Source organism: Coregonus clupeaformis, chromosome 40 (assembly GCF_020615455.1).
Source record: "Coregonus clupeaformis isolate EN_2021a chromosome 40, ASM2061545v1, whole genome shotgun sequence".
Lineage (NCBI taxonomy): Eukaryota > Metazoa > Chordata > Actinopteri > Salmoniformes > Salmonidae > Coregonus > Coregonus clupeaformis.
This window is the reverse complement of record NC_059231.1, coordinates 5,272,285-5,344,373: the sequence shown is the minus strand read 5'-3', so window position 1 is coordinate 5,344,373 and position 72,089 is coordinate 5,272,285. Positions and strand designations below refer to the sequence as shown.

Genomic DNA, 72,089 nt, shown 5'->3' with positions numbered 1-72,089 from the left:
AATTTTTTATTTGGATTTCATGTAATGCACATACACAAACTAGTCCAAATTGGTGAAGTGGAATGAAAAAAATGACTTGTTTCAAAAAATTCTAAGAAATATATAACGGAAAAGTGGTGCGTGCATATGTATTCACCCTCTTTGCTATGAAGCCCTTAAATAAGATCTGGTGCAACCAATTACCTCACATAAAGTCACATAATTAGTTAAATAAAGTCCACTTGTGTGCTATCTAAGTGTCACATGATCTGTCACATGATCTCAGTATATATACACCTGTTCTGAAAGGCCCCAGAGTCTGCAACACCACTAAACAAGGGGCACCACCAAGCAAACGGCACCATGAAGACCAATGAGCTCTCCAAACAGGTCAGGGACAAAGTTGAGGAGAAGTACAGATCAGGGTTAGGTTATAAAAAAATATCAGAAACTTTGAACATCCCACGGAGCACCATTAAATCCATTATTAAAAAATTGAAAGAATATGGCACCATAACAAACCTCCCAAGAGAGGGCCGCCCACTAAAACTCACGGACCAGGCAAGGAGGGCATTAATCAGAGAGGCAACAAAGAGACCAAAGATAACCCTGAAGGAGCTGCAAAGTTCCAAAGCGGAGATTGGAGAATCTGTCCATAGGACCACTTTAAGCCGTACACTCCACAGAGCTGGGCTTTACGGAAGAGTGGCCAGAAAAAAGCCATTGCTTAAAGAAAAAAATAAGCAAACACGTTTGGTGTTCGCCAAAGCGCATGTGGGAGACTCCCCAAACATATGGAAGAAGGCACTCTGGTCAGATGTGACTAAAATTGAGCTTTTTGGCCATCAAGGAAAGCGCTATAACTGGCGCAAACCCAACACCTCTCATCACCCCAAGAACGCCATCCATTTTTCATCGGCAGGGACTGGGAAACTGGTCAGAATTGAAGGAATGATGGATGGCGCTAAATACAGGGAAATTCTTGAGGGAAACCTGTTTCAGTCTTCCAGAGATTTGAGACTGGGACGGAGGTTCACCTTCAAGCAGGACAATGACCCTAAGCATAGTGCTAAAGCAACACTTGAGTGGTTTAAGGGGAAACATTTAAATGTCTTGGAATGGCCTAGTTAAAGCCCAGACCTCAATCCAATTGAGAATCTGTGGTATGATTTAAAGATTGCTGTACACCAGCGGAACCCATCCAACTTGAAGGAGCTGGAGCAGTTTTGCCTTGAAGAATGGGCAAAAACCCCAGTGGCTAGATGTGCCAAGCTTATAGAGACATACCCCAAGAGACATGCAGCTGTAATTGCTGCGAAAGGTGGCTCTACAAAGTATTGACTTTGGGGGGGTGAATAGTTATGCACGCTCAAGTTTTCAGTTTTTTTGTCTTATTTCTTGTTTGTTTCACAATAAAAAATATTTTGCATCTTCAAAGTGGTAGGCATGTTGTGTAAATCAAATGATACAAACCCCTCAAAAATCAATTTTAATTACAGGTTGTAAGGTAACATATAGGAAAAATGCCAAGGGGGGTGAATACTTTCGCAAGCCACTGTATGTAAGATATGGAGTGAGATAATGAGTCCAGAGCAGCTGTGTGGGCTCATGGTTGGTTGAGTGACCAGAGGCCTGAAGGGTATGACGAACTCTGAAGAACTCACACAGGAATACACACAGAACACAGATTCACTGAGTAAGCAGATAGTCCAGTAGCCAGTTAGCCAAGTCTGTCCAGAGGTTAAAGAGAACGCAATATAGCTGCAATGTACTTTTCTTTGAAAGATTTGCTCAAAGACTCAACTTTTAATGAAGAGTGTCAGCAAATCAAGAACAGACCCCTAATGGATTCGCTAACAGAGCGAGAAATAGAGAGCGAGAAATAGAGAGAGAGAGAAATAGAGAGAGAGAAATAGAGAGAGAGAGAAATAGAGAGAGAGAAATAGAGAGAGAAATATAGAGAGAGAGAAATAGAGAGAGAGAAATAGAGAGAGAGAGAAATATATAGAGAGAGAAATAGAGAGAGGGAAGGAAAGGAGAGGGAAGGAAAGTAAAGGAACATTAAAGGAGGCTTTGGGGCCTGGCTGGGAGTAGCCTAGACATCAATCTCTCCTCTCCTCCTTAGGATCAATACTATAACCCAGAGAATGCCTCTGGGAGGTTCACTGAGGTCGGCAAACGCATGCACAAACACACACACACGCACACACTGAAGGAGGTACACGTACAGGGCTAATTGGCTAATAATGTAACGACTGTTAATGTGTTTCCGCTTCCTGTGAATACTTAAAGGTATATGCAGATAAGAGCCAAACTGATGATGGAGATTTCCCCTTCTGGTCTGCTGGTCACAAATGGACCTTATTTATATAATGGCCCACTATACACACAGGCTTATAACCCCATCGGACACACGTCAACATACAGTGCATTCGGAAAGTATTCAGACCCCTTGACTTCTTGCACATTTTGTTACTTTACAGCCTTATTCTAAAATTGATTAAATCGTTTTTTTTCCCTCATCAATCTACATAAATTATTTTGCAAATGTATAAAAAAAAAAAAAAATGAAATATTACATTTACATAAGTATTCAAACACTTTACTCAGTACTTTGTTGAAGCACCTTTAGCAGCAATTACAGCCTCGAGTCATCTTGGGTATGACGCTACAAGCTTCACACACCTGTATTAGGGGAGTTTCTTCCATTCTTCTTTGAAGATCATCTCAAGCTCTGTCAGGATGGGGAGCATCGCTGCACAGCTATTTTCAGGTCTCTCCAGAGTCCGGACTCTGGCTGGGCCTCTCAAGGACATTCAGGGACTTGTCCCGAACCCACTCCTGCGTTGTCTTGGCTGTGTGCTTAGGGACGTTGTCCTGTTGGAAGGTGAACCTTCGCCCCTGTCTGAGGCCCTGAGCGCTCTGGAGCAGGTTTTCATCAAGGATCTCTCTGTACTTTGCTCCGTTGATCTTTCCCTCGATCCTGACTAGTCTCCCAGTCCCTGCCGCTGAAAGACTTCCCCACAGATGCTACCACCACCATGCTTCACTGTAGGGATGGTGCCAGGTTTCCTCCAAACGTGACGCTTGGCATTCAGGCCAAAGAGTTCAATCTTGGTTTCATCAGACCAGAGAATGTTGTTTCTCATGGTCTGAGAGTCCTTTAGGTGTCTTTTGGCAAACTCCAAGCGGGCTGTCAAATAAAATAAAATGTTAATTGTCACATAGACGTGTTTAGCAGATGTTATTGCGGGTGTAGTGAAATGCTTGTGCTTCTAGCTCTGACAGTGCAGTAATATCTAACAAGTAATATCTAACAATTTCACAACATATACCAAATACACACAAATCTAAGTAAGGAATGGAATTAAGAATATATACATATATGGACGAGTAATGACAGAGCAGCATGGACTTAGATACAGTAGAATATTATAGAATACAGTATATACATATGAGATGAGTAATGCAAGATATGTAAACATTATTAAAGTGTTTAGTGTTCCATTTCTTAAAGTGGCCATTGATTTAGATAGGCAGCAGTAGACTCTAATGTGCTAGTGATGGCTATTTAACAGTTTGATGGCCTTGAGATAGAAGCTGTTTTTCAGTCTCTCGGTCCCAGCTTTGATGCACCTGTACTGACCTCGCCTTCTGGATGATAGCGGGGTGAACAGGCAGTGGCTCGAGTGGTAGATGTCCTTTTTGACCTTCCTGTAACATCGGGTGCTGTAGGTGTCCTGGAGGGTGGGTAGTTTGCCCCCGGTAATGCGTTCGGCAGACCGCACCACCATCTGGAGAGCCCTGCGGTTGCAGGTGGTGCAGTTGCTGTACCAGGTGGTGATACAGCCCGACAGGATGCTCTCAATTGTGCATCTGTAAAGGTTTGTCAGGGTTTCAGTTGCCAAGCCAAATTTCTTCAGCCTCCTGAGGCTTTGTTGCGCCTTCTTCACCACACTGTCTGCGTGGGTGGACCATTTCAGTTTGTCAGTGATGTGTACGCCAAGGAATTTGAAGCTTTCCACTTCCTCCACTGCGGTCCCGTCGATGTGGATAGGGGGGGTGCACCCTCTGCTGTTTCCTGAAGTCCACAATCATCTCCTTTGTTTTGTTGACATTGAGTGAGAGGTTATTTTCCTGGCACCACACTCCCAGAGCCCTCACCTCCTCCCTGTAGGCTGTCTCGTCATTGTTGGTAATCAAGCCTACTACTGTTGTGTCATCTGCAAACTTGATGATTGAGTTGGAGGCATGCTTGGCCACGCAGAGCTCTTGTCATGTGCCTTTTATTGAGGAGTGGCTTCCGTCTGGTCACACTACCGTAAAGGCCTGATTGGTGGAGTGATGCAGCGATGGTTGTCCTTCTGGAAGGTTCTCCCATTTCCACAGAGGAACTCTAGAGCTCTGTCAGAGTGACCATCGGGTTCTTGATCACCTCCCTGACCAAGGCCCTTCCCCCCGATTGCTCAGTTTGGCCAGGCGGCCAGCTCTAGGAAGAGTCTTGGTGGTTCCAAACTCTTTCATTTAAGAATGATGGAGGCCACTGTGTTCTTGGCAGTGGAGGCTCCTCAGAGGAGGAAGGGGAGGACCATCCTCCTCAGTGAATTTCCTTTTTTCCCCTTCTTTTTAGGTAAAACTATACAACATGTAATAATGTCACCAAATAACTGATTAAAGCACACTATTTTGCAAAGAAGGTCTACAGGAGCCTCAACAGCACTCTGTACGGTAGCACCATGGTGTAGCTGGAGGACAGCTAGCTTCCATTCTCCTCTGGGTACATTGACTTCAATACAAAACCGAGGAGGCTCATGGTTCTCACCCCCTTCCATATACTTTTACACAGTAATTATGACTTCTGGAGGACGTCCTCCAGACTATCAGAGCTCTTGCAGCATGAACTGACATGTTTTCCACCCAATCAAAGGATCAGAGAATTAATCTAGTGGTGAAAGCATAAGCTACAGCTAGCTAGTACTACAATGCATACAATGTAGTGAGTAGTTGACTCAAAGAGAGAGAAAGACAATAGTTGAGCAGTTTTGAACAAATTAATTTATTCCAAAATGAAGGAGAAGCAACAGAGAAATAGAGAGAGAGAGAGATTATCATTTTGTTCACTTTCAGTTTCACTTACTTAGCTAGCAAATGCAGCTAGCTAGTTTAGCCTACTGAAACACCCTGCTCAAACAGAGGGATGCTATGTTAGCTAGGTGGCTATGACTTTCCAACACAATACTGGAACTCTTCCAAGTCAAGGTAAGCTTTTGGTATTACTAATTTATTGCCATGGGGCCCGCCGGTGTAACTGCTTACTGACTGTACACTAACGTTACTGCATGATTGTAGCGGGTTAACTAACGTGTTTGTTCTATTAGCTATGCTGACTATGACGTTACTTTAGCTAATATGGTGACAACGATGTAGGCTGTATGTAGCGGTTTGGCTTGGAAAGGTTTTTCCACCTGGTCACATGTAGCTGATTTGTTGTGCATTGAAGTCCACAACCGAAGGGAAGAAAATGAATACAACGTAGCTGCTATGAGAGTGAACTCTGTTTACGCGTGATCAGGGGTGTATTCACTCCGCCGATTCTGTTGAAAAACATTTCTTAAACAGAAGCAAACGGAACAAAACGGGGATAAACATACCTTAATTTGTCAAATAGAAACTCTCGCTTGCAACTAATGATTACACCATATATCAGCTAGATGCAGGAAAGCGTGTGCAAGGCGATATTGAATGTCACTGTCTGTCAAATTTGTCCCTCGACCTGTGTGCACCTACGTTGTAAACTTTCATTCATAGGCTAGGTTGTAGCAACCTCATGATGGGTATAGGGAAAATTTGATTATCATGTAGTAGCCTAAACCTATCGCTGTTACATTGAACTAGGTGAATGGAATATTAATGAGAGTCATCCAATATGCTGTAATAGAAATAAGGCCATGTTCATGAAAAACAAATCGTCCTCCCTCATCTTAAACGCCACTGACCGCCACTGGTTCTTGGAGACCTTCAATTTTTTGGTACCCTTCCCCAGACATGCACTGTCAGCTGTGGGATCTTATATAGACAGGTGTGTGTCTTTCCAAATCATGTCCAATCAATTGAATTTACCACAGGTGGACTCTAATCAAGTTGTAGAAACATCTCAAGGATGATCAATGGAAACAGGATGCACCTGAGCTCAATTTCGAGTCTCATAGCAAAGGTCTTATGTAAATAAGGTATTTCTGTTTTTTATTTTTAAGAAATTTGCAAATGATAAAAAAAAAACGGTTTTTGCTTTGTCATTAAGGGGTATTGTGTGTAGATTGATGAGGATGTATTAATTTTTTAATCAATTTTTTTGTCAAGGGGTCTGAATACTTTCCGAATGCACTGTATGTAGTCTGGTTCTATTACTCAAACAATGTTAATCAATAGATCCAATTTGGGTTTCTGCCGTGTCAACAATAATGTTGAGGGTGATCATTATTTACTTTTGTCCATGTCAATACTTCCACTCTACACACGTTAGACTGAACATGGTCTGCACATGGTCTCACTAGAGGTGCTGCTCAGAAGACTGCTGCGCCTCTTCGCACCATGGAGGAATGCTTCAGTAATGATCATTTGACAGAGTGGTGGAGAGTGATGTCATTACAGTGGTCCTGATGGAACAAGCCCATTCAGATGCCCTCAATGTTTCTGTGATGGCATTGTCTCACGTCAGATTGCGTCACTCCTACGCTATGCTCGTCCCTCAAACGATCTGTCTTGTAGGACGTGGAAATCACTCAAAAAAGAAACTATTTTGGTCATCCGCCTGACACTAGTTCCAAATTCTGAAAATCACTCCACTCTCGGTAGCTATGATGCACTGGCTGCTACGGCAAACCGTGCTCGATTAGCTGAGCAAACTTGCTGCAGCTAGCAGCCTAGTGTAAGCTTGTTTGAATGGCCATACGGTAGCTAGTTTGCCAGCTTGTTGATGAAGTTGTACGTCGCCAAAATTATCCCACTGGGCACAGATGTCATTTAAACGATTAGTTTTGATTTACACGTGATTGATTTCTCAACTAATGTGAATTGAACGTGAAATCAACAACAAAAATGTCCATGTCATTGGATTTAGGTATAAAATTGGGTGAATAAAAATAAGAAATGTCCTTACATTGATGACTTTTTGCTAATCTAATTAGTTTCACATGTTTTTTCAACATCATCACATACATATTTTGTTGTTGAAATGATACGGAAACAACATTGATTCAACCAGTTTTTGTCCAGTGGGAAATCAGCCTGTATCTGACTCTGACAGCTGGCACTAGGACCGTTGTCAGAAATCAGCCTGTATCTGACTCTGACAGCTGGCACTAGGACCGTTGTCAGAAATCAGCCTGTATCTGACTCTGACAGCTGGCACTCTGCCTCGCTACTTTGTAACATTTGGCCAACGCGATGACGTCGCAGAGGGCAGTCAATTGTGCCGTACAACTCGGCGCAGTAATCACAGCAGAACAGATATCATGAAAACTCATTTGTGCATTAGCTAGAACTTCACTACACTAGTTAGCTAGCTAGAGGGAGTATTCAGCATTGAGTGTGTGAACTGGAATTTCATAAATACTGATGCTACCAGCACAAAACACCTTAGCTAGATATAGAATTAGGTAGTGAAGACTTGCTCATGAAAAAAAAAACAGAAATATTAGCTACAGGTTTATAGTTTCTGGTAAGATTTTTTGAGGATGAAAGGGGTTTCAGTGGACGATATCACCTTGGTAACATTTTAGAATGTTAGGAAACTTATTTTTAGCTATCTAATGCGGACTGCAGTTACTACATGGCCCCCACACCGCATGCCACGCCCACTACGCGTCACTACATGCTGCGCCCACTGCCATCTAGTATTTGGTATTTTTTAGGATCCACATTAGCCGCTGCAAAAGCATCAGCTACTCTTCCTGGGGCCCACATGAAACATGACATAATACATTTTTTTTATTTTTTTTATTTTTTTATTTCACCTTTATTTAACCAGGTAAGCCAGTTGAGAACAAGTTCTCATTTACAACTGCGACCTGGCCAAGATAAAGCAAAGCAGTGCGATAAAAACAACACAGAGTTACATATGGGGTAAAAAACATAGTCAAAAATACAACAGAAAATATATATACAGTGTGTGCAAATGTAGCAAGTTATGGAGGTAAGGCAATAAATAGGCTATAGTGCAAAATAATTACAATAGTATTAACACTGGAATGCTAGATGTGCAAGAGATTATGTGCAAATAGAGATACTGGGGTGCAAAAGAGCAAAATAAATAACAATATAGGGATGAGGTAGTTGGGTGGGCTAATTTCAGATGGGCTGTGTACAGGTGCAGTGATCGGTAAGGTGCTCTGACAACTGATGCTTAAAGTTATTGAGGGAGATAAGAGTCTCCAGCTTCAGAGATTTTTGCAATTCGTTCCAGTCATTGGCAGCAGAGAACTGGAAGGAATGGCGGCCAAAGGAGGTGTTGGCTTTGGGAATGACCAGTGAGATATACCTGCTGGAGCGCAGACTACGGGTGGGTGCTGCTATGGTGACCAATGAGCTAAGATAAGCCGGGGATTTGCCTAGCAGTGATTTATAGATGGCCTGGAGCCAGTGGGTTTGACGACGAACATGTAGTGAGGACCAGCCAACAAGAGCGTACAGGTCACAGTGGTGGGTAGCGTATGGGGCTTTGGAGACAAAACGGATGGCACTGTGATAGACTACATCCAATTTGCTGAGTAGAGTGTTGGAGGCTATTTTGTAAATGACATCGCCGAAGTCAAGGATCGGTAGGATAGTCAGTTTTACGAGGGCATGTTTGGCAGCATGAGTGAAGGAGGCTTTGTTGCGAAATAGGAAGCCGATTCTAGATTTAACTTTGGATTGGAGATTCTTTATGTGAGTCTGGAAGGAGAGTTTACAGTCTAACCAGACACCTAGGTATTTGTAGTTGTCCACATACTCTAGGTCAGACCCGTCAAGAGTGGTGATTCTAGTCGGGTGGGCGGGTGCCAGCAGCGTTCGATTGAAAAGCATGCATTTAGTTTTACTAGTGTTTAAGAGCAGTTGGAGGCTACTGAAGGAGTGTTGTATGGCATTGAAGCTCGTTTGGAGGATTGTTAACACAGTGTCCAATGAAGGGCCAGATGTATACAAAATGGTGTCGTCTGCGTAGAGGTGGATCTGAGAGTCACCAGCAGCAAGAGCGACATCATTGATATACACGGAGAAAAGTGTCGGCCCAAGAATTGAACCCTGTGGCACCCCCATAGAGACTGCCATAGGTCCAGACAACAGGCCCTCCGATTTGACACACTGAACTCTATCTGAGAAGTAGTTGGTGAACCAGGCGAGGCAGTCATTTGAGAAACCAAGGCTATTTAGTCTGCCAATAAGAATGCGGTGGTTGACAGAGTCGAAAGCCTTGGCCAGGTCGATGAAGACGGCTGCACAGTACTGTCTATTATCAATCGCGGTTATAATATCGTTTAGGACCTTGAGCGTGGCTGAAGTGCACCCATGACCAGCTCGGAAACCGGATTGCATAGCGGAGAAGGTACGGTGGTATTCGAAATGGTCGGTGATCTGTTTGTTAACTTGGCTTTCAAATACTTTCGAAAGGCAGGGCAGGATGGATATAGGTCTGTAGCAGTTTGGATCTAGAGTGTCACCCCCTTTGAAGAGGGGGATGACCGTGGCAGCTTTCCAATCTCTGGGGATCTCAGACGTTATGAAAGAGAGGTTGAACAGACTAGTAATAGGGGTTGCGACAATTTCGGCGGCTAGTTTTAGAAAGAAAGGGTCCAGATTGTCTAGCCCAGCTGATTTGTAGGGGTCCAGATTTTGCAGCTCTTTCAAAACGTCTGCTGTCTGAATTTGTGTGAAGGAGAAGCGGGGGGGCATGGGCAAGTTTCAGCGGAGGGTGCAGAGTTGGTGGCCGGGGTAGTGGTAGCCAGATGGAAAGCATGGCCAGCTGTAGCAAAATGCTTGTTGAAATTCTCGATTATTGTAGATTTATCGGTGGTGATAGTGTTTCCTAGCCTCAGTGCAGTGGGCAACTGGGAGGAAGTGCTCTTATTCTCCATGGACTTTACAGTGTCCCAAAACTTTTTGGAGTTAGTGCTACAGGATGCAAATTTCTGTTTGAAAAAGTTTGCCTTTGCTTTCCCTGACTGCTTGTGTATATTGGTTCCTAACTTCCCTGAAAAGTTGCATATCGCGGGGGCTATTTGATGCTAATGCAGTACGCCACAGGATGTTTTTGTGCTGGTCAAGGGCAGTCAAGTCTGAGGAGAACCAGGGGCTATATCGGTTCTTAGTTCTGTATTTTTTGAATGGGGCATGTTTATTTAAGATTGAGAGGAAATTACTTTTAAGGAACAACCAGGCATCCTCTACTGACGGAATGAGATCTATATCCATCCAGGATACCTGGGCCAGGTCAATTAGGAAGGCCTGCTCGCTAAAGTGTTTTAGGGAGCGTTTGACAGTGATGAGGGGTGGTCATTTGACCACGGACCCGTTACGGACGCAGGCAATAAGGCAGTGATCGCTGAGATCCTGGTTGAAGACAGCTGAGGTGTATTTAGAGGGTATGTTAGTCAGGATGATATCTATGAGGGTACCCATGTTTACGGATTTAGGGTTGTACCTGGTAGGTTCGTTGATAATTTGCGTGAGGTTGAGGGCATCTAGTTTGGATTGTAGGATGGCCGGGGTATTAAGCATATCCCAATTTAGGTCACCAAGCAGTACGAACTCTGAGGATAAATGGGGGGCAATCAATTCACATATGGTGTCCAGGGCACATCTGGGGGCTGAGGGGGGTCTGTAGCAAGCGGCAACAGTGAGAGACTTATTTCTGGAAAGGTGGATTTTTAGAAGTAGAAGCTCAAACTGTTTGGGCACAGACCTGGATAGTATGATAGAGCTCTGCAGGCTATCTCTACAGTAGATTGCAACTCCACCCCCCTTTGGCAGTTCTATCTAGACGGAAAATGTTATAGTTGGGGATGGAAATTTCAGAATTTTTGGTGGCCTTCCTGAGCCAGGATTCAGACACTGCTAGAACATCAGGGTTGGCGGAGTGTGCTAACGCAGTGAATAACTCAAACTTAGGAAGTAGACTTCTGATGTTTACGTGCAAGAAACCAAGACTTTTGCGATTACAGAAGTCAGCAAATGATAGCGCCTGGGGAGTAGGAGTGATACTGAGGGCTGCAGGGCCTGGGTTAGCCTCTACATCACCAGAGGAACAGAGGAGGACTAGAATAAGGATACGGCTAAAGGCTTTAAGAACTGGTCTTCTAGTGCGTCGGGTACATAGAATAAAGGGGGCAGATTTCCGGGTGTTGTAGAAAAGATTCAGGGCATTATGTACAGACAAGGATATGGAAGGATATGAGTAAAGTGGGGGTAAACCTAAGCGTTGGGTAACAATGAAAGAGATAGTATCACTAGAGGCATCAATTGAGTCGGTCTCTGCGTGTATGGGGGGTGGGACAAAGGAGCTATCTAAGGCAGGTTTAGCTGGGCTGGGGGATCTACAGTGAAATAGTACAATTAGAAATAACCGAAACAACAATAAGCTAACCATGTTTGGGCTGAGGCTACACATAAACAGGATGTAGTACCGTAAAAAGGAACAGTCCAGCAGACATCAGCTGTATAGCTGAGTTATCATAAGGTCCGGTGAACAGCAATAGGATAGTTCGGAGGCTGCTAAAGCACTAGCAGGTAAGAGGCCACGGCTAGCGTGTGCTAGCGGGCCGGAGCTAGCAGATGGAATCTTCGTGGTCGACGTCGTCGCAACCACATCAGACGATTTCGTCGGCAGACCAGTCGTGTAGGATCGGCGGGGCTCCATGTCAACACTAGGTGGTCCCGTCCGGTTGACAGAGAGGTAGATAGCCGGGAGATGGGCCTAGCTCAGGATGATTAGCCAGACCACAGCGTCCATTTAGTTGAAGCTAGCTGGTAGCGATGAATCCGGAGTTAAAGGTCCAGTGATTCAGTGATTCCGGCAGAAAAACTGATATGTTCTGGGTCGATAACGCGCTGTGCAGACTGGCCGAATATCCGGTGATTAATATCCAGTGATTGAATTAATCCCGCAGAAAAAAAATCCAATGTTCTGGGTGAAATACCGCTAATTGTGGCTAATAGCAAGTAGCTAGTTAGCTGGCTAGCTAGTTTCAACTGGAGATTCTAGATAAAAGGTAAGTCAATAATAGAATCCGTTCCACATTGAGTGAGGCGGGTTGCAGGAAAGTATATTTTGTAGAAGGCTGAAAAGTCTGATAGGGAAATATGTACGAAAAATACAAAAAAACAGGGTATTTACAGGCTATTTACAGACACACGACAAAAACAGAACTGCACTACTTCGCCATCTTGGGTTCTAAAGCTACATAGTACAGGATACATAGTACAGAACATGATTGCGTTCATCCACCTCTGGCCTGCTGGCTCCCCTTCCTCTGCGGAAGCATAGTTCCCGCTCAGCCCAGTCAAAACTGTTCGCTGCTCTGGCACCCCAATGGTGGAACAAGCTCCCTCACGACGCCAGGACAGCGGAGTCACTCACCACCTTCCGGAGACATTTGAAACCCCACCTCTTTAAGGAATACCTGGGATAGGATAAAGTAATCCTTCTACCCCCCTTACCCCAACCCACCCCCCTAAAAAACATTGTAAAGTGGTTGTACTACTGGCTATAAGGTGAATGCACCTATTTGTAAGTCGCTCTGGATAAGAGCGTCTGCTAAATGACGTAAATGTAAATGTAAAAATGATTAGTCAAGGACTGAAATACATACATTTAAAACGCCACACATAGCCTACATATCAGTACATACACACACTATCTACATCTAATACATAGTACAGTAAAAATTACAATACAAGATATATAAAATGGCTGTGTCTCTTCACAGTCCCCTTTGTGCATTAAGGTGTTCTTTTATCTGTTTTTTGAAACTGGTTTTATTGCTATCTTGAGTTACCTGGGGTGGCAGAGAATTACATATAGTCATGCCTCTATTTAATACTGTGTGTTTCCCAGCCTCTGTTCTGGACCTGGGGACTGTGAAGAGACCTCTGGTGGCATGTCTTGTGTTGTACCGATGAGTGTCCAAACTGTGTGCCAACTGCTTGAACAGACAGTTCGGTACCTTCAACACATCAATACCTTGCACAAAGACCAACACTGATGCAGTCAATCTCTCCTCAACTTTGAGCCAGGAGAGACTGACATGCATGTTACTGACACTTTCCCTCCGTGTATATCTAAGTGCGATACATGCTGCTTTGTTCTGGACCAACTGCAATTCACCTATGTCCTTCTTTGCCGCACATGACCACACAGCTGGGAAGGAGTCCAGGTGCCACAAAACTAGGGCCTGTAGGACCTGTCTGGTCGACTGAGATGTCAAGAAGGCAGAGCAACGCCCTATCATGGACAGACCTCTTTCAATTTTAGCAACCATTGAGTCTATATGTTTTGTTCATGACAGCTTGGTAACTAGGGTTACACCCAGTAGTTTAGTCTCCTCAACTTGCTCAATAGCCACATTATTCATTAATAGATCTAAATGAGGTTTACCGTTGAGCGTGTGATTTGTCCCAACAATTATGCTTTTAGTTTTTGAGATATTTAGCACCAGCATATTGCTAGTTACCTATCTAAAACTCACTGGAACTCTATGTGTCTCAGTTATTTAGTTTACTGTTGCAGCCAACGTGTATACTGTTGAGTCATCAGAGTACATACACACACACAGGCTTTATTGAAGGTCAGTGGAAGGTCATTTGTAAAAACTGAAAACAATAATGGCCCTAGCCGGCTGCTCTGCGGTACACCACACTCAACTGAATTTGCATGAGAGAGGCTTCCATTAACGAAAAGCCTCTGTGTTCTATTAGACAGGTAACTCTCAATCCATAATAAGGCAGAGGATGCAAATCCATAACACCTACGTTTTTTCAGCAATAGGTTGTGATCAATGACATCAAAAGCTGCACTGAAGTCTAACAAAACAGCTCCCACAATCTTCTTACTATCAATTTCTTTCAGCCAATCATTAGTCATTTGTGTCAGTGCCAAGCATGTTGCGTGCCCTTCCCTATAAGCATGCTGAAAGTCTGTTGTTAATTTGTTTTCTGTAAAATAACTTTGCATTTGATCAAACACATTTTTTTCAAAAGTTTGCTAAGCACTTGTAACAGGTCGATTGGTCGGCTGTTTGAACCATTAAAGGGTGCTCTGCTGTTCTTGGGTAGTGGAATGACCTTTGCCTCCCTCGATGTCTGAGGGCACACACCGCAATTTACCATCCAGATTGTCGGTACCAGGTGGTTTGTCCTTATTTATATATAGCAACAATTTTTTCACCTCTTCCATACCCACTTTGTGGACCTCAAAAGTACAGTGATTGTCTTTCATTATTTGGTCCATTATGCATGAATTTGAAGGCTCAGCATTTGTTGTTTGCATGTCATACCTAAGTTTGCTAATCTTGTCAACAGAAAAGTTATTAAAGTGGTTGGCAATATCAAAGGGTTTTGTTATGAACAAGCCATCTGACTCAATGAAGGATGGAGCCGAGTTTACTTTTTTGTACTCCAGAGATTTTTACTATCATTCTTTATATCATCCATCTTTGTTCCATAGTATAGTTTCTTCTTCTTTTTGTTTAGTTTTGTTACGTGATTTTTCAATTTACTGTATATTTGCCAGTCTGCTGTGTTGTCAGACTTATTTGCTATTCCTTTTGCCTCATCCCTCTCAGCCATACAGTTTTCCACGGGGATTTGGCAGTTCTAACAGTCAGTTTCTTGATGGGCGCATGCCTATCAGTAGCCGGAAGAAGCAGTTTCATAAATGCTTCAAGTGCAGCGTCCGGATTATCCTCATTACACACATCAGACCAACAAATATTTTTCACATATTCGACATAGGAATCATTGCAAAACCTCTTGTATGACCGTTTATACACAATTTTAGGTCCAGTCTTTGAAACTTTGTTTTTTCTAGATATGGCTATTATATTATGATCACTACATCCGATGGGTGTGGATACTGCTTTAGAGCAAATTTCTGCAACATTAGTAAAAATGTGATTAATACACGTGGAATGATGATTTAGTTCCTGTTCTGTTTGTAAATACCCTGGTAGGTTGACTGATGACTTGTACCAGATTGCAGGCACTGGTTACAGCTTGGAGCTTCTTTTTGAGTGGGCAGCATGATGACAACCAGTAAATATTTAGGTCACCCAGAAAATATATCTCTCTGTTGATATCACATACATTATCCAACATTTCACACATATAGTCCAAATACTGACTTTTAGCACTTGGTGCTATAGAAACTTCCTACAAGAATAGGCTTTAGGTGAGGCAGATGAACCTGTAGCCATACTACTTCATCTGACATGAGATCCTCTCTCAGCCTAACAGGAATATGACGCTGGACATACATGGCAACACCTCCTCTATTTGTATTTCTATCTTTCCTATATATTCTATTACCATGTATAGCTACTACTGCATCATCAAAGGAATTATCTAAGTGTGTTTCAGAGATGGCCAGAATATGAATGTTTTCTGATGTTAATAAGTTGTACATTTCATGAACCTTGTTTCTCAGGCTACATATGTTAATATGTTACATATGGGCTATTTTTAGTCCATTTCTGGGTTGCTTGTTTGTTTTTAGTGCTATTTAGGCTGCCAGCGTGGTCTCTGTCCCACACTCTAGCACAGTAGTTGGTGGTATTCAACCCCCTGTATTGCACCAATTACGTTGGATGCCAACCACCAAAAATCCCCACAAAAGAAGGAGCATGCTAGCTAGCTAGGCTAGGGGACCGGGACACCAGTACACAGTGTCCTTCGCCCCTGCCTGCCGAGCACTGCTTTCCCGCAGTTATTTTAAAGTTACGGTGAGGGAAGTGGCTAGCTAGCTAAGACACCGGTACACAGTGTCCTTCGCACCCACTTGCAAGCACTGCTTTCCCGCAGTTCTTTAACATCACAATGAGGGAAATAGCCAGCTAGCTAGCGAGTGTAGCCAACCCAATTATTGTGTGGCATTATTTGGTGGGCACGTTGTGTAGTCGGTTGTCATTACACAAATGGTATTGAAATAAATAGCTTGTATACCTCAAGCATACCAAAACATGGAATGTTTAGCATCACATGCCATTCTAAATGGTTATTTATCTAACAATTCGTTCAAGTATATGGGCTATTTCTTTGTCGTATCATATTGTCAAAACACACAATCTCACTCTAAATTGTTTCTGTTGTTGTTGTGGTGGAGGGTGTTATGTAATGGTAACTGTGTATTGGATATCACTATTGAAGCCATAAAACATTTATGGCCTTTTGGAAAATGTCAAAGCTCTGCTCTGTGGAAATTCACAGTTGACTGACCCTATCTATTTACTCAGCCTGAATAGATCATGTAGGGGAATGTTGATTTATCCACCATAATTGCCTCCTCCCCCTCTCAATAAACATATAATTGGTACTTTTGTGGGTGGGCATGTGCTTGACATGTGCAGTTTGGACTTGAGCACCCCCTTCCCCGCTAAATGTGTTTTTCTTGGATTTACTTGAATGTAATAAATTGATCCAGACTCATTATAATGGCATACCGATTGACAACATGCCACGGCAAAGCGAATGCTAATTGCAATGCATAGACTGCATTTACTTTCGATAGTATATGTGTGTTATCATGTATTTAAAATCCATAAAGATGTGGTCTTTAGTCTGAGAGTTTTATTTGTTTATTTGGACTAGGGGGTTATGGGATTAATGAATCAATAGTCTTTGTCTGAGCTTAATCCCTGACTTGAGTACAAAAGCTGTATGTTTTAGACTTATCTGTCGACCTCCAAAAATGGCCTGGCCCGTTTGCATTTAAGCAGGAAATTTAGAATGGTACTCTAGGGAAGGATCAAAAGTAAACATACCAATTCTCTGTTTAAGGATGTTGTTAGTCTATGTTTAGTCTGAAAACATTCCTGTCAAAACTGCCACCTCTTGATTTCAATAGAGAGATCTACCTACATTATGAGTCAGGGAATGTATGTGAGGTTAATCTATGAAAATGTTGATGATGATCGTGCTTTTTTTAAATGGTTGATATTTCCAGGTCTCGCACTATCTCTCACATCTGCGAAATAGGATCTGCTATCCACAAGTCTGTTAGATTTTCGATCTAAAGAGCCTCTCAACTATGTCCATATAAAACCACTTTTCTCACAGAATTGTGCACTGCTTTTGATCAAGAGAGTTCTTGATCTTGTCTGTTGGAGAAGCATGAAGAGACCGCTGAATGAAAGATGAATGGCTCTTGACTGACTTATGATGGCAGTGTGTTTCATGAGTGTTGCAGTGGCCTATAGAAAAGCTTTTCAAACAGACTGCTAATGACATGGGAATGGCAGGTTTTATTGTTTGAGAGGGGCAGGAGATCGTGACCAGAATTTCAATCCCCTGTCTGTCAACACATATATTATACAGACCAGTGGCAGTCGGTGCCGTTGAAATCAAATCAAATTTTATTTGTCACGCCGAATACAACAGGTACAACCTTACAGTGAAACGCTTACTTACAAGCCCTTAACCAACAATGCCGTTTTAAGAAACATATGTGTTAAGTTAAAAATAGATATGTTAAAAATAAAAAATAATTAAAGAGCAGCAGTAAAATAACAGTGGCGAGGCTATATACAGGGGGTACCGGTACAAAGTCAATGTGCGGGGGCACAGGTTAGTCGAGGTAATTGAGGTAATGTGTACATGTAGGTAGAGTTAATGTTACTATGCATAGATAATAAACAGAGCGTAGCAGCAGCGTAAAAGAGGGGGTGGGGTGGGGGGGACAATGCAAATAGTCCGGGTAGCCATTTGATTAGCTGTTCAGGAGTCTTATGGCTTGGGGGTAGAAGCTGTTAAGAAGCCTTTTGGACCTAAACTTGGCGCTCTGGTACCGCTTGCCATGCAGTAGATGAGGGAGGACGATGATTGTTTTTATGAGCATGGCCTTATTTCTATTACAGCATATTGGATGACTCTCATTCATATTCCATTCACCCAGTTCAATGTAACAGCGATAGGTTTAGGCTACTACATGATACTCACATTTTCCCTAGACACATCATGAGGTTGCTACAATCTAGCCTACGAATGAAAGTTTACAACGTAGGTGCAACCAGGTCTGGTTCATCCTTGGGAGCAATTTCCAAACGCCTGAAGGTACCACGTTCATCTGTACAAACAATAGTATGCAAGTATAAACACCATGGGACCACGCAGCCGTCATACCGCTCAGGAAGGAGACGCGTACTTTGGTGCGAAAAGTGCAAATCAATCCCAGAACAACAGCAAAGGACCTTGTGAAGATGCTGGAGGAAACAGGTACAAAAGTATCTATATCTGTCACGATCGTCATATTGAACAGACCAAGGCGCAGCGTGATGAACGAACATACTTTAATTAGTTCAAGTGTAAACACAATACAAAAACAAGAAACGACTCGTGAAGTCCACGGTAACAATGACCGAACACGGAACAAGAACCCACAAACACAAAGGGAAAATAGACAGTATAAATATGGCTCCCAATCAGAGACAACAAACGACAGCTGACACTCGTTGCCTCTGATTGGGAGTCACTCTAGCCAACATAGAAATAAACACACCAGAATTACCAACATAGAAATAAACACAAAGAATGAACACACCCTGGCTCAACATATAGAGTCCCAGAGCCAGGGTGTGACAGTACCCCCCCCCTAAAGGCGCGGACTGCGACCGCGCCTCAACCTGAACAAAACGGGGAGGGCTGGGCGGGCATACCTCCTCGGCGGCGGTTCTGGCTCCGGCCTTGACCACCACCCTCCAATACACCCCCCATAGCGCCCCTGGTCCAGTCTGGCCCCGCCGGCTGGAGCTGAACTGGACTTAGCAGGAGCGGTTAGCTTCAGCTCCATAGTGGAGCAGTTGACCGGTACCTTACCAGGCACCGGTGACCCAGGCACGGGTTGTGCTGGACTGACGACGCGCACCCCTGGCTTGGTGCGTGGAGGAGGAACGGGCCTTACCAGGCTGACGACGCGCACCCCTGGCTTGGTGCGTGGAGGAGGAACGGGCCTTACCAGGCTGACGACTCGCACCCCTGGCTTAGTGCGTGGAGGAGGAACGGGCCTTACCAGGCTGACGACTCGCACCCCTGGCTTAGTGCGTGGAGGAGGAACGGGCCTTACCAGGCTGACGACTCGCACCCCTGGCTTGGTGCGTGGAGGAGGAACGGGCCTTACCAGGCTGACGTCTCGCACCCCTGGCTTAGTGCGAGTGGCAGGAACAGGCCGGGCCGGGCTGGCGACGCGCACCGTATACTTGGTGTGAGTGGCAGGAACAGGCCGGGCCGGGCTGGCGACGCGCACCGTAGACTTGGTGCGAGTGGCAGGAACAGGCCGGGCCGGGCTGGCGACGCGCACCGTATACTTGGTGCGAGTGGCAGGAACAGGCCGGGCCGGGCTTGCGACGCGCACCGTATACTGTGGTGCGAGTGGCAGGAACAGGCCGGGCCGGGCTGGCGACGCGCACCGTATACTTGGTGCGAGTGGCAGGAACAGGCCGGGCCGGGCTGGCGACGCGCACCGTAGACTTGGTGCGAGTGGCAGGAACAGGCCGGGCCGGGCTGGCGACGCGCACCGTATACTTGGTGCGAGTGGCAGGAACAGGCCGGGCCGGGCTGGCGACGCGCACCGTAGACTTGGTGCGTGGAGCAGGGACAGGCCGGACTGGGCTGGCGACGCACACCGTAGGCTTGGTGCGTGGAGCAGGGACAGGCCGGACTGGGCTGGCGACGCACACTGTAGGCTTGGTGCGTGGAGCAGGGACAGGCCGGACTGGGCTGGCGACGCACACCGTAGGCTTGGTGCGTGGAGCAGGGACAGGCCGGACTGGGCTGGCGACGCACACCGCAGGCTTGGTGCGTGGAGCAGGGACAGGCCGGACTGGGCTGGCGACGCACACCGTAGGCTTGGTGCGTGGAGCAGGGACAGGCCGAACCGGGCTGTGGAGACGGATAGGAGACCTGGAGTGAAGAGCGGCCACAACCCGTCCTGGCTGAATGCTTACCCTCACACACTCTGTGTGAGGCATCCGCACAGGACGTACAGGGCGGTGTATCCGTAACCTGGTGGCCTTCTGAATCCGCCCCTCTTTTGCCTCCGTCAGCCCCGTCGTCCATGCCGTGTGCCCCCCCCTAAAAATTTTCTGGGGTTGCCTCTCGACCTTCAGACGACGACACTGCTGACGCCGCTGCTCCTCTCTCGCCAGGGCCTTAATCCTAGCCCAAGGTCCCTTGCCCCCGAGCATGTCCTCCCAGGACCACGATTTGCCCACCTGGGCCATCGCCAACTTCTCCATCTCCTTTCCCGGCGCTTCCTCCCATGTCCAGTCCAAGATCTGCCCCTGGACACGCTGCTTGGTCCTTGTATGGTGGGTTCTTCTGTCATGATCGTCATATTGAACAGACCAAGGCGCAGCGTGATGAACGAACATACTTGAATTAGTTAAAGTGTAAACACGATACAAAAACAAGAAACGACTCGTGAAGTCCACGGTAACAATGACCGAACACGGAACAAGAACCCACAAACACAAAGGGAAAATAGACAGTATAAATATGGTTCCCAATCAGAGACAACCAACGACAGCTGACACTCGTTGCCTCTGATTGGGAGTCACTCTAGCCAACATAGAAATAAACACACCAGAATTACCAACATAGAAATAAACACAAAGAATGAACACACCCTGGCTCAACATATAGAGTCCCAGAGCCCGGGTGTGACAATATCCACAGTAAAACGAGTCCTATATCGACATAACCTGAAAGGCCGCTCAGCAAGGAAGAAGCCACTGCTCCAAAACCACCCTAGAAAAGCCAGACTACGGTTTGCAACTGCACATGTGGACAAAGATCGTACTTTTTGGAGAAATGTCCTCTGGTCTGATGAAACGAAAATAGAACTGTTTGGCCATAATGACCATGGTTATGTTTGGATTTAAAAGGACGTGGCTTGCAAGCCGAAGAACACCATACCAACCGTGAAGCACGGGGGTGGCAGCATTATGCTGTGGGGATGCTTTGCTGCAGGAGGGACTGGTGCACTTCACAAAATAGATGGCATCATGAGGAAGGAAAATTATGTGGATATATGGAAGCAACATCTCAAGACATCAGTCAGGAAGTTAAAGATTGGTCGCAAATGGGTCTTCCAAATGGACAATGACCCCAAGCATACTTCCAAAGTTGTGGCAAAATGGCATAAGGACAACAAAGTCAAGGTATTGGAGTGGCCATCACAAAGCCCTGACCTCAATCCTATAGAAAATGTGTGGGCAGAACTGAAAAAGCGTGTGCGAGCAAGGAGGCCTACAATCCTGACTCAGTTACACCAGCTCTGTCAGGAGGAATGGGCCAAAATTCTCCCAACTTATTGTGGGAAGCTTGTGGAAGGCTACCCGAAACGTTTGACCCAAGTTAAATAATGTAAAGGCAATGCTACCAAATACTAATTGAGTGTATGTAAACGTCTGACCCACTGGGAATGTGATGAAATAAATAAAAGCTGAAATAAATCATTCTCTCTACTATTATTCTGACATTTCACATTCTTAAAATAAAGTGTTGATCCTAATTGACCTAAGACAGGGAATTTTTACTAGGATTAAATGTCAAGAATTGTGAAAAACTGAGTTTAAATGTATTTGGCTAAGGTGTATGTAAACTTCTGACTTCAACTGTATGTTTATCCCTGTTTCGTTCCGTTTGCTTCCGTTTAAGAAACGTTTTTCAACAGAATCGGCAGAATGAATACACCCCTGATCACACGTAAACACAGTTCACTTTCTTGCATCTATGCGCTCTCCGACTCTCACTTTTCCCCTTTGCTTGTGGACTTCAATGTACAACACATCAGCTGTCTGTGACTAGGCGAAAAAACCTTTCCAAGCCAAACCATATCATAACCGCTGACCGCTATACACAGCCTACATCATTGTCACCATATTAGCTAAAGTAATGTCATAGTCACCTTAGCTAATATAACTAACGCATTAGTAAACCCGCTAAAATCATGCAGTTTAGCAGTAACAGCGGCGGGCCCCAGTGGCAATAAATTAGTAAAACCAAAAGCTTACCTTGACTTGGAAGAGTTCCCGTGTTGGATAGTCGTAGCCAGTTAGCTAATATAGCATCCCTCTGTTTGAGCAGGGTGTTTGAGTAGGCTAAACTAGCTAGCTGCATTTGCCAACTAAGTAAGTGATAGTGAATTTTTTTAATGAAATATAGCTATCGTTCTCTCTCTCTCTCTCTCTCTCTCTCTCTCTTGCTTTTCCTTCATATTTGAAGAAATTCATTTGTTCAAAACGGTTCAACTATTGTCTTTCTCTCTCTTTGAGTCAACTACTCACCACATTTTATGCACTGCAGTGCTAGCTAGCTGTAGCTTATGCTTTCAGTACTAGATTAATTCTCTGATCCTTTGATTGGGTGGACAACATGTCAGTTCATGCTGCAAGAGCTCTGATAGGTTGGAGGACTTCCTCCGGAAGTTGCCGTAATTACTGTGTAAGTCTATGGAAGGGGGTGAGAACCATGAGCCTCCTAGGTTTTGTATTGAAGTCAATGTACCCAGAGGAGGACGGAAGCTAGCTGTCCTCCGGCTACACCATGGTGTTACCCTACAGAGTGCTGTTGAGGCTACTGTAGACCATTGCAAAACAGTGTGTTTTAATCAATTATTTGGTGCCGTGATTATATTTAGTATATTTTTATCTAAAAAGGATAACTATTTTAACATTTTGCTATTTTTATGAAATTTACTGAGGAGGATGGTCCTCCCCTTCGTCCTCTGAGGAGCCTCCACTGATACAGACATATTCTGAATAGCAGAAGCTTTATCCACATTGCTTAAAAATTATCAGATAAAGTTTCACATGATGATAGATGTTGATTGTACTTCATCAAATTAGTGAGTTATTATAATGTATGAAACATCATCCATTCATATGGAAACAATAGATGATACAATTATTATAAATATAGTAATGATTATTATTATTATCATTATTATTATTAAGATATTTCAGTCATCAGTGCATAAAATCATACACAGACATACCATTGATTGTTATACATGTGATGGTTATCAAACACTTATGATATCATCAAACATCCCTGCACACCCATGGTGCATTTCACTGTCACTGTGTTATTTATCTGCAGCTCCCAGGACTCCTCTATCCTGGTCCCAGATCTGTACTGTATGTGCTTTAGCCAACTCCTCTGACTATTGTTGTCATACAGCACATATAGATCTGGGGCCAGGATACCTCAGAGAACTCCAGAGCATTCAGTAAAAGCTGAATGTCTTTATGTTTACAGAATGCGACAAGTCATTCTACACAGCACCAACCAGGGAGAATTGTCCCTTTACTGTTTGCTTGAATTCTAATGCTGTCCAGTCAGAAAAATAATATTTTCTCCAACAGATCATGTTTATTTGACATATCTAGGTCTCCACTGCGGAAACATTTCAGAATTGTCAACCCCACTAAATTGCTACTGCAAATCTGTATTATAAAACCACCAAACGTCAACTGAAAGGATGTGCTTTTGGAATGCTTTAATCTTACGCCTTCTTTTATATATATATATATATATATATATATATATATACACTGCTCAAAAAAATAAAGGGAACACTTAAACAACACATCCTAGATCTGAATGAATGAAATAATCTTTTTAAATGCTTTTTTCTTTACATAGTTGAATGTGCTGACAACAAAATCACACAAAAATTATCAATGGAAATCAAATGTATCAACCCATGGAGGTCTGGATTTGGAGTCACCCTCAGAATTAAAGTGGAAATCCACACTACAGGCTGATCCAACTTTGATATAATGTCCTTAAAACAAGTCAAAATGAGGCTCAGTAGTGTGTGTGGCCTCCACGTGCCTGTATGACCTCCCTACAACGCCTGGGCATGCTCCTGATGAGGTGTCAGATGGTCTCCTGAGGGATCTCCTCCCAGACCTGGACTAAAGCATCCGCCAACTCCTGGACAGTCTGTGGTGCAATGTGGCGTTGGTGGATGGAGCGAGACATGATGTCCCAGATGTGCTCAATTGGATTCAGGTCTGGGGAACGGGCGGGCCAGTCCATAGCATCAATGCCTTCCTCTTGCAGGAACTGCTGACACACTCCAGCCACATGAGGTCTAGCATTGTCTTGCATTAGGAGGAACCCAGGGCCAACCGCACCAGCGTATGGTCTCACAAGGGGTCTGAGGATCTCATCTCGGTACCTAATGGCAGTCAGGCTACCTCTGGCGAGCACATGGAGGGCTGTGCGGCCCCCCAAAGAAATGCCACCCCACACCATGACTGACCCACCGCCAAACCGGTCATGCTGGAGGATGTTGCAGGCAGCAGAACGTTCTCCACAGCGTCTCCAGACTCTGTCACGTCTGTCACATGTGCTCAGTGTGAACCTGCTTTCATCTGTGAAGAGCACAGGGCGCCAGTGGTGAATTTGCCAATCTTGGTGTTCTCTGGCAAATGCCAAACCCCCACCTGTGGACGTCGGGCCCTCATACCACCCTCATGGAGTCTGTTTCTGACCGTTTGAGCAGACACATGCACATTTGTGGCCTGCTGGAGGTCATTTTGCAGGGTTCTGGCAGTGCTCCTCCTGCTCCTCCTTGCACAAAGGCGGAGGTAGCGGTCCTGCTGCTGGGTTGTTGCCCTTCTACGGCCTCCTCCACGTCTCCTGATGTACTGGCCTGTCTCCTGGTAGCGCCTCCATGCTCTGGACACTACGCTGACAGACACAGCAAACCTTCTTGCCACAGCTCGCATTGATGTGCCATCCTGGATGAGCTGCACTACCTGAGCCACTTGTGTGGGTTGTAGACTCCGTCTCATGCTACCACTAGAGTGAAAGCACCGCCAGCATTCAAAAGTGACCAAAACATCAGCCAGGAAGCATAGGAACTGAGAAGTGGTCTGTGGTCACCACCTGCAGAACCACTTCTTTATTGGGGGTGTCTTGCTAATTGCCTATAATTTCCACCTGTTGTCTATTCCATTTGCACAACAGCATGTGAAATGTATTGTCAATCAGTGTTGCTTCCTAAGTGGACAGTTTGATTTCACAGAAGTGTGATTGACTTGGAGTTACATTGTGTTGTTTGAGTGTTCCCTTTATTTTTTTGAGCAGTGTATATATATATATAGTTATTGTGCTCGTAGTTTGATATACAAACAGTCAAAGGTTTAGTATTTACAAAAAAAAAACACTAAAAGTATAAGAAAATAAAGGATTATTTCAAAAGATGTATCTGCGCTATATCACTTTTTTTTGCCTGTAGAAAATAACTGCACTACATACTGTTTCATGGCAGTCAACCTCAATTTCCTCCCAGGTCCTCCTAAGGCATGTTGATGACAGCAAGCAAACAAAGTGGCCATTGATTTTGTGAATCTGAGAAGCAGGAACCTAGGTACATGGATTTACCTCTAGGTGATTAGATTACAGGCAAACAAACAGTTACCTCCAATCAGAGTACATTATTCTATGTCAACAGAGAGGCTGCCTTGGTCAACGATTCAAAGAAAACTTTTTTATTTCAGTGTCTTGGCTCAATCTTTTAAACAAAGGAAATCAATATTTATGCATTCTGGCTAAGAAATGTGTGAGCTAACAAAGCCAATAATGGAGGATATGGAGCAAGCTGGCAGATTCTCTAGGCTATAGATTGAATTGTATTGTACGTGAGATACAGAACCTATTTGAGAGACCCGTCATTCCCTCCTTTTATATTCCAGACTCTGAAACATGCAGAATAAATCCTGTAGAAAAATAATTTGCTCTCACTGTATCTAAATGACAGTAACCATGTTTGCTTATTGCATAACAAAATAATGCTGAATTGGAAAAATAACATTCAAATCAGACTTGTGACCCCTTTTTATGACCATCTAATTGGCCAAAAGCATCCCAGACCTAAGCTAACAGCAGGAATGTGATCTTTGTGTTTGTCTGACCAAGCAAACCTACATTTATAACATGGATTCTTTATCAGATGAAATGCCACTGGAGGGACTATTTAACTGGAATTTACCAGATGTTTTAGATAAAGATTATTACAGTACATATTTCATCAACTCTAACGTGCACTACACGGGCAAGCAATTTGTCCCAGGTGAAATGGTGTGCTAAGTGTAAAAATTATGGTGGCGTCGTAATTGAGTACCTTTTACATACTGTGACGTCTCCTCCCCTCCGGTGTTCAACGTCGCCGGTATACTAACCACCGGTCCTGGGTTCATCATTACGCCCACCTGCACGTCATCATCAGACACACCTGGACTCCATTACCTCACTTATTACCTCCCCTATATCTGGCACTCCCTTAGGGTCTTTCCCCAGCCAGTATTGTTTATGTGTTTCATGTCTATACGCTACTCGTGTTTGCTATATTGTTCGATGTTCCATTTACTATTAAACTCACCACCTGCACTTGCTTTCCGACTCCCAGCGTATACGTTACAGAATACTGACTCCAACAATGGAAGCAGCAGGAAAACAGAATATCTCCCAGACGGTCGACGAGCAGAGATACCTTCTATGTCAACACCATGACCAGCTGGCACAACTGGGGACGGCTATGGAGGAGACTCTTCGCAGTGTGCAACGTCTCGAACATACCCGGGAGGCGCTGTCGTCAACTAGCGGAGGATACTCTACAACCAGTCGACCCAGCGAGCCAGCACAACAGCCCATTCAGCAACCCGCTCAGGTCAGCGATGCCCGTTAGTCCCTCCCGGATAAATATGATGGTACCCCATCTAAATGCTGTGGCTTCCTACTTCAGTGCTCCCTCTACTTTACACACCAGATGGGAGCCCCCACCACTGAGAGCTCCAAGGTTTTCGCGGTTATTTCTCTGCTGACTGGGCAGGCGTTGGAATGGGCCACGGCTGTCTGGGAGAGAGGAGAGGAGGATCTAGATTCATATGAGGGGTTCATGGCTCTGTTCAAGTGCATCTTCGATCATCCCCCGGAGGGCAGAGAGGGTGGTGAGCGCTTACTTCAATTACGGACCAGACGGCTGCTGAGTACGCGCTCACCTTCCGGACAGTAGCAGCATCCAGTGGATAGAATGAGCCGGTGCTTCACACGTTATTCAGAAGAGGTCTGCGCGAGGAGGTCCAGATGGAACTGGCCTGTCCAGACGACAACCTCTCCTTGGACGCACTCATTGCGATGGCCATCCGTCTAGATAACCTACTTTGGGAGTGTCGGTACTCTCATCGCTTCTCTCCCTCAGTGAACACTCTGGATCAGAGCCTGAACCCATGGAGGTAGGGGTTACACGCCTCCCCGCGACGCAGACGGAGACAGCTGGGGCTCTGTCTGTATTGTGGTCAAGGCTGAGAAGTGCCAATTTCATCAGAAGGCTGTCTCCTTCTTAGGCTACCAAATCAGCCCACAGGGAGTGAGGATGGAGGACAAGAAAGTAGATGCGGTCAGGTCATGGCCAGTCCCAACCACCATAAAGGGGTTACAACGGTTTCTGGGGTTTGCCAACTTCTACCGCCGTTTCATCAGGAACTTCTGCTCAGTCGCCGCAGCTCTCACCTATCTCCTCAAGGGTGGTCCCCATAGGTTGGGGTGGAGCCCAGCAGCCGACGGGGCCTTCCGTCTACTCAAGGGACGGTTCACCTCCGCCCCATTGCTCAAACATCCAGATCCCACGATCTCCTTTGTGGTGGAGGTGGATGCTTCAGAGGTGGGCGTGGGGGCAGTTCTGTCTCAACAACAGGGTAATCCACAGAAATTGTATCCGTGTGCATATTACTCTAAGAAACTGTCCCCTGCAGAGAGGAATTACGAAGTCTGTGATCGAGAGCTCCTGGAGGTAAAGTTGGCATTAGAGGAGTGGAGACACTGGCTGGAGGGCACCAAGGAACCATTCGTCATCCTCACCAACCATCGGAACCTGGAGTACATACGGACAGCAAGGACGCTGAATCTGTGCCAAGCAAGGTGGGCCCTTTTCTTCACAAGGTTCGACTTCACGCTGACCTATCGCCCAGGTTAAAAAAATACCAAGGCTGATGCCCTGTCTCATCTCTACAATTCGGGAGAGGGTCCTGTTCAGAATGCACCTATAATCACATCCTCCCGAGTAGTAGCTCCTGTGGTCTGGGACGTAGATGTGGACATCCGCCACCGCAGTGAGACCCCCGTGTACCACCCTGGGGATCGTGTCTGGCTTTCTACCAGGAACCTCCCACTCCGCCTGGCCTGCAAGAAGCTGAGCCCCCGGTTTGTGGAGCCGTTCAAGGTTCTCCGGAGGGTCAATGAGGTGATGAATAGGTTATAGCTTCCCAGTGACTACCGTATCTCACCTTCTTTTCATGTCTCCCTTCTCAGGCTGGTGGTTCCTGGTCCCCTAGCTGATGCTGTCCCCCACGAGACCCCTCCACCCCCCCTGGACATCCCAGCCTATGCCGTCAAATCTCTACTGGACTCCCGACGTCATGGGGGTCAGCTCCAGTATCTGGTGGACTGGGAGGGGTATGGCCCAGAGGAGCGGTGTTGGGTTCCGGTGGAGGACAATCTGGATCCTAACATCATCCGTGATTTACACCTTCGCCACCCGGACCGGCCCGCTCCTCGTCCTTGGGGCATTCCCTTTGGTCGGCGACATCCTGCGGCTGGAGCCGCACGTTGGGGGGGGCGGGTACTGTGATGTCTACTCCCGCTCCTCCCCTCCGGTGTTCAACGTCGCCGGTATACTAACCACCGGTCCTGGGATCCATCATTACGCACACCTGGGTTCATCATTACGCCCACCTGCACGTCATCATCAGACACACCTGGACTCCATTACCTCACTTATTACCTCCCCTATATCTGGCACTCCCTTAGGGTCTTTCCCCAGTCAGTATTGTTTATGTGTTTCATGTCTATACACTCGTGTTTGCTATATTGTTCGATGTTCGGTTTACTATTAAACTCACCACCTGCACTTGCTTTCCGACTCCCAGCTTAGCCTCCCGAGTGGCGCATTGTTCTAAGGCACTGCATCGCAGTGCTAGCTGTGCCACTAGAGATCCTGGTTCGAATCCAGGCTCTGTCGTAGCTGGCCGCGACCGGGAGACCCATGGGGCGGCGCACAATTGGCCCAGGGTAGGGGAGGGAATGGCCGGCAGGGATGTTGGTAGAGCATGGCGTTTGCAACACCAGGGTTGTGGGTTCGATTCCCACGGGGGGCCGGTATGAAAAAAATATATAATGTATGCACTCACTAACTGTAAGTCGCTCTGGATAAGAGCTTCTGCTAAATGACGTAAATGTTATACGTTACACACTAATAATTAGATATTAAACTGATTATGGCAGTAGGCCGAGTATTTATGACCGAACTCAGAATCAAATAGGTTTCGCCAAAATAACATGGTCACTGTGGTATAATGTTTAGTTTGATTGGCCATTTTCTGCATTTATCAGAGTGCCATCAGGTAGCCTGATTTCAGATGTGTCCATGTAAACAGGATTGTTAGGGAAATCGTTCTTCTTGCAAAGCATGTAAACGTTTCAAACAAACTATTATAATAATCTGACTATCCACAATAATTGTATTATTGTGTGCATGTAACCGTACTTATTATCTTCTAAAAATATGCACACGTGCACAGAACATGCAGGCATGTACAGGTCTATACTCCACACTAGTGTAAGGTGAAGGGACTCCAGAATCGGTGTGTCGGGTACCAGTGGAAAAGCAAAGCAACCGATAAACAACCTAACACCACAGCTTGATGTAACACGCCGATCATAAAGTTCCTGAGGTATTAGACAACTTGTACGGTATGTTCTGAAACTGATGTCAGCTCTCACAGACAGTTCCTGGACGGCCTCGCTGGATTTACAGCCTCATAGTAGACTATAGTACAGAATGTCCTGAACCCACATAAACATATTGTTTTATTTCAAGTTATGACAGTTCATGTCTACCGGTTTTATGCCGTCGGCAGAGCTGGTTTTCAGAAACGCCTGTTTGTTCAGGCAGTTAATATGGCCATGAATTTCAGACCATTATGGTTCATCTATATATATCTTAATGTGGCCAATTTGGCTATGGTTACTGTCTTCCAAAACATAACACCTCTGCTGGTATTTGAAGACTATTTTGCTGACCACTTAAAATTCATGACAACTCCATGGTCACATGGCAGCCTGGTCCCATACAGCCATGCTGTACATGACAGCGGGCGAACACAGAAAACAGTTCAAACAAAGGCTTGAAGCACCAACAGACTGGACCAACCAGGCTGAGGCTGTAGTCAAGGGGATCTGATGACCATGACCTCCAATACCTGTTAGAAACAAACAGCACACAGGTGATTCACATTCCTTTCACACAATGACGTCCCTGTTGTTTTAGCTTCCAGTCAATATGGCAGCAGTGAGTGGCAGGTCGCCCATACCAGCAGGAAGACAGAGCACCAGAGGCTCTATATGTCCTATTCAATTATTTTTTTTAATGTTCTGCCTCATTATGGTCCTCTGTAGCTCAGCTGGTAGAGCACGGCGCTTGTAACGCCAAGGTAGTGGGTTCGATCCCCGGGACCACCCATACACAAAAAAAAATGTATGCACGCATGACTGTAAGTCGCTTTGGATAAAAAGCGTCTGCTAAATGGCTTATTATATTATATTATTATTTCAGCCAAGCCTGGTGTCCTGTAATATCTGCTGGTGGTATAAGGAGACACTGTGTTGTCTGCAGATGGCTGCAGGGAGATTCTATTATTCTGCAGTGTTGCTGTTGATTCCAACAGAGACAAGAAGAATTCCCTACAGAGAGATGCTGAAATATAATCAATAACAGACCCTTTGGTTTATGACATCAATCCTATATGAAACAGGCCAGCGTGGAGAGGAGGCTACTTCAGTCAGGAATTTTTGGTTTGAAGACCATTGTCAATTTAGTGTACAGAGATTTTGTATAATGTTTTCCCTGCCTCTTCTTCCTGCAGTCTCATCCATAAGACAGCAGCAGTTTTGCTCCTACAGTCCCTCTCTGAAGTTTGACTGTGGCTTAAGATACTGTAATCCCTGTGTGCGTGTGTGGGTATGTGCGTGTGTGTAATCCTTGTGTGTGTGTGTGGGTATGTGCGTGAGTGTAATCCTTGTGTGTGTGTGGGTATGTGCGTGTGTGTAATCCTTGTGTGTGCGTGTGTGTAATCCCTGTGTGTGTGTGGGTATGTGCGTGTGTGTAATCCTTGTGTGTGTGTGTGGGTATGTGCGTGTGTGTAATCATTGTGTGTGTGTGGGTATGTGCGTGTGTGTAATCCTTGTGTGTGTGTGGGTTTGTGCATGTGTGTAATCCTTGTGTGTGCGTGTGTGTAATCCCTGTGTGTGTGTGGGTATGTGTGTGTGTGTCAGTGGGAGGAGATCTAAGCCACTCTGCTGGTGCAGTCTGATTAAACTCCCAGCCAGAGGAAGAGGAGCCTGCAGACCAATTTAGCCCCGCAGGGGAGGATCCTGGGAGATTTCACCAAAGCAGGGCAGTAGGGAAGAGGAAATCAAATCAAAATCTACTTTTATTTGTCACGTGCACTGAATACAACAGGTGTATACTTTACTGTTTAATGCTTACCCACTGGGCACACACTGGTTGAGTCAACGTTTCCACGTTTCCATATAATTTCAATGAAATTACAGTGCAAAAAAGGGTCAATGCAATAGTCCGGGTAGCCATTCGATTAACTGTTCAGCAGTGTTATGGCTTGGGGGTAAAAGCTGTTCAGGTGCATTTTCGTTCCAGACTTGGCGCTCCGGTACTGCTTTCTGAGCGGTAGCAGAGTGAACAGTCTATGGCTTGGGTGGCTAGGTCTTTAACAATTTTCCGGGCCTTCCTCTGACAGCACCTGGTATAGAAGTCCTGGATGGCAGGCAGCTCGACCCCAGTGATGTACTGGGCAATCCGCACCACCCTCTGTAGCGCCTTGCGATCGAAGGCGGTGCAGTTGCCATACCAACCGGTGATGCAACCAGTCAAGATGCTCTCAATGGTGCAGCTGTAGAACTTTTTGAGGATCTGAGGTGCCATGTAAAATCACTGAGGAACTTGAAGCTCTCGACCCGCTCCAATACAGCCACATCGATTTGGATGCGGGCGTGCTCAGCCCTCCATTTCCTGTAGTCCACGATCAGCTCCTTTGTCTTGCTGACGTTGAGGGAGAGAGAGGTTGTTGTCCTGGCACCACACTGCCATGTCTCTGACCTCCTACCTGTAGGCTGTCTCATCGTCGTTGGTGATCAGGCCTACCACCGTCCCGTCGTCAGCAAACTTGATGATGGCTTTGGAGTCATGCGTGGCCCCACAGTCGTGGGTGAACAGGGAGTACAGGAGGGGACTAAGCAGAGAAGAGGTCCAGAGAGGTACAGTGAAGTGGAAATGTGTGATGGGTAATATTGCTGTATCCATGCCAAATACCTCTCAGATGAGATTAGCTTTTCTCACATTACTGCTTTAATCAGAGGATATTATGGTTGCTGTCAAGCGCCCGAGGCGGATGTTGCCGGGGAAAGCTGCTATAGTTACCAATTACTGAGAAGTTGCTGTGAAATGATGTACCTCCTGCTCTGATTGACAGATTTACTGTATATGGCAACAGGAATTTGACTGAGATGAGCTTGACTGCAAAAGGCAAGAAGGAAAGTTTCTTATTTAAATTCACTGTGATCTTTCACACCCTCAAACTCTTCCATGCAGGTTATGAAATATAAATCTGGCACCAGACATATTTGCACTATATTATGTAAACATAATCTTGTTACGTAATGTTTTTCCATGTCATTTTTTTGTTTGTTTAGCATTTGAGAATTCAGGCTTATGTAAATATCCTATCCCCACAGCAGTCTTTGTAATGTCTTGAGAAATCTGGGCGTGTCTGTGGGGGATTATTTTCTCTTCAGCCCAAACAGAATATTTCCCCATTCACTCAGCCAAGCCTATTCAGAGGAAAGCTCTCTTTTGTCAGAATCCATTCACACATCTCCCCTGATGGAATTTGAGCAGAACTCTAGGTCCGACCCACTGTTCCTCCATTTTGTTGACATGGGTAAAAGCTTTATGAGATGTGGGATTGCTGTGTGAAACTTCTGCTGACCAAGTCTAAGTGCATGGCATGTGGCCTGTGAAGCCAGATGCGTTTATAAGGTTGTTATCACACGACACAGCTTGTGAAGGATGGATCCCTAACTGACAAAATTGCAAACCCAGAGTGTGACCAATGTATCTTCATTTAGGGCTCTATTCAATCCGTATCGTGGAAATTCAGTGTTATTGAAATTCAAAGGTAATGTTCACGCATTAGCGGAGACTGCGTTCATGGTAAACGCTGCAGATATCATCTCAATAGGAAATTACCTTTACATTTCTAGCGTGCTATCTTGTACGCTTCAACGATACAGATTGAATAGAGCCCCTAGTCATTGTAACACATTATCAATATATTTGTAGTGGGATGAATTTGTATATCAATTTGTGCATGTCATTAAATGACGGAGTATAAATATATTCATTTTTCTTTTAATATGGCTAATAAGCATTTTATCAGTAGGCCAGAATGGTGGTCTAGTGTTTTAATGAATCTTGCAATGGGGTGTGAAATTGCAAACTGGCAGTTTAGGCTCAACAATTAACATATTTTATCACCAAAAACCTCTGGATGGCAATTTAGTTTCCATATCATTACCTTTCAAAGTAGGCCTACCATTTATAATAAGAAAAAATATGTAAGATTAATGAGCACTAATTTGAAGTTGAACTTTCTGTTAACAGCTATTGTTTTGTAGTTTAATATCTCTCCACTGCTGAGAAACTACACTGAACAGTTACATACTGTAGGCACCAAGTCAAGCAACCAGACGTTCTTCAGTTTATGGTATTGCACAAGTTAAAAGAGTTGGAATTCTGATAAATTAATCAATGGAACTAATTTGGATAAGCTTTTAAAATGAGGCTATTTCACAATATTACTACAAGTATCACTGCAGTAGAGGAAAACCTAACAGGGTGGTGGAATAAAACTTGCAATTTAGATCGGTATGAGACAATCTCTTTCTATTACCCTGAATCTAACTGCAATGAATACAAAAGAAAGGGTAAACGTATTCTGTTATCACCATAATCTCCATAGCATTAGCTCAATGGCATGGATTTGTATGCTCACAAAAGCCAAATGGGCCTTTGTATTTCAATGAAGCTGAACCAGTATATGCCATTAGGTTTGCTGTAGCATAAAAATTGCCATCTCTTCCATATTATGCAGCACAGATTTCCCTAAGTCACCTTTCATACCACATTGAATGGGGCACTATTAGGTAATTGATTAGACAACGCACCACAACACCGGACCAATCCTGCCAAAACGCAGAGATTCTGTGGTGATGGAACCACTGATGCATGTTACACACTGAGCAATCATTTACCCAATACAATTCAATGACACAGATCACTGGTCCCATCTATGGTACTCGTGTCCTGGTTATTGTAAACTGCTGTTCCTACAAACAACAGCAATATATTGTGTAAATATAGCAACGCTAAGGATATCCCCATCACGATCTCTTAATATGTCACATTTCTGTAGTCACCTGCTTTCAGGAGTAGGGTGTCATATCCTAATGTATCATTGAGGCATCTATATCGTATTGTTGGACAAAATTGGCCCATGTTTTGACATGTTTCAGCACATTAGGTCGCATTTGACATGATCAAGGTAACTGTTTCCCATTCATGTAGGTCTTGCCTGTGTGTTTTCACTGATTCCTCATTGAGAACAGCAATAACATTGTCAGTAACTACCTTAAAAATAAAGTCCACAAACTAAGTGTTTGTTTTGGCATGGTAAGGGTTTTCTCAAGCAAAACTACACAACTTAAACAAATACCCAAATGTCAATACAAAGCAGAACAAACGGAAGGAACCCAACTCTTAATTATTTTAAAAGATTCAGAAGGGCTGGGGCTGGTAGGACAGACAGCAGGCAGCTGTGCTGAGGGATAGTTAAGGTTCACCCAGAGTGCGTCGTCATGTGACCAGAACTCCTGCAGCGTGCCAACAGAGGAGAGGCGAGCGTGAAAGACTTCAGCCAAGTCACAGCTCCGATAACGAGGACAGCATGACAGGCAGAAAGAGCAGGATGCCACTCACAGTAAATGTCTCTCTTCACTAACTAAAGGACAAATCTTATCTACAGCAGTTACTCTTTTCACAGGAAAACCCATGATCCAGAGACTTTGAAACGTCCATATATGTCCACAGGAACTGAATGAGCTTCCAGGGCCCTAAATATAAAACAAATTTAGACCAGTGAACCAGAGAGACCGCTAGTTCTCATAAAACTAAATAGGCAAATTCAGTATGAAAGTATGTACTTCCCATAGGTCAATAAACGCTGCATTGAGGCATTAATGATGGGCTTATAAGTGTATAAGTATATATTCAAATATTTACCACATTTACATGACTACAGTACATTTAAACATGGGAAATTGACAGTTCTGAAAATAACTATTTTGACGCTGTTTTAGAATAATACATCGTAATGAACAGATTCAGAAAAGGGCAAAAGGTTAAGAAAAACAAAATGTAAAGGGTGACATTTCACGTGTGACATGCAGCAATCTGTTCAGACAACACAGATGTCAAAAAGGGTAACAGTATATCTTGGTTGTCATCATAGCCTCTCAGCACATTACACAATCTAACTGCTCTCATATCCTTCACTGACTCTCCTCACAACAATTTTGGTTCCTTACGTAGAAGAACACAGGATGATTGAAACAGCAGACCCAAAACACTGGTACCTTTAACACTTCAGAAAAGGAAGCTTTTCAATAGTCAGGATTCTTCAACCCTGCCGGTGTTCTAAACCATGGGATTCCAGTTCAAGCTGAGAATAAAAGTAGAGCTCTTTAGTGACGATTGTCTGGATCCTCCCAGATGTGGCCATTGGGTGAGATCAGTTTCCTCTCATCAGTACATACTATCTTGTCAACAGACAGTCCTGTTTGATACATTCTCAGTAAACCCCAGGAGAATATATGCAGTTTATGATATGTTCATTCACTCCTTGTTTTTATGCTTCCCCTAGCTTGAAAAAAGGCAGGGTATAACATACAACCACAGTATGGCTGCTTTCACTATCACAACACCATCCCTCACTCAGTTGGCACGCTTTGTGGAGACCAACAGTTCCTCTAATAGTGCATAAAGCTCTTCATGGTTGTCCAAAATTCAAATGCTCATTAGCATGTTCACAGTGTCCTCCAGTCTCTCTAATGGCATCATCCCAGTCACATAATAGCACAGGTCTTAGCTTTGGTCTTCTGGAAGTCTGACACCACTGTGGGCAGGTCAGGTCTGCTGTGTGAAATCCTCTTGGTGCTCCTGGAGGACTTGTTGCGTTTGACGTTCTTGTTGCCCTTGTTGACGCAGGCCAGCGTGGCCACGTGGAAGAGGTCTCTGACGCTGTTCTCAGACTGCAGGGATGAACACTCGATGTAGGGAGCACTGATCTGCTTGGCCATGTTAGAGCCCTGAGACAGAGAGAGAATAACACTGAGAGATCAGTCAGGAACTCTGCCTATTACCAATTGTTCCCAGCGCTTTTAATACTGGATCATGTTTAAGTCCATCATCTTGAATGACATTTAGAAAGACATGACACCCACCTGATCATAGGACACTGGGGTATGGCCAGAGTGAGATTTGGTAAAAAGGTCTGTGCGTAGGTCTGACTTGCACCCCACCAGCAGCATCTTGGTGTTGGGACAGAATTCCTGAATCTCTCCTTTCCACTATAGGAACAAAAGAAAAAGGGAAAGATCAGCATTAGTCAGAGACCGGGGCCCTATGGAGTGGGGTCCGAGAGTGAAAAAGCTTGGTTCGATTATTTTCTCTCCAGGGGAAAAATCTCTAACTGGACCACCCTCCTCTCAGCTGGCACAATACTGAGCCAAGTCAAAGGGCACTGAGACCCACAATAGCCGTGTCTGGGATCTGGGAGACCATGTGTGAACAAGGCCGGTTGGACTACTACTGAGCCTCACGTTAGTTTTTTTTCACATTCCTCCCCGTCACCTCTCTCATTGGTACAACCCTAGTTCTAGTCCCCTTTCATTGGTACAGCCCTAGTTCTAGTCCCCTTTCATTGGTACAGCCCTAGTGGACCTCTAGCATTGGTACAACCCTAGTGGACCCCTAGCATTGGTACAACCCTAGTGGACCCCTAGCATTGGTACAGGCCTAGTTCTAGTCCCCTCATTGGTACAGGCCTAGTTCTAGTCCCCTCATTGTTACAGGCCTAGTTCTAGTCCCCTCATTGGTACAGCCCTAGTTCTAGTCCCCACTCATTGGTACAGTCCTAGTTCTAGTCCCCCCTCATTGGTACAGTCCTAGTTCTAGTCCCCTCTCATTGGTACAGTCCTAGTTCTAGTCCCCTCTCATTGGTACAGTCCTAGTTCTAGTCCCCCCTCATTGGTACAGCCCTTGTTCTAGTCCCCTCTCATTGGTACAGCCCTAGTTCTAGTCTCCGTTTATTGGTACAGCCCTAGTTCTAGTCCCCTCTCATTGGTACAGCCCTAGTTCTAGTCCCCTCTCATTGGTACAGCCCTAGTTCTAGTCCCCCCTCATTGGTACAGTTCTAGTCCCCCCTCATTGGTACAGTCCTAGTTCTAGTCCCCCTTCATTGGTACAGTCCTAGTTCTAGTCCCCCCTCATTGGTACAGCCCTAGTTCTAGTCCCCTCGCATTGGTACAGCCCTAGTTCTAGTCCCCCTCATTGGTACAGTCCTAGTTCAAGTCCCCCCTCATTGGTACAGCCCTAGTTCTAGTCCCCTCTCATTGGTACAGTCCTAGTTCTAGTCCCCTCTCATTGGTACAGTCCTAGTTCTAGTCCCCCCTCATTGGTACAGCCCTAGTTCTAGTCCCCCCTCATTGGTACAGTCCTAGTTCTAGTCCCTTCTCATTGGTACAGTCCTAGTTCTAGTCCCCTCTCATTGGTACAGTCCTAGTTCTAGTCCCCTCTCATTGGTACAGTCCTAGTTCTAGTCTCAGTTTATTGGTACAGCCCTAGTTCTAGTCCCCTCTCATTGGTACAGCCCTAGTTCTAGTCCCCCCTCATTGGTACAGCCCTAGTTCTAGTCCCCTCTCATTGGTACAGTCCTAGTTCTAGTCTCCGTTTATTGGTACAGCCCTAGTTCTAGTCCCATCTCATTGGTACAGTCCTTGTTCTAGTCCCCTCTCATTGGTACAGTCCTAGTTCTAGTCCCCTCTCATTGGTACAGTCCTAGTTCTAGTCTCCGTTTATTGGTAAAGCCCTAGTTCTAGTCCCCTCTCATTGGTACAGCCCTAGTTCTAGTCCCCTCTCATTGGTACAGCCCTAGTTCTAGTCCCCCCTCATTGGTACAGCCCTAGTTCTAGTCCCCTCTCATTGGTACAGTCCTAGTTCTAGTCCCCTCTCATTGGTACAGCCCTAGTTCTAGTCCCCTCTCATTGGTACAGCCCTAGTTCTAGTCCCCTCTCATTGGTACAGTCCTAGTTCTAGTCCCCCCTCATTGGTACAGTCCTAGTTCAAGTCCCCCCTCATTGGTACAGTCCTAGTTCTAGTCTCCGTTTATTGGTACAGCCCTAGTTCTAGTCCCCTCTCATTGGTACAGCCCTAGTTCTAGTCCCCCCTCATTGGTACAGTCCTAGTTCTAGTCCCCTCTCATTGGTACAGCCCTAGTTCTAGTCCCCCCTCATTGGTACAGTCCTAGTTCTAGTCCCCTCTCATTGGTACAGCCCTAGTTCTAGTCCCCCCTCATTGGTACAGCCCTAGTTCTAGTCCCCCCTCATTGGTACAGTCCTAGTTCTAGTCCCCCCTCATTGGTACAGTCCTAGTTCTAGTCCCCTCTCATTGGTACAGCCCTAGTTCTAGTCCCCCCTCATTGGTACAGTCCTAGTTCTAGTCCCCTCTCATGGTCCTCTGTAGCTCAGCTGGTAGAGCACGGCACTTGTAACGCCAAGGTAGTGGGTTCGATCCCCGGGACCACCCATACACAAAAATGTATGCACGCATGACTGTAAGTCGCTTTGGATAAAAGCGTCTGCTAAATGGCATATTATATTATTATTATTATTGGTACAGCCCTAGTTCTAGTCCCCTCTCATTGGTACAGCCCTAGTTCTAGTCCCCCCTCATTGGTACAGTCCTAGTTCTAGTCCCCCCTCATTGGTACAGTCCTAGTTCTAGTCCCCTCTCATTGGTACAGCCCTAGTTCTAGTCCCCCCTCATTGGTACAGTCCTAGTTCTAGTCCCCTCTCATTGGTACAGCCCTAGTTCTAGTCCCCCCTCATTGGTACAGTTCTAGTTCTAGTCCCCCCTCATTGGTACAGTCCTAGTTCTAGTCCCCTCTCATTGGTACAGTCCTAGATCTAGTCCCCTCTCATTGGTACAGCCCTAGTTCTAGTCCCCTCTCATTGGTACAGCCCTAGTTCTAGTCCCCTCTCATTGGTACAGCCCTAGTTCTAGTCTCTGTTCATTGGTACAGCCCTAGTTCTAGTCCCCCCTCATTGGTACAGCCTTAGTTTTCAGCAGAATTAGGTTTTTCAGAGGACACTTGACCCAGAAACACAAATAGAGGCCTTTCTAGAGAGGGTCAAGGGGACTGTTCACCAGTTCAAGAGGAGCAAAGGCAGCTTATCTTCCAGGACAAGAGTCCGCTATATCACCCCAAAACACTCACCTTCTTCAGTACACTGTCCAGGGTCTCTGGTCTGCTGATGTCAAAGCAGATAAGGACCACATCAGAATCAGGGTAGGAGAGAGGCCGCACGTTGTCATAGTATGCAGAGCCTGCAAATCAAACATGTCACCATGTTGTTAGTCAAGTAAAAGCGGGTCTGTGGTAACTGGGTCACGGTACTCAAATTCCTGCAACTTACTGTTAACCAACATTTCCCTTTCCATATATGCGTTGATTCAAACAATGACAATGTTATTTGCAGAGATGGATCGAACTGCTGTGGTTTCCATTCCAAACAGGAGTAGAAACAAAGTTAGAGAATCCAACTACTACAAAATTCTCTGAGGTATTTTACCAGTGAAATACACACTTGTGATGTACACAGTACACACTAAACAATCTGTAACATAACATCATGTCCTGAAGGTTTTCCTGGGACAATTGTGTGTAGTGTGGAATGCAGAGAAGCTTTAGGGCTGTTGAAGCTCTGTGGTGGACTGGGTCAGGTTGCATCCCAGGTAAAGAAACCAAACCAACACTAATGTCCGGAAGCTCCCTTCTCCCAATTGTCCCTCTGTGAAAAATGGTGGGGATTTTCTAGTTCCCCAAGGTAGGGTGGCCTTTGAGTTATAACATGAGGGGGCTCCTCTCCTCACACAGGTTATATATTGCCTTTATTCCAAACTGTCTGGGGGGAAACCACGATATCTCACACATACTTCAAAAAGTCTCCACTGTAGGAAAAAGCTTCTCATTCTCAGAAAGGAGATTTGTGTCATTTTCTAAGGGCTCCATGCCAAATGGCTTTTTCCTTTAGAATACAAAGCCATGTAGAATAACCTAGGTTCCTGAATTGTGCCATTGAATTCTAGTCCTGTGTAGCACAGTTGGTAGAGCATGGCGTTTGCAACGCCAGAGTTGTGGGTTCGTTTACCACGGGGGACCAGTATGAAAAAAAAATGTATGCACTCACTAACTGTAAGTCGCTCTGGATAAGAGCGTCTGCTAAATGACGTAAATGTAAAGAATGCGGGGGTAAAGTATTCTATTTCACATCAGTCATAGCAACCACTCAAAACCTGATCCACTACTTCTGAGGCTGGCTTTACAACGCCTGGCCCCACCCAAACCAGAAATGTTTTGACTCACAAATGGAATCCAGATGGTCCCACTCTGGACCAAAACAAGGACCAAAACACCAATGATACCATCACCATCTGTCTTTTTCAATTTCCACTCTAATTTACCTAAACACAATTAAACCCAGTTTGAATTCTTAGGAGTAAACTTCTGTACCACTGGGCCCATTTGGATATTTGAACACGGTAGAGTGCCTATAAAGCATATGCTGTGGTCTGACATGGATGCCCCTCCCTGCACGTTTCTTCACGAACAAATTCACACCAGCAGACGTAAACAATGCGGAAATATTTTCAAGTCTGGTGAGTCAGATTTCTTATGTTAAACAAACAGCCGTGAGGCCCCTATTTTCATAGCCCAGCCTTAAGGTATCATAAACGGCTCGACCAGAACACGTGAGGGATTTGGAATGTTTAAAACTCTGGTATGAAGGATTTTCCATGGAAACATTAAAATAGTGTTGTAGGATTGAGTTGATAAAAATGGGGGACAGACTGTAAGAAATTGCCATTTTAGAGCTTGAAGTACAGTAAACGAAGGGCCTTTGTATGAGAAGCCTTCGTATCTGTCACTGTGAGACGTGATGAAAAGTGTACATGATAAAACAATGACATCAAACTAATCTGAGGCATCTTTCCTCATTCAAGGTACGGCTCATCAATCAGAGAGGTGGGTTAGGGGCAACAGAAATACAGGACACCAATCCAAGTCAAAGCACATAACTAATATTTCTCATGGGGGTGGATATAACCACTTCCCTGACCAATGACATGGTCAGACCACTGACATTCCACTGGGGGAATTCCTCTACTAAACATATTGATCCATATACATAGACTAGAACACTGGAGTCGCATGCATTTCTAATGACCTTTCAGCTAACTGTGTCACAGAGCTATTCTCAGGTGCTATTCTTCATGCTTGTTGCTCCAGAAAGCTCCAACAAAATGAGTAAGGTTCTATGTGATGAGAAGGGAGCTAGACAAGACCATCTGGGTAACCCTATATTTCAGTGAACCCACGAACTGATGTAAATCAAATCAAATCAGTCACATGCGCCGAATACAACAGGTGCAGACATTACAGTGAAATGCTTACTTACAGCCCTTAACCAACAGTGCATTTATTTTTAACAAAAAAAGTAAAAATAAAACAACAACAAAAAAGTGTTGAGAAAAAAAAGAGCAGAAGTAAAATAAAATAACAGTAGGGAGGCTATATATACAGGGGGGTACCGTTGCAGAGTCAATGTGCGGGGGCACCGGCTAGTTGAGGTAGTTGAGGTAATATGTACATGTGGGTAGAGTTAAAGTGACTATGCATAAATAATTAACAGAGTAGCAGCAGCGTAAAAAGGATGGGGTGGGGGGGGCAGTGCAAATAGTCTGGGTAGCCATGATTAGCTGTTCAGGAGTCTTATGGCTTGGGGGTAGAAGCTGTTGAGAAGTCTTTTGGACCTAGACTTGGCACTCCGGTACCGCTTGCCGTGCGGTAGCAGAGAGAACAGTCTATGACTAGGGTGGCTGGAGTCTTTGACAATTTTGAGGGCCTTCCTCTGACACCGCCTGGTATAGAGGTCCTGGATGGCAGGAATCTTGGCCCCAGTGATGTACTGGGCCGTACGCACTACCCTCTGTAGTGCCTTGCGGTCGGAGGCCAAGCAGTTGCCATACCAGGCGGTGATGCAACCAGTCAGGATGCTCTCGATGGTGCAGCTGTATAATTTTTTGAGGATCTGAGGACCCATGCCAAATCTTTTCAGTCTCCTGAGGGGGAATAGGCTTTGTCGTGCCCTCTTCATGACTGTCTTGGTGTGTTTGGACCATGATAGTTCGTTGGTGATGTGGACACCAAGGAACTTGAAGCGCTCAACCTGTTCCACTACAGCCCGTCGATGAGAATGGGGGCGTGCTCAGTCCTCTTTTTTTTCCTGTAGTCCACAATCATCTCCTTTGTCTTGGTCACGTTGAGGGAGAGGTTGTTGTCCTGGCACCACACGGCCAGGTCTCTGACCTCCTCCCTATAGGCTGTCTCATCGTTGTCGGTGATCAGGCCTACCACTGTTGTGTCGTCGGCAAACTTAATGATGGTGTTGGAGTCGTGCCTGGCCATGCAGTCATGGGTGAACAGAGAGTACAGGAGGGGACTGAGCACGCACCCCTGAGGGGGCCCCCGTATTGAGGATCAGTGTGGCAGATGTGTTGTTACCTACCCTTACCACCTGGGGCGGCCCGTCAGGAAGTCCAGGATCCAGTTACAGAGGGAGGTGTTTAGTCCCAGGATCCTTAGCTTAGTGATGAGCTTAGAGGGCACTATGGTGTTGAATGCTGAGCTGTAGTCAATGAATAGCATTCTCACGTAGGTGTTCCTCTTGTCCAGGTGGGAAAGGGCAGTGTGGAGTGCAATAGAGATTGCATCATCTGTGGATCTGTTGGGGCGGTATGCAAATTGGAGTGGGTCTAGGGTTTCTGGGATAATGCTGTTGATGTGAGCCATGACCAGCCTTTCAAAGCACTTCATGGCTACAGACGTCAGTGCTATGGGTCGGTAGTCATTTAGGCAGGTTATCTTAGAGTCCTTGGGCACGGGGACTATGGTGGTCTGCTTGAAACATGTTGGTATTACAGACTCAGTCAGGGACATGTTGAAAATGTCAGTGAAGACACTTGCCAGTTGGTCAGCACATGCTCGGAGTACACGTCCTGGTAATCCATCTGGCCCTGCGGCCTTGTGAATGTTGACCTGCTTAAAAGTCTTACTCACATCGGCTACGGAGAGCGTGATCACATAGTCATCCTGAACAGCTGGTGCTCTCATGCATGCTTCAGTGTTGCTTGCCTCGAAGCGAGCATAGAAGTGGTTTAGCTCGTCTGGTAGGCTTGTGTCACTGGGCAGCTCGCGGCTGTGCTTCCCTTTGTAGTCTGTAATAGTTTTCAAGCCCTGCCACATCTGACGAGCGTCAGAGCCAGTGTAGTACGATTCAATCTTAGTCCTGTATTGACTCTTTGCCTGTTTGATGGTTCGGAGGGCATAGCGGGATTTCTTATAAGCGTCCGGGTTAGAGTCCCGTTCCTTGAAAGCGGCAGCTCTACCCTTTAGCTCAGTGCAGATGTTTCCTGTAATCCATGGCTTCTGGTTGGGGTATGTACGTACGGTCACTGTGGGGACGACATCATCGATGCACTTATTGATGAAGCCAGTGACTGATGTGGTGTACTCCTCAATGCTGTCTGAAGAATCCCGGAACATGTTCCAGTCTGTGCTAGCAAAACAGTCCTGTAGCTTAGCATCTGCGTCATCTGACCACTTTTTTATTAACCGAGTCACTGGTGCTTCCTGCTTTAGTTTTTGCTTATAAGCAGGAATCAGGAGGATAGAGTTATGGTCAGATTTGCCAAATGGAGGGCGAGGGAGAGCTTTGTATGTGTCACGGTTTCGGCCGAGGCGGCTCCTCCTCCTTGTTCGGGCAGGTTTCGCCGGTCGTCGTCTCCGGAGTTCTAGCTGCCACCGCTCGATGTTTCGTGTTTGTTTGGTTTTGTCTGTTAGTCACACCTGTTTTGTGTTAGGTCTCGTTTAGCACCCTATTTAGTTTCCTTGTTGTTAGGTTTGTGTTGTGTGTGATTGTTCGTGTCGTGGTTGCGCTACCTGTTACGGTACGCTATTTTTCCGTAGTTCCTCCTTGTGTTTAGGAGAGATTTACGCGCCTTTGTGTGCGCTTGCATTACGCCTGTGTGCGTCTTTTTGCCTCCGGGCTGTTGTGGATTATTTTGTGCTAAGTAAAGTCTTGTTGGACTTACCCTCTGCTGCCTGCGCCTGATTCCACACCACACCTATACACAGCAACGTGACAGAATCACACACCTACTAGATGGAATCAGCAGGAGCACCCGTCGACCCCATGGAGGAGCGTCTCCTTGGACACGAGCACCGGATCAACCGTATCGGGCACGCCTTGGAGGGCGTCATGGACACCCTTCGTCGATGGGAGACCAGCGGGGTTCCCATAGCCCCACCTATCGCACCATCACCTTCACCACCGGACAACCAGCCCGTCCATCGACCGGAACCCAGTGGGATTCGGCTCTCGCTCCCGAGGGCGTACGACGGCACCGCTGCCGGGTGTCAGGGGTTCCTCCTACAAGTGGAGCTCTACATTGCCACCATACACCCGGCGCCCTCGGGATACGAGAGCGTTTCCGCCCTCATCTCCTGTCTCACCGGCAAGGCGTTGGAGTGGGCCAACGCTGAGTGGAGGGGAATAGACGCCGCCACCGTCACCTATGCGGAGTTCTCCCGTCGCTTCCGTGCGGTCTTCGACCATCCACCAGAGGGGAGAGCGGCGGGGGAACGTCTATTCCACCTCCGACAGGGGATGAGGAGCGTGCAGGCGTTCGCACTGGAGTTCCGGACTCTAGCGGCTGATGCGGGGTGGAATGAGAGGGCCCTCATAGACCACTTCCGATGTAGCCTTCGGGAGGACGTCCGCAGGGAGTTAGCCTGCAGGGACAGTACACTAACATTTGACCAGCTGGTGGACATGGCCATCCGACTGGACAACCTGCTGGCGACCCGCGGACGTCCCAGGTGGGGGTCCCCCATTCCACCCTCCAGCGCCTCCGAGCAGTGTCCGATGGAGCTTGGAGGTGCTGGCGCTAGAGGGAGAGGAGGTAGGAGCCCGAGGGGGGCAGTCTCCTGCACCAAGTGTGGGCGCGGAGGGCACACCGCGGCTAGGTGCTGGGGAGGGTCCCCCTGGTGAGGGAGAGAGCCGGTCGTACAGTGGGGGAGTCCACCCAGGTGAGTAGGCGCCCTACTTACCCAGAGCTTTCTGTCGTGCACATTACCTTACCTGTTTGTTTCCCACAGGTTGCACCTCGGTCCCAGCATAAGGCGCTAGTCGATTCAGGCGCAGCTGGGAATTTTGTAGACCGGAGATTCTGTATTAAGTTAGGGATTCCCCTCCTTCCAGTCGACAAACCCTTTCCTGTACATGCCCTAGATAGTCGTCCGTTAGGATCTGGGTTGATTGGGGAGGTCACAGCGCCACTTAGGATGAGGATGCAGGGGGGTCATGAGGAGACGATTCAACTCTATCTTATCGACTCTCCTGCGTATCCGGTGGTACTGGGGCTTCCCTGGTTGATGACCCATGATCCTACTATTTCGTGGCGAGAGAAAGCTCTTAAAGGGTGGTCTGCTCAGTGTGAGGGGTTATGTCTGGGTGTTTCCGTGGGGGGCGACCTCGGTGGAGAGTCCGAACCAGATGCCAGCACTGCACATTCCTCCTGAGTATGAGGATTTGGCGCTCGTGTTCAGTAAGACCAGAGCGGCACAGTTGCCACCTCATAGACAAGGGGATTGTGCGATAGACCTCCAGACAGGAGCAGCGCTTCCGCGGAGCCATGTGTATCCTTTGTCACAGGAGGAGAAAAAGGCAATGGAGACTTACATTGCCGAGTCTCTGAGACAGGGATACATACGGGCCTCCACTTCTCCCGCGTCCTCGAGCTTCTTTTTTGTGAAGAAAAAGGATGGAGGTTTGCGTCCGTGTATTGATTACCGCGGTCTCAATCAGGGGACGGTGAAGTACAGCTATCCACTTCCTCTGATTGGGACCATGACGGAGTCCTTACACGGGGCAAGGTTCTTCACAAAATTGGATCTCAGGAGCGCATATAACTTGGTGCGCATTAGGGAGGGCGATGAGTGGAAGACAGCATTTAGTACTACATCCGGCCATTACGAGTATCTCGTCATGCCATATGGGTTAATGAATGCTCCATCAGTCTTCCAATCGTTTGTAGACGAACTTTTCCGGGACATGCAGGCGCAGGGAGTAGTGGTGTACATAGATGATATTCTTGTGTACAGTGCTACTCGGGCCGAGCATGTAGCCCTGGTGCGCAGGGTATTGAGGAGACTGTTGGAGCATGACCTGTATGTCAAAGCTGAGAAATGTCTGTTCTTCCAGGAGTCAGTTTCCTTTTTGGGTTACCAGTTGTCTGCGTCGGGGGTGAGAATGGAGGTGGACCGAGTGTCCGCCGTGCGTAATTGGCAAACCCCAACTACGGTTAAAGAGGTGCAGCGGTTCTTGGGTTTTGCGAATTACTACCGGAGGTTTATCCGGGGTTTTGGACAGGTGGCAGCTCCCATAACGTCTCTGCTGAAGGGGGGTCCGGTGCGCTTGCAGTGGTCAGCTGAGGCGGACAGGGCCTTTGGGAGACTGAAGGACCTGTTTACCTCGGCCCCGGTGTTGGCGCACCCGGATCCCACTTTACCCTTCCAAGTTGAGGTGGACGCGTCTGAGGCCGGTATCGGGGCAGTTCTTTCTCAACGATCCGGTACACCACCTAAGCTCCGCCCCTGTGCTTTTTATTCTAAGAAGCTCAGTCCGGCGGAGCGGAATTATGACGTGGGGACAGGGAGCTGTTAGCCGTAGTACAGGCCCTAAAGGTGTGGAGGCATTGGCTTGAGGGGGCTCAGCACCCTTTCCTCATTCTGACCGACCATCGTAACCTGGAGTACATTCGGGCAGCTAGGAGACTGAATCCTCGCCAGGCTCGATGGACTATGTTTCTCGCCCGGTTTGTGTTCAAGATCACTTACATCCCTGGGCCCCAGAACGGGAAGGCAGATGCTCTGTCCCGTCGGTATGACACGGAGGAGAGGTGCGTGGAGTCCATTCCCATACTACCGGAGTCTTGTCTGGTGGCACCGGTGGTGTGGGAGGTCGATGCGGAGATCGAGCGGGCGTTACGCACCGAGCCTAGTCCTCCCCAGTGTCCGGTGGGTCGGGTGTACGTCCCGCTCGAGGTCCGGGATCGGCTGATTTATTGGGCTCACACGTCCCCCTCCTCTGGACATCCGGGTATTGGCCGGACGGTGCACTGCCTTAGTACGAAGTACTGGTGGCCAACGTTAGCCAGGGATGTGAGGGTTTATGTCTCCTCCTGCTCAGTATGTGCCCAGTGTAAGGCGCCCAGACACTTGCCCAGGGGTAAATTACAGCCCCTGCCCGTTCCACAACGACCCTGGTCTCACCTCTCGGTGGATTTTGTTACCGATCTTCCCTCCTCCCAGGGGAATACCACCATCCTGGTCGTTGTGGATCGGTTCTCGAAGGCCTGTCGTCTCCTTCCCCTGCCGGGTCTTCCTACGGCCCTACAGACCGCTGAGGCTCTATTTACTCACGTCTTCCGGCATTACGGGGTGCCCGAGGATATAGTGTCCGATCGAGAACCCCAGTTTACCTCCAGAGTCTGGAGAGCATTTATGGAACGTTTGGGGGTCTCGGTGAGCCTTACCTCGGGTTACCACCCGGAGAGTAATGGGCAGGTTGAACGAGTCAACCAGGATGTGGGTAGGTTTCTGAGGTCATATTGTCAGGGCCGGCCGGAGGAGTGGGCGAGATATGTGCCCTGGGCCGAGATGGCACAGAACTCTCTCCGCCACTCCTCCACCCAACTAACCCCTTTTCAGTGTGTATTAGGGTACCAGCCGGTTCTGGCACCATGGCATGAGAGCCAGATCGAGGCCCCCGCTGTGGATGAGTGGGTGCGGCGCTCGGAGGAGACGTGGGACGCTGCACACGTCCATCTGCAGCGTGCCATACGTCGACAGAAGACGAGCGCCGACCTACACCGCAGTGAGGGGCCAGTGTACGCACCTGGAGATCGAGTCTGGCTCTCAACCAGAAACCTGCCCCTCCGCCTGCCCTGCCGGAAGCTGGGTCGGCGGTTTGTGGGGCCTTTTAAAGTCCTGAGGAGATTGAACGAGGTGAGTTACAGGTTAGAACTACCTATTGATTACAAGAATATGAACCCCTCGTTCCATGTGTCTCTCCTCAGGCCGGTGGTAGCTGGTCCACTCCAGGACTTTGAGATTGAGGAGACTCCTCCGCCCCGTTGGACATCGAGGGGGCTCCGGCGTACACGGTTCGGACCATCCTGGATTCGAGACGCCGGATGGGGGGTCTCCAATATCTCGTGGAGTGGGAGGGGTACGGTCCGGAGGAGCGGTGCTGGGTGCCAAGGAGGGACATTCTGGATTCGTCCCTGATGACCGAATTCCATCGTGGTCATCCTGCGCACCCTGCTCCGCGTCCCCCTGGTCGTCCCCGAGGCCGGAGGCGGCGCGCGGCTGGAGCCGCGCGTCAAGGGGGGTACTGTCACGGTTTTCGGCCGAGGCGGCTCCTCCTCCTTGTTCGGGCAGGTTTCGCCGGTCGTCGTCTCCGGAGTTCTAGCTGCCACCGCTCGATGTTTCGTGTTTGTTTGGTTTTGTCTGTTAGTCACACCTGTTTTGTGTTAGGTCTCGTTTAGCACCCTATTTAGTTTCCTTGTTGTTAGGTTTGTGTTGTGTGTGATTGTTCGTGTCGTGGTTGCGCTACCTGTTACGGTACGCTATTTTTCAGTAGTTCCTCCTTGTGTTTAGGAGAGATTTACGCGCCTTTGTGTGCGCTTGCATTACGCCTGTGTGCGTCTTTTTGCCTCCGGGCTGTTGTGGATTATTTTGTGCTAAGTAAAGTCTTGTTGGACTTACCCTCTGCTGCCTGCGCCTGATTCCACACCACACCTATACACAGCAACGTGACAGTATGCGTCTCTGTGTGTGGAGTAAAGGTGGTCTAGAGTTTTTTTTCCTCTGGTTGCACATTTAACATGCTGGTAGAAATTAGGTAGAAATTAGGTAGATTAGGATCTTAACTTGAGCTAGTTTTCTACAGCAGAAAAAAATTATCCCTCAGCAACAGGAAACGTGAATTATTATGTGGATTATAATCAATGGACATTTTTGTAGGGGTTGATACATTTTTCGTAAGGGAAAATCAAGTCTGAAATGTCAAAGTGGAAATTACAATCTTCAGAAGCCTTTTTACTATACGTTTAAAATGTTCTGCATTGCAGGAAGTTTTCCTGCAACAGGGTGATCAAATGAAGATCCGGCATCTGTACTGATATCACTAGGCGAGGTAAACTACTGTACATGGCATGTGCAGTATAACGAGGCCACCATGATATGGGATGATGTTCAATTAATCATTAGAATAGACGTCTATTCTTTTAAGAAAACTAGCACACGAGTCTAAGTGGACTATATGTGCATTATAAAGTAGAGAGATAGGGTGGCAAAGTGTTGGAGGATCTATACCCATATACGTACTTGCAGTACTCTAATTTCCACATGAGACTCGTTTGTGATAACAATAAAAAACACTATCATATTTCTCAAAACATGCCACACTATCCACAAGGTTATCAAAACAATTACACCAAATCGATGTTATCACACCATCATGTTGTGACGAGAGGGAGGGGATTGCTGGTCCAGTGGAACTCCTTAGATGTGTGTCAGCCCTGGTGTGTGTGGTGAGGACTGGTGTGTGTGGTGAGGACTGGTGTGTGTGGTGAGGACTGGTGTGTGTGGTGAGGACTGGTGTGTGTGGTGAGGACTGGTGTTTGTGGTGAGGACTGGTGTTTGTGGTGAGGACTAGTGTGTGTGGTGAGGACTAGTGTGTGTGGTGAGGACTGGTGTGTGTGGTGAGGACTGGTGTGTGTGGTGAGGACTGGTGTGTGTGGTGAGGACTGGTGTGTGTGGTGAGGACTGGTGTGTGTGTGTAATGCAATATTCCCCAGTGTGTCAGTCAGTCCTGGTGTGGTGAGCCCTGGTTTGTCACTACTGGTGTGTCAGTCCTGGTGTGTCAGCTCTTCCTGAAGCTGTGGTATAATCACTGAGTCATGTCCTGGACAGACCCAAGGGACGCCACAATCAGCTGAAGGTCACAGAGCAGAGGAGAGGCAGCCCAACACACTCCCTCACCCCTCTCTACAAACCCCTCTCCACCCAGCCCAGAGCACTCCTTCACCCCCCTACTCCCCCTCTCCACCCAAAGCAGTACACAGACCCAGGGAGGCAGAACAGCCCAATCACCCAACCAGTCCAGGCTGGAGGACTCCGAGGCTGTAGTTTAGGAAGTAATTACCTCTAGACCTGGGGCTGGGTTAGGGTTAGATCCTCCAGACCTGGGGCTGGGTTAAGGTTAGATCCCCCAGACCTGGGGCTGGTTCAAGGTTAGATCCTCCAGACCTGGGGCTGGGTTAAGGTTAGATCCTCCAGACCTGGGGCTGGTTCAAGGTTAGATCCTCCAGACCTGAGGCTGGGTTAGATCCTCCAGACCTGGGGCTGGGTTAAGGTTAGATCTTCCAGACCTGGGTTAAGGTTAGATCCTCCAGACCTGAGGCTGGGTTAGATCCTCCAGACCTGGGGCTGGGTTAAGGTTAGATCCTCCAGACCTGAGGCTGGGTTAGATCCTCCAGACCTGGGGCTGGGTTAAGGTTAGATCTTCCAGACCTGGGTTAAGGTTAGATCCTCCAGACCTGAGGCTGGGTTAGATCCTCCAGACCTGGGGCTGGGTTAAGGTTAGATCCTCCAGACCTGAGGCTGGGTTAGATCGTGCAGACCTGGGGCTGTGTTATGGTTAGATCCCCCGGGGACCTCTATATGGGATTCCCGTTGAGTGTGTAAGGCTGTGAGGGGGAGCGGCTTTATAAAACAAATAATGCAAGAGGACTGGCCGGGCCAAGCTCTCAGAGTGAATGTGTGTATGTTGGCCAGGGGAAAATAAGTGTCTCTAATTTCGTTACCGCCCTTTAGCTTTTCTCTCCTCATAGACAGTTGAAAGAATGTCTCATTACTCAAGTATAAATCTACTCCTACAGACTGAGGCATACAAAACAATGCAAGGTTTGCCTTTACCTCAGAGTGCAGAGGACAAAAATGAATGTCAGTAAGTAGCCTAATAGATGGTGATTTCACAAGACTGATGTACAATTCTATACAGAGGCAACACCAGTGTTTGAGTTCCCACATTATCATGTGTTCAAGGGTGTGAGGGTCGTTTCAGATGTAGGCTAATGCTGGTGGTGTACAAAAGGTTTCCATAACCGTTATCCGACTCCTATCTACACCTTTCCCACATTCCAGAGAGGCAGCGTCAGACCTTTCCTCTCAAATGGGCTGGCTGTTACTGTAAAGCACATAATGTAGCCAATACTGCATATCAGGATTTCAAGCTTGTCTTCTAGATGTTTCATGCCTGCGTCACTGTCATGCCTGCGGTAGCTAAAAATATATACCAGGCATGAAACATCTATAGAGTTTTCTACAACAGAAGACAAGCATGAAATCCTGATATGCAGTAGACGGCTAATAATGCGCAAAGGGTCCTCACCTGAAGTATCCCACAGACGGAGTTCAACTCTCTGTGTATCGATTTCAAAACTGGCCGTGTAGTTCTCAAACACCGTGGGAATGTAGCCCTACAGATGAAAAACAATTGTGATATCCATTCATCAACATCGACGCTGTTTAGACGTAGAAAGAAAAGTTGCAAGCTGATCGATAACACGCAATAATCATGACAAAAAAATAGACAAATGTCACATAAACTCACCTCAGGAAAGGCATCTTTTGCAAACACATTTAGTAGAGCGGTTTTCCCACATTCACTATCCCCAACGACCACTATTTTACATTTTACGCTTGGATTTAAATCCATTTTGTAACGGTTTGTGATATTGTCCTGTCTTTCCATAAAATATAAAGTGTCCTAAAGAAGAATAAAGTCGGGATCAACAGAACATCCGAAGGTTCTAGATACCCAAGGATGATGATGAGCGGACTGCATCAGTCAGCTGCACAGAATCATCTATCCTGAATGAGAACGTCGCGACCGGAAAGTAACTTAAAAATTTAAAAATAGAAAACCTTTAAATAATTAAAATGATCCCTTAGGAGAGTGAAATACTGTGACATCCAAGTAGCGTCCCATATAGCCAGTCCTGTATCCGAGAGCTCCAGACCCTTTATAAGACTCAACGGTCCTCAGCCTGGAGTTTGAAGGAGTTTGAGGATTCACTCCTATTTCAAGTCAGAGAGGGCGTTGCGCAAGTAGGTCGAGCCCACATTAATCAGACCAGTCTGTCATTTGAGGAGCTACAATACATATTTGGTTGACAGTGAATTACACAATTTCCGAGAAATAATATTTAAGGTCCTATTGTAATTCTAATGTTATTGCCATAAAATATTATTTTACAGTAGGTGTAAAACAGAAGATAATCTACAAGAAAGTAATACTTTTGTCATCCTTTAGAACCTTTAATGTATTCCCATTAGTTTTATTGGTGTTTATTGGACTTTGAATGAACTGTCTGGAATGAAGTCTCAGTATTTGTATTTCTTTGCTTTTTATGTTTATAACCACTTTAAAGGGGTTGAAACTAGTGCACTCTCCTTTAACAACTGTACTAATGAAGCCACTGAGATGTTTGTCTGCAATGCATTTCAATAACCTTGAGAGTGCTGAAAACAGCTGGAGTTACACATGCCTGCTGAAAGGGGAGAGCCTCCCCCACTATGCTGCCATATTGTCCTGAAGCAAACACAACAGGAGACTCAGTAGACTCACCTTAATCCTGACTTGAGAGGTGATACAATCAGCGCTGGGGTATCTTTGGAGGCAGATATTCAAGATGATAGCTCTCCTTGAAGAAGTTGACCATTTAGTGCAAGTAGACTACAGTAGAGTACATAGTGTTCAGTACAGCTTCATAATGTAGAATTATGAGTCCTTTCGACTCACCGCTAAGTAACACTCAATAACATTGTCTTTGTGTGTTGATGGAGTGTTGCTGTATTGTGGTATGTGATAAGGACCTAACACTGTAAAAGTTCCTTTCTATGATGGCTTCACTGTAAAGAAACATGGTCATGCATAGTAATGGAGTGATTTCAAGCGGTCAGCTTTTCCTCTAAGGAAAGCTATGACTCAAGCTTCTTTCACACTCTGATTGCGTTTCTGTCAGGTTACATACTAGGCCTTGCTAATAATCAGCACTTTTCAATGACAGTTTCTTCCTCCCTGAGAGCCTCCATTGTGTGGTCAGAACACATTCTGTGGAACACAAAAGGGATTTTGACACAGAACAGCCTTTGTTGTTATCTGTAACCTACCAAGATAGAGGACACCATTGTAGTTTACTGAATCAATGGCAAACTCTCTATCTCTCTGATAGTGTCCTAAAATGTGTGTTTACTACACACAGATTCAGTGCCATGGATGAAAGAAGCATTTCCATGTTTGTCACAAGGTATCTTTTGTGAAATAGACAAAACATCCAACACTCACTGACCTTTTGACCCTTGGCTCTTACAGAGGTCATGAAGCTTTCAGTTAATACGTAGGTCCTATAATGTGAATACGGATGTGAGCCTCTACTGTCCACAAGTTCATTGACAACTATCTTTGGCCCAGACCACAGGTCTCACAAGATGGACTCCCTTGCTTTCTCAACTGGAAGTTGAGGTGAATGTTTTCCAGGATTTGGGGCTAAACTGTACTCCAAATCAGTCATTCATGTGATGACTGTGAATCCTCACAACCAGAAATGTGAAAGAAATTCACAGAACTGAAAAATTACAAATGTTCTTGCCATCAATCAATGCCAATGATTTTCAAATGTATATGCTTTGTAAACAACTAAAATGATATTGTCCAGATTCATGTTGTTGCCAGCGCTGCACACACCTCTATGAAAACAAAACCTCACACTCAAACTTGACCCAAGACAGCAGCCTCCCTGTATTTACACTGAGCAAAAATATAACGGCAACTTGCAACAATTTCAAAGATTTTACTTAGTTACAGTTCATACTGTATAAGGAAATCAGTCAATTGAAAAAACTTCATTAGGCCCTAATTTAGGGCACAGGAGGTTGGTGGCAGCTTCATTGGGGAGGACGGGCTCGTGGTAATGACTGGAGCGGAATCAGTGGAATGGTATCAAATACATCAAACATGGTTTGATGCCATTCCATTTGCTCCGTTCCAGACATTATTATGAGCTGTTCTCCCCTCATCAGCCTCCTGTGATCTATGGATTTCACATGACTGGGAATACAAATATGCATCTGTTGGTCACAGATACCTTTTTTTTTTTTTTTGTAGGGGTGTGGATCAGAAAACCAGTCAGTATCTAGTGTGACCACCATTTGCCTCATGCAGCGTGACACATCTCCTTCGCATAGAGTTGATCAGGCTGTTGATTGTGGCCTGTGGAATGTTGTCACACTCCTCTTCAATGGCTGTGCGAAGTTGCTTGATCAATGGGTGACATGTCTGGTGAGTATGCATTCCATGGAAGAACTGGGACATTTTCAGCTTCCAGGAATTGTGTACAGATCCTTAAGACATGGGGGCGTGCATTATCATGCTGAAACATGAGATGATGGTGGCAGATGAATGGCACAACAATGGGCCTCAGGATCTCGTCACGGTATCTCTGTGCATTAAAATTGCCATCAATAAAATGCAATTGTGTTGGTTGTCCGTAGCTTATGCCTTCCCATACCATAACCCCACCGCCACCATGGGGCACTCTGTTCACAACGTTGACATCAACAAAGAGCTCGCACACACAACACCATACGTCTGCCATCTGCAAGGTACAGTTGAAACTGAGATTCATCCGTGAAGAGCACACTTCTCCAGCGTGCCGGTGACCATCGAAGGTGAGCATTTGCCCACTGAAGTTGGTTACGACGCCGAACTGCAGTCAGGTCAAGAACCTGGTGAGGACGACGAGCACCCAGATGAGCTTCCCTGAGACGGTTTCTGACAGTTTGTGCAGAAATCCTTCGGTGGTGCAAACCCACAGTTTCATCAGCTGTCCGGGTGGCTGGTCTCAGATGATCCCGCAGGTGAAGAAGCCGGATGTGGAGGTCCTGGGCTGGCGTGGTTACACATGGTCTACGGTTGTGAGGCCGGTTGGACTTACTACCTTTTATTCGTGACATAAGTGCTGTCGGCGGGCAAACGTTTGACAATCCTACCGGTGTGTCTAAGCTTTTAGAGTTGCTATGGTTTCTGTGTTTTAATAAGGGGTGCAGTGGCTTTGTGTCTTTTCTGTGTGTTCCCAAGCTGGTGCGAGTTATTCCCAACAGATGGACTCCTTTCTGTTTTCCATTTTCTATTGTAACGTGACAGTTCTCAGATAAACAGACAGATGTAGGATCTTAATTTGATCACCCTGTTCCAGGAGAACGTTCCTGTAATGCATGTATTTGTATTTGAGGTTTTAAAAGTTTTCTGAAGTTTGTGCAAGAGGGGATGCTGGTTGACTTGATTTTTACATTGAAAATTTTATCAAACCCTACAAAAATGTCCATTAATTATAATCCAAATAATAATTCACATTTCCTGTTGCTGCAGGATTCTTTTCCTGCTATATCAAACTGGCTCAAATTAAGACCCTATATCTGTATACATATGGCTTTGATAACACTGGTATCAGGAATTATTCCCACCCTGTATTGTAGCCGACCTGTTTCCAATGTCAGCCAGCTAAATCTGCAGTAATAAAACCGCAGAGGCAGAAGAATGTCAAAAGCAAAGTCGAATGTGAGCATATGCCTCCTTTGTGGACAGAGCTTTCTTCCCATAAAGAAACTGCTGTCAGTTTGGATTGTGCAGGTGTCTGTTTAGTAGATTTCCCAGCAGTCACTTCTTCATATGAGTGAGGTCCTTTCTTTGTCTGTGTCCCAAATGGTACCCTATTCCCTATATAGTGCACTACCTCTGATTCAGACAGGTTGGGTTAAGATACATTTCAGTTGAATCCATTCAGTTGTGCAATTGACTAGGTATCACCTTTCCCTTCCTACCTTTAACCAGAACCCTGGTTAAAAGTAGTGAACTATATAGGGAATACGGTGACATTTGAACTGCAGCCTATGTCTTTGTTCTCTGTTTGATACCAGGACCAGGTTGTGTAGCACCTCGCTTTGAGGACTTACCTTCAACAGGCACCTCGCTATGGGGGACCGACCTTCAACAGGCACCTCGCTATGGGGGACCGACCTTCAACAGGCACCTCGCTATGGGGGACCGACCTTCAACAGGCACCTCGCTATGGGGGACCGACCTTCAACAGGCAGCTCACTATGGGGGACCCACCTTCAACAGGCAGCTCACTATGGGGGACCGACCTTCAACAGGCAGCTCGCTATGGGGGACCGACCTTCAACAGGCAGCTCACTATGGGGGACCGACCTTCAACAGGCAGCTCGCTATGGGGGACCGACCTTCAACAGGCAGCTCGCTATGGGGGACCCACCTTCAACAGGCAGCTCGCTATGGGGGACTGACCTTCAACAGGCAGCTCACTATGGGGGACCGACCTTCAACAGGCACCTCACTATTGCATTATTTTATAACTGGTTATGACCTACATAAGTTTCAAAAACCCACAAAACCTACCGCACAAGGCAAACCATTCCATACACCATAGCCTACTTGTAAACAGTATGATGATGTTATACAGTGCATTCGGAAAGTATTCAGACCCCTTTTTCCACATTTTGTTACGTTACAGCCTTATTCTAAAATGCATTAAGTTGTTTTTTTCCCCTCATCAATCTACACACAACACCCCATAATGACAAAGCAAAAACAGGTTTTTAGAAAAACTGAAATATCACATTTACATAAGTATTCAGACACTTTACTCAGTACTTTGTTGAAGCACCTTTGGCAGCGATTACAGCCTCGAGTCTTCTTGGGTATGGCGCTACAAGCTTGGCACACCTGTATTTGGGGAGTTTCTCTCATTCTTCTCTGCAGATCCTCTCAAGCTCTGTCAGGTTGGATGGGGAGTGTCGCTGCACAGCTATTTTCAGGTCTCTCCAGAGATGTTAGATCGGGTTCAAGTCCTGGCTCTGGCTGGCCCACTCAAGGACATTCAGAGACTTGTCCAGAAGCCACTCCTGCATTGTCTTGGCTGTGTGCTTAGGGTCATTGTCCTGTTGGAAGGTGAACCTTCGCCCCAGTCTGAGGTCCTGAGTGCTCTGGAGCAGGTTTTCATCAAGGATCTCTCTGTACTTTGCTCTGTTCTTCTTTCCCTCGATCCTGACTAGTCTCCCAGTCCCTGCCGCTGAAAAACATCCCCACAGCAGGATGCTGCCACCACCATGCTTCCCCTTAGGGATGGTGCCAGGTTTCCTTCAGACGTGACGCTTGGCATTCAGGCCAAAGAGTTAAATCTTGGTTTCATCAGACCAGAGAATCTTGTTTCTCATGGTCTGAGAGTCCTTTAGGTGAGTTTTGGTAAACTCCAAGCGGGTTGTCATGTGCCTTTTACTGAAGAGTGGCTTCCGTCTGGCCACTCTACCATAAAGGCCTGATTGGTGGAGTGCTGCAGAGATGGTTGTCCTTCTGGAAGGTTCTCCCATATCCACAGAGGAACTCTGGAGCTCTGTCAGAGTGACCATCGGGTTCTTGGTCACATCCCTGACCAAAGCCCTTGTCCCCCGATTGCTCAGTTTGCTCAGTTTTTGGTACCCTTCTCCAGATCTGTGCCTCGACACAATCCTGTCTCAGAGCTTTACGGATAATTCCTTCAACCTTGCTCTGACATGCACTGTCAACTGATGGACCTTATATAGACAAGTGTGTACCTTTCCAAATCATGTCCAATCAATTGAATTTACCACAGGCAGACTCCAATCAAGTTGTAGAAACATCTCAAGGATGATCAATGGAAACAGGATGCAACTGAGCTCAATTTTGAGTCTCATAGCAAAGGGTCTGAATACTTATGTAAATAAGGTATTTCTGTTTTTTATTTTTAATACATTTGCTAACATTTCTTAAAATCTGTTTTCACTTTGTCATTATGGGGTATTGTGTGTAGATTGATGAGGAAACAATATAATTTAATACAAAGAGGCCTGAATACTTTCCGAATGCACCATATAACATTTTCTGAAATTGACCATATTAAATTATAATTGTAATTGTGCACACATTGATGTCAGAGATGTACCTACCCCAATGCTCTGTTGCTGATGACTGGGATGAATGCAGGAGATAATTCAGGAGCAGGACAAGACACCATCTTTGTGACTGATGACTGACATAAGGGCATGTATGTGATAGGCCCATCTGGCTTATGCTTCATGCCATAGGCTGTAGACTTGTTCATTTAGCAGACAAGATATGCTTATAAGTCCCATGCCATTATTTTATAATATATGATTTTATAGTAAGAAGAATATAATTGAACTTAGCTGAAAAAAATAGAAAGGATATTTTTCCCATTCCGCATATGAAGTGAGTGTAAAAGTGATAATTTGAAACAGGTCCTATATGCTAGATTTATAGTTATTTGGCATTTCTAGTTGTGAATTATACAAAATGTCTTAGAAATCAAGACATATAGGGGCTGCATGATGCGACTATAGGCTATTTATGATTAGAGAAAGTCGCTCTGGTCTTTCCCACAGGCTGCACACACTGTTCTCTCATCAAGTGATCATATTTTCACCCATCAGACTATTCTCAATTTAATCTGGTCTTTACTAATATGTAACATTTGTTTAGATTTAGAATGGCCCATTATCAAATGGGCAGGAACAGGGGCAGGGAAAAAAAGACGTCATCCCTATGCACTCGAATAGCGAATAGAGGCTGCTTTCCCACCGGTTCGGTTTTCAATCATGCCAGGTAGGCTACTCTGGTTTTATAGGGGAGCATGTGCTTAATATGAGCAGCTGAGAAATAAATATAGTAGCAGCTGGGATCCTCCTCTTTTTAGTGGCAACCATCAAAACTCTGCTTTCACACGGGATTGCATATAGAAATGTCTGGGCTTATAAGAACACTTATTTCACTCCACGCACCAACTACTGTTTGAGGAGCATGCAGCCTCTCGCTGCGCGACAGGTGATATTCTGCCCAAACTCTGTATGCCATGGGTCTCCAACCCTGTTCCTGCAGCTACCCAGTGCTTAATTCGAGTGAAATCTGTTCGGGAACATTGATAGCCACATGTTTTCAAAATGAAACGTATTTCATTAAACTGTTGACAGACCCTCTTTCTGCGTGCTCGAGAAAGGAATGAAGGAGAGAGAGGAGGAGGGAAACGCACGGTGGTGAGATATTCTGTAGCTAAAGGGAATGTCAGCATATTTTTTTTTTTCAAGGCCTATTACTAGGCTATTCAAAATAAAATGTAGGCTAACCCTGCACAATCAATGAACCAACAGCATCGCCTAGGCCTACATGTTCTCTCCCAGATTCATGGATATAAAATGTGAAGCGTAGCATAAGGTAACCAGTCCATCCAGTATGCATAATTATACAGACCACACTCAAAGGTGATTTACTTGAATTTGTTTAATTTGGGAGTATAGGCTAGACCAATTATTTACGGAAGGCATCTTATATCCGTTTTTTTATGTTTTTCTGCCGTGCATAATATGATAATATAAAATAATAATAATAATAATATTAGGCTATGTATTATATAAACGGCACAATCATTACTTTAATTCAGTATGTTTTTTTAAGGCTTTGTATGTAGGCCTATGCCTACGCATAAGATCTAAAATGCATATGGTGTTTCAAATTAATCATCACCTTAGACAGCGCTGTCCATTTCGTTGTGTGAGGCTTTGAAATTACATCCACAACAACCATGTTTCACACTCAGTTTCAACCTGTTCTTGGAACTTCTTTCTTCAAATTGATCAATCACAGTGAGGTGAGTTTTAAAAGTACAAGACTGTTTTGAATATTAACGATTTGATGGAAGTTTCGATTGCATTTGCATTGATGTCAGAGTGGTTAAAGGGACAATAGAGCCCAGAGTACCAGGCCATTAGCTGCCTGATGGTCGTTAGTGAGTTTGGTACTACCAACAGGGACGGCTTGTTCAATAGGGCGATATGGGCGACGCACTGCCAAACGGGAAAAGGAAGGGATTTTTTTTCTAATCAATTATAAAAAAAATAAATAAAAAAAATTATATATTTTTTAAATAAATTTATAAAAAATTATATCACGGCAACAGCAGTTATCAGTGTTCACGTCTGATCTGCCAGCCACTAAATGTCAAATCAGGCTAAAGTCGTGCTTCAAATGGCCCCGCCCGTTTTTTGGGCGATTTCAGTCAGGTTGAAAATCGCCCAGAAGTCTCTCATAGCCTGTCATGTAAAATCTATTTGTTTCACATTTCAAAGCTTTCAATACATTCTCTATGGGTGTCTGTGGGCATGCACTTACGCGCTTTCGTCATACATAACGTAACCATGAATGAACGTAACTAAGAAAAGACCAGGTAGCAGCCTCAATCAATTCACTACTACTATCAAAATGGCTAGGCTTCAGTCCAACTCGATTGTGTCTTTGAAAGAAGTTCCTTTTTGTCGGCGAACAAATGAAGATAAATTGGCAACGAAACAATTAGGACCTCCCAGACCAAATTTAATAATTCAACAGGTGTCTACTAAAGGGGGGAAGTCCTACACCCGAGGATTTTCCAAAAATTGGTATGAACGGAAAACCTGGCTAGCAGGCTGCGATGTAGCTAATGCAGTTTTTTGCTACCCCTGCTTACTCTTCCACCCTGAAGGCGGCACAGCAGACAGCACCGCTTGGACAGCGACTGGTGTAACCGACATGCACCATCTTTCAGAAAAGATTAAGAAAAATGAGCTGTCAAAGACCCACATATAGCTGTTTGAGATTGTCTGCTTTTGGGAGAGTGAATATTGCCACTCAACTGGATGAGGGATACAGGCTAGCTGTCCGCCGCCACAACGATGAGGTTAGCAACAGCAGAGTCGTGAACACTGTCTACGAGAATCGAGACGACCTCATATAATGTTTTGAAGCCATCCGGACGGGTTCATTGGGTTCATTTGACCAGCACACCTTGAGAGAGGCAGCTGGCTACGTGAGGATACTACATGATGAAGATTTAATTTTTTTCCTGCGGCTTTTTCACAAAATCATGCCCCCACGTCGACATTCTGTACCAGAAGCTACAGAAGAAGGACATCGATGCTGTCTCTATCAAACGTGCCCTCGACAGCTTCACAAGCAAGTGCAGGCCATAAGGTAAGATTAAACAATATCAAAAAATGTGGTAAAAGCTCTTGTTGATCCTGCAATCTGAACAAATACCAAGATGCTGTATTTTCAGCTGATATTTCATTTGTTTATGGAAATGCATATTGTTTATGCAGTGTTGAGGAATGTGAAAGAACACCCTTGATTATTTTTACTGTGATAACTTATTTTGCTTTTGTAAGCCAACACTTTTGAGATCAGTCAATAAATGCTTCTGGTATTGACTTATATGCTGCCCCTGTCTTCATGTTGTTGCTGGACATATCTTTTTTAAAATGTGTGTAGGTCACCTAAATCATCAGAAAAATTGCCCTCCCTGAGAATTTGTTCAGGAGCCGCCACTGACTACCAATGCATTTCCAGAGTGCATAACAGAAGATTACCTTGACTCAACCGACACGTGGAATTTTACTGCGTCATGACTTTGTGGCGGCAACAGCCTGTCATTCTCAGCAAACATCAAAGCAGTGACTTGCTCCTGCAGGTTCATGCTCTACAACATCAAATAAAATAAAATAAAATTGTATTTGTCACATACACCTATTTAGCAGATGTTATTGTGGGTGTAGCGAAATGCTTATGCTTCTAGCTCGGACAGTGCAGTAATATCGAACACGAAATTTCTAACAATTTCACAACATATACCCAATAAACACAAATCTAAGTAAGAATGGAATTTAAGAATACATATATGGACAAGCAATGACAGAGCGGCATGGACTAAGATACAGTAGAATATTATAGAATACAGTATATACAGTGGGGAAAAAAAGTATTTAGTCAGCCACCAATTGTGCAAGTTCTCCCACTTAAAAAGATGAGAGAGGCCTGTAATTTTCATCATAGGTACACGTCAACTATGACAGACAAAATGAGATTTTTTTTCTCCAGAAAATCACATTGTAGGATTTTTAATGAATTTATTTGCAAATTATGGTGGAAAATAAGTATTTGGTCAATAACAAAAGTTTCTCAATACTTTGTTATATACCCTTTGTTGGCAATGACACAGGTCAAACGTTTTCTGTAAGTCTTCACAAGGTTTTCACACACTGTTGAGAGAACAGCGCCGGAAGAAGATGGCTGCCGTTTTACAGCCCTCTAACCAATTGTACTATTATGTGTGTTTTTCCGCGTTATTTGTAATTTATTTTGTACATAATGTTTCTGCCATCGTCTCTTATAACCAAAGAGAGCTTCTGGATATCAGGACAGCGATTACTCACCTCGCGTTGGACGAACACTTTTTCTTCAACGAGGCGTTCGCGAAGGATATTCTACAGACTCCCGACAAGGCCCAGATCCCCGTCATTCGCGTGAGGAAGAGACGGAGATATCGTGGACGTAGGTCGGGGGTGCCTTGTAAGGATCCGACGGCGAACGAGTAAACTGCCTCTCCCATCAATCCTATTAGCCAACGTTCAAGCTTTGGAGAATAAAATGGACGATTTAAGATTACGGTTATCCTACCAACGGGACATTAAAAACTGTAATATCTTATGTTTCACGGAGTCGTGGCTGAACGAGCGACAATGATAACATTCAGCTAGCAGGCTATACGCTACATCGGCAGGACAGAACGGCAGACTCGGGTAAGACGAGGGGTGGCGGACTCTGTATATTTGTAAACAACAGCTGGTGCACCAAATCAAATACTAAGGAAGTCTCAAGGTTTTGCTCGCCTGAGGTAGAGTATCTTATGATAAGCTGCAGACCACACTATTTACCAAGAGAGTTTTCATCTATATTTTTCATAGCTGTCTATTTACCACCACAAACCAATGCTGGCATTAAGATTGCACTGAATGAGTTGTACAAGGCCATTAATCAACAGGAAAACGCTCATCCAGATGCAGCGCTCCTAGTAGCAGGGGACTTTAATGCAGGGAAACTTAAATCCGTTCTACCTAATTTCTACCAGCATGTTAAATGTGCAACCAGAGGGGGAAAAAACTCTAGACCACCTTTACTCCACACACAGAGACGCATGCAAAGCTCTCCCTCGCCCTCCATTTGGCAAATCTGACCATAACTCTATCCTCCTGATTCCTGCTTATAAGCAAAAACTGAAGCAGGAAGCACCAGTGATTCGGCTAATAAAAAAGTGGTCAGATGACGCAGATGCTAAGCTACAGGACTGTTTTGCTAGCACAGACTGGAACATGTTCCGGGATTCTTCAGACAGCATTGAGGAGTACACCACATCAGTCACTGGCTTCATCAATAAGTGCATCGATGATGTCGTCCCCACAGTGACCGTACGTACATACCCCAACCAGAAGCCATGGATTACAGGAAACATCCGCACTGAGCTAAAGGGTAGAGCTGCCGCTTTCAAGGAACGGGACTCTAACCCGGACGCTTATAAGAAATCCCGCTATGACCTCCGACGAACCATCAAACAGGCAAAGAGTCAATACAGGTCTAAGATTGAATCATACTACACTGGCTCTGACGCTCGTCGGATGTGGCAGGGCTTGAAAACTATTACAGACTACAAAGGGAAGCACAGCCGCGAGCTGCCCAGTGACACAAGCCTACCAGACGAGCTAAACCACTTCTATGCTCGCCCGAGGCAAGCAACACTGAAGCATGCATGAGAGCACCAGCTGTTCCGGACGACTATGTGATCACGCTCTCCGTAGCCGATGTGAGTAAGACTTTTAAGCAGGTCAACATTCACAAGGCCGCAGGGCCAGACGGATTACCAGGACGTGTACTCCGAGCATGTGCTGACCAACTGGCAAGTGTCTTCACTGACATTTTCAACATGTCCCTGACTGAGTCTGTAATACCAACATGTTTCAAGCAGACCACCATAGTCCCCGTGCCCAAGAACTCTAAGATAACCTGCCTAAATGACTACCGACCCGTGGCACTGACGTCTGTAGCCATGAAGTGCTTTGAAAGACTGGTCATGGCTCACATCAACAGCATAATCCCAGAAACCCTAGACCCACTCCAATTTGCATACCGCCCCCAACAGATCCACAGATGATGCAATCTCTATCGCACTCCACACTGCCCTTTCCCACCTGGACAAGAGGAACACCTACGTGAGAATGCTATTCATTGACTACAGCTCAGCATTCAACACCATAGTGCCCTCAAAGCTCATCACTAAGCTAAGGATCCTGGGACTAAACACCTCCCTCTGCAACTGGATCCTGGACTTCCTGGACGGGCCACCCCCAGGTGGTAAGGGTAGGTAACAACACATCTGCCACACTGATCCTCAACACGGGGGCCCCTCAGGGGTGCGTGCTCAGTCCCCTCCTGTACTCTCTGTTCACCCATGACTGCATGGCCAGGCACGACTCCAACACCATCATTAAGTTTGCCGACGACACAACAGTGGTAGGCCTGATCACCGACAACGATGAGACAGCCTATAGGGAGGAGGTCAGAGATCTGGCCGTGTGGTGCCAGGACAACAACCTCTCCCTCAACGTGACCAAGACAAAGGAGATGATTGTGGACTACAGGAAAAAAAAGAGGACTGAGCACGCCCCCATTCTCATCGACGGGGCTGTAGTGGAACAGGTTGAGAGCTTCAAGTTCCTTGGTGTCCACATCACCAACGAACTATCATGGTCCAAACACACCAAGACAGTCGTGAAGAGGGCACGACAAAGCCTATTCCCCCTCAGGAGACTAAAAAGATTTGGCATGGGTCCTCAGATCCTCAAAAAAATTCTACAGCTGCACCATCGAGAGCATCCTGACTGGTTGCATCACCGCCTGGTATGGCAACTGCTTGGCCTCCGACCGCAAGGCACTACAGAGGGTAGTGCGTACGGCCCAGTACATCACTGGGGCCAAGATTCCTGCCATCCAGGACCTCTATACCAGGCGGTGTCAGAGGAAGGCCCTCAAAATTGTCAAAGACTCCAGTCACCCTAGTCATAGACTGTTCTCTCTGCTACCGCACGGCAAGCGGTACCGGAGTGCCAAGTCTAGGTCCAAAAGACTTCTCAACAGCTTCTACCCCCAAGCCATAAGACTCCTGAACAGCTAATCATGGCTACCCGGACTATTTGCACTGCCCCCCCACCCCATACTTTTTACGCTGCTGCTACTCTGTTAAGTATTTATGCATAGTCACTTTAACTCTACCCACATGTACATATTACCTCAACTAGCCGGTGCCCCCGCACATTGACTATGCAACGGTACCCCCCTGTATATATAGCCTCCCTACTGTCACTTTATTCTATTGTATATATAGCCTCCCTACTGTCACTTTATTTTTACTTCTGCTCTTTTTTTCTCAACACTTTTTTGTTATTGTTTTATTCTTACTTTTTTTGTTTAAAATAAATGCACTGTTGGTTAAGGGCTGTAAGTAAGCATTTCACTGTAATGTCTGCACCTGTTGTATTCGGCGCATGTGACCAATAAAATTTGATTTGATTTGATTTGATTTGATTTGATTTTGGCCCATTCCTCCATACATATCTCCTCTAGAGCAGTGATGTTTTGGGGCTGTCGCTGGGCAACACGGACTTTCAACTCCCTCCAAAGATTTTCTATGGGGTTGAGATCTGGAGGCTAGGCCACTCCAGGACCTTGAAATGCTTCTTACGAAGCCACTCCTTCATTGCCCGGGCGGTGTGTTTGGGATCATTGTCATGCTGAAAGACCCAGCCACGTTTCATCTTCAATGCCCTTGCTGATGGAAGGAGGTTTTCACTCAAAATCTCACGATACATGGCCCCATTCATTCTTTCCTTTACACGGATCAGTCGTCCTGGTCCCTTTGCAGAAAAACAGCCCCAAAGCATGATGTTTCCACCCCCATGTTTCACAGTAGGTATGGTGTTCTTTGGATGCAACTCAGCATTCTTTGTCCTCCAAAAACGACGAGTTGAGTTTTTAGCAAAAAGTTATATTTTGGTTTCATCTGACCATATGACATTCTCCCAATCCTCTTCTGGATCATCCAAATGCACTCTAGCAAACTTCAGACGGGCCTGGACATGTACTGGCTTAAGCAGGGGGACACGTCTGGCACTGCAGGATTTGAGTCCCTGGCGGCGTAGTGTGTTACTGATGGTAGGCTTTGTTACTTTGGTCCCAGCTCTCTGCAGGTCAGTCACTAGGTCCCCCCGTGTGGTTCTGGGATTTTTGCTCACCGTTCCTGTGATCATTTTGACCCCACGGGGTGAGATCTTGCGTGGAGCCCCAGATCGAGGGAGATTATCAGTGGTCTTGTATGTCTTCCATTTCCTAATAATTGCTCCCACAGTTGATTTCTTCAAACCAAGCTGCTTACCGATTGCAGATTCAGTCTTCCCAGCCTGGTGCAGGTCTACAATTTTGTTTCTGGTGTCCTTTGACAGCTCTTTGGTCTTGGCCATAGTGGAGTTTGGAGTGTGACTGTTTGAGGTTGTGGACAGGTGTCTTTTATACTGATAACAAGTTCAAACAGGTGCCATTAATACAGGTAACGAGTGGAGGACAGAGGAGCCTCTTAAAGAAGAAGTTACAGGTCTGTGAGAGCCAGAAATCTTGCTTGTTTGTAGGTGACCAAATACTTATTTTCCACCATAATTTGCAAATAAATTCATTAAAAATCCTACAATGTGATTTTCTGGATTTTTTAAAATCAATTTGTCTGTCATAGTTGATGTGTACCTATGATGAAAATTACAGGCATCTCTCATCTTTTTAAGTGGGAGAACTTGCACAATTGGTGGCTGACTAAATACTTTTTTCCCCCACTGTACATATGAGATGAGTAGTGCAAGATATGTAAACATTATTAAAGTGACTAGTGTTCCATTTCTTAAAGTGGCCAGTGATTTCAATAGGCAGCAGCAGCCTCTAATGTGCTAGTGATGGCTATTTAACAGTCTGATGGCCTTGAGATAGAAGCTGTTTTTCATTCTCTCGGAACAGCTTTGATGCACCTGTACTGCCCTCGCCTTCTGGATGATAGCGGGGTGAACAGGCAGTGGCTCGGGTGGTTGATGTCCTTGATGATCTTTTTGTCCTTCCTGTGACATTGGGTGCTGTAGGTGTCCTGGAGGGCGGGTAGTTTGCCCCCGGTAATGCGTTCGGCAAACCGCACCACCATCTGGAGAGCCCTGCGGTTGCGGGCGGTGCAGTTGCCGTACCAGGCGGTGATACAGCCCGACAGGATGCTCTCAATTGTGCATCTGTAAAAGTTTGTGAGGGTTTTAGGTGCCAAGCCACATTTCTTCAGCCTCCTGAGGTTGAAGAGGCTCTGTTGCACCTTCTTCACCACACTGTCTGCGTGGGTGGACCATTTCAGTTTGTCAGTGATGTGTACGCCAAGGAACTTGAAGCTTTCCACCTTCTCCACTGCGGTCCCATCGATGTGGATAGGGGGGTGCACCCTCTGCTGTTTCCTGAAGTCCACAATCATCTCCTTTGTTTTGTTGACGTTGAGTGAGAGGTTATTTTCCTGGCACCACACTCCCAGAGCCCTCACCTCCTCCCTGTAGGCTGTCTCGTCATTGTTGGTAATCAAGCCTACTACTGTTGTGTCGTCTGCAAACTTGATGATTGAGTTGGAGACGTGCTTGGCCACGCAGTCATGGGTGAACAGGGAGTACAGGAGGGGGCTGAGCACGCACCCTTGTGGGGCCCCAGTGTTGAGGATCAGCGAAGTGGAGATGTTGTTTCCTACCTTCACCACCTGGGGGCGGCCCGTCAGGAATTCCAGGACCCAGTTGCACAGGGCGGAATTCAGACCCAGGGCCTCGAGCTTAATGATGAGCTTGGAGGGTACTATGGTGTTGAATGCTGAGCTATAGTCAATGAACAGCATTCTTACATAGGTATTCCTCTTGTCCAGATGGGATAGGGCAGTGTGCAGTGTGATGGCGATTGCATCGTCTGTGGATCTATTGGGGCGGTAAGCAAATTGAAGTGGGTCTAGGGTGACAGGTAAGGTAGAGGTGATATGATCCTTGACTAGTCTCTCAAAGCACTTCATGATGACAGAGGTGAGTGCTATGGGGCGATAGTCATTTAGTTCAGTTACCTTTGCTTTCTTGTGTACAGAAACAATCGTGGCCATCTTGAAGCATGTGGGGACAGCAGACTGACTGGGAAAGGGAGAGGTCTTTTGGCCCTCCCACCACTACGGGAGGGCAGCTCCCGCTCAGCCCAGTCAAAGCTCTTCTCTGTCCTGGCACCCCAATGGCGGAACCTGCTTCCCCCTAAAGTCAGGACAGCAGAGTCCCTGACCATGTTCCGAAAACGTCTGAAAACCTACCTCTTTGAAGAGTATATTAAATAAATCTCACAGCACCCCTGATAATATTTATTCAAAAAAAAATTTCCCTGCCAAGAAGTTTCCTTTCGTTTGAAAGTTTGTTTCTGCAGCCTCCCTCAATGTCTTCACCTCCACTCCAGGATGCAGTAGATGCATTACTTTCTCTGAAAAATATAAGTAAAGAACAGAAATCAGAATAGAGTATGCTACAATGCGGTGACACTGCTAAAGAAAGCTGAAGACTAAAACTTCATACCAAATGTATTATTGCAATAGGAAACACTTTCACACATTCTCAAATACATTACAATCCCGTTTTCTCAATGTTTTCATAACATAGATAAAGCTAGCTCTCAACTATTCATGTAGCTAGCTAGCTAGCTAGCTAACAGTTAGCTACCATCTAATTAGTGTTTGTTTAGCTAACGTTACCTACCCTATCGCTAAGATGGTGTGCAAAACAATTAAATACACCCATGCATTGTTGCGGCAACAAGCTATGGTAGGCTAGCTAGCTAATGTTAATGGTTAGCATGCGTCCGTTAGATACACATTTCATAAAAGGTAACCTTCTAAAATACATATCATTAGCGTGGTTCATATGTACTCATGTAAATACACTTAATGTGCACCATCGTTGTTAAAAAATAAGTTGTTGTTAGCTGTCCATTAGTTTTTGTTACATTTAATACACAGGCCTCTATTGATTTGTATAATTAGCACTGTATATATAGAGTGAATCAGATGTACTGTATAAACTATAGAATTATACAAGAGACAAAATTCACAAACGCCAGAGTCATGTCTTAAGTGTAAAACTAATAATGACTCAATAATCCATGCTTTCTGGGAATGCTATAAAGTCCAAAAGTTATGGGCGGAGCTAGAAAGTTGGCTGACATAAGTATTACAATGTAAACTTACTTTTAATCCGTCTGTCTGCATACAGTATTTAAAGACATGGCATATGGGGGTGTAGTGAGAAACCCAATGGGCTGGACGATTCTCTTCTCATCACTAATTTTGAAAAAACGTATACTAAAAACGTGGAAATCAATCATTCCGCCATCATTAACACAATGAAAAAATCTAATGATTTATTATTGAAATATTGAAATAGCATGGGCGACCGAGAAAAACTAATCGGTACAATTTAATGCCAAGTGGCAAACAATAATGCAGGCACTAGGGATGGAGGTGTGAGCATGCAGGTCTGAGAAGATGAGATGTAGTCATTGTTTGTGTGCGTCTGTAAGTTGTTGTTCGTATGTATACGTTTGAACCTGGAGTGATTTTTATATTTTTATATTATCATTTAAATATTTTTTAAAAGTATAATAAAAGAGCGAAAACATATATAACAAAAATACATTTAATCCAAGATGCCATCTTGTCTCATTGACTTACATACAAAGTTAGCTAGCTTAGTTTGGCTACATGAGGGGGAAAATGTCATTAGTTTTTCCACCCGGTCAAAACACTTACATTATACATCAAAATGAGGAGAAAACTAATCACAGATAAACATGTTATCTCTAAATTTCAAAAACAAACACAATTTAAATGTTTCCACTGGGCTTCTCTTCCTGCTTCTCTTCTTCCATCATATGAGGCGCGCGCCTTTAGCTAACAGTTCGAATGTCTCCCCCTAGTGGTACCGCTAAGTATACATGTATATTAAAGCAAAACCATGGAGGACTACAATAATATTGTAGTGAACAAACTAACTTTGATTCCAAAATATGGACATTTGTAGAATCTATCACAGGACATTGTTTGTTGTTGTAAGTATTACACCCTGATCTGTTTCACCTGTCTTGTGCTCGTCTCCATCCCCCACCAGGTGTCTCCCATTTGTCCCCATTATCCCCTGTGTATTTTTACCAGTGTTTTCTGTTTGTCTGTTGCCAGTTCGTCTTGTCTCGTCAAGCCTATCAGCGGTTTTTCCGTGGTCCTGTTTTTCCAGTCCCTGTGTTGTAGTCCTGCCGGTTCCGACCATTTCTGCCTGCCCTGACCCTGAGCCCGCCTGCCATACCATTCTGCCTGCCCTGACCCTGAGCCCGCCTGCCATACCATTCTGCCTGCCCTGACCCTGAGCCCGCCTGCCATACCATTCTGCCTGCCCTGACCCTGAGCCCGCCTGCCATACCATTCTGCCTGCCCTGACCTCGAGCCTGCCTGCTGTGCTGTACCTATCTGACTCTGACCTGGTTTACGAAGTTCTGCCTGTCCTCGACCTGCCTCTTGCCTGCCCCTTGTCTATTAATAAATATCAGAGACTCTAACCATCTGCCTCCTGTGTCTGCATCTGGGTCTCATCCTGTGTCGTTATAGTAAAGGTAATAATATAAGTCAGATAAGCCTATCACATACATTACCATATGTCAGTCATAAGTCCCAAAGAGGGAGTTTTGTCCTGCTCCGATATTCATCCCAGTCATCAGTGACAGAGCATTGGGCTTGGCACGTGTGACATCAATGTGTGTACAATTTCAATGGTCAATTTTAGAATTTACAAATACATTTAGAATGGAGTGGTTTACCTTGTGTGTTAGGATTTGTGGGCTTTGACACTCTTATGTAGGTGTCATAACCAGCCTTAAAATATAGCAATATATGTCACAACACATCTAAATATATGTATCATGACAGTGTAATGACAATGTTATTACAGGTTATGTCAGCTGTTATGACATATTATGTCATGGTTATGACCAAACCAAACGTCAAATACAGTGTTACTGACAATTACAGCCAATCACAGTTCTGATTGTACAATGTCATGATTATTTCCTCGTCAGGCATTGATAAATAC

At 45.6% G+C, this 72,089-nt stretch overlaps 1 protein-coding gene across 1 annotated transcript; it reads right to left on the bottom strand.

Annotated features, from left to right (window-relative positions):
- Window positions 1-35,608: 35,608 nt before the first annotated feature.
- Window positions 35,609-52,938, bottom strand: LOC121555089 (rho-related GTP-binding protein RhoE). The gene is made up of 5 exons (XM_041868893.2): window positions 52,510-52,938; window positions 52,288-52,375; window positions 39,924-40,033; window positions 36,871-36,996; window positions 35,609-36,735 (listed from the first exon to the last, which is right to left on the bottom strand). Exons 1-5 carry the CDS (start codon window positions 52,648-52,650, stop codon window positions 36,493-36,495), a joined length of 708 nt encoding a protein of 235 aa, XP_041724827.1. The 5' UTR covers window positions 52,651-52,938; the 3' UTR covers window positions 35,609-36,492.
- Between the last annotated feature and the right edge of the window lie 19,151 nt (window positions 52,939-72,089).

Excerpts from the sequence above, each read along its gene's own strand:
- LOC121555089 (XM_041868893.2), bottom strand. The coding sequence starts at position 52,650 with ATGGAAAGACAGGACAATATCACAAACCGTTACAAAATGGATTTAAAT. Across the intron at positions 52,376-52,509 it reads CAAAAGATGCCTTTCCTGAG|GGCTACATTCCCACGGTGTT; the intron begins GTGAGTTTATGT and ends TTTCATCTGTAG. Across the intron at positions 36,997-39,923 it reads TGGACAGTGTACTGAAGAAG|TGGAAAGGAGAGATTCAGGA; the intron begins GTGAGTGTTTTG and ends TTGTTCCTATAG.